We start from the raw sequence: 60,948 nt of genomic DNA, 5'->3' as shown, positions 1-60,948 counted from the left end.
AATAAACACAAATAATTTCCATAACAAAGATGGTAGCAAAAGGCCACCAAAGGCTACTCAGCTTCCATCTAAACATTTAAACAAACCACACCAAAATTTAGGTAAGCTACATTAATTAAACACAAATTATACGTAACTAAAAGTTCCACTGAAATTCGTCGTGTTACAACCCTCATTTACCAAATCTAGCAACAAATCAAGAAAAATTTGGTTATTTAAACAATTTAAATCCAGTTTAGTGTATTTCTTCAAGATAGTGCACACTCCATATTAGCCTCAAGATGTTCTCGTAAAAACCAGACCAGCCGATCTTTTGACATGGGTAGAAGTAGCCTACGACTGGGGTAGACTGGATCTTACGACTGGATCTTTCGACTGGGGTAGAAGTAAAACATCGAACATGGTTATAGATTTAATAATTAAAAGTATTGGCAGCAAGGAAAAAAAAAGTAAGATTGATGTAGGCTACAGTAAATACAAATTCCTTGCTTGAATCCAGCCCCGTGCAAAACTAACAAAAACGATGGAGTTGATATTAAGTTATTAAAACAGCGTAGAAATATAACCAGTTTGTTAAAAGGTTTTTTTTAAGTCACGTACATAATAGGCCTACTGGTAATCAGTTCAACTTAATTGTGTCCCGCTTAGTTTGTTTTGTTTGTTTGTTTGTTTTTTCATATCTTTATCCTGCATTGCGGGAAAGCGGACTTGAGCGCCATGCATCGGTGTAGCCTACGCCTTCCGACGTACACCTGACCTACGCTGCAGCCGACGGCAATGTCGGTTTCCGGTTGTCTACTCTATGTATGACTTAAATTTGGTAGGCTACTACCCATTACTCGAATTCGATCACTGGGTAGAGGCAATATCGTAAAGTTTCTTGCCCAGAGAAACAACAGCAAGTGCGGGTGGCTGGAGTCGAACATGCAGGCTCTCGACTGCGAGCCCAACGCGCTAACCACTCGGCCACTGCTGCCGATCAAGTAGAGAAGTAGAGAAGGCGAGAAATCGTAATAGAGAAATCTTATTCGTAATATTGTCATATGTCCGTTTTTCCCCACGGCAGGGGCTAAACGGACATCAACAATATCATTTTTTTTAAATAAATAAACAAAAACGCACCAAGCTTCATAGCCTATTCTGGACAGTTTTTGTCACGTGGCATGTTAATTAAAAAACGCAACAGGTCTATTATATCTGATTTGTTTACTCAAATAGAGCACTTTAGATTGAGCATGTAGCCTACTTTTTTTCTCGCTTTCTCTACTATTCTCATCACTTCAATACTCCCATCACCATAATAAGCGTTTGTAGTCAGCCACAGATAAAATTGTCGGGACCAAATTATGCAATTTTTGTCTGAGAGGTTGCTCCATCCTGCTGAAGCATATTTCCTTTATTTCCAGTGACTCTCCTCACCCAAGAAACAAAAAAATAAAGGCGAGTCCCATACTTGAATCCAAGCATTGGGAGATAAAATAAGGTTCTCATAATTCTAAGCCTTAAGCTAATCCTAAGCCTTCGGCATTAACGAGAGTAGGGTGGCCAGTTCCTTTCTCTCAGCTGCCTTTACTTGAGCAACTACACCCACCCAATGTAGCCTATTACACCCTGGATATAGGTGAGCAGTGTTTGTCAACAACCAGCATAAGCCGAGAGTCGAACCAGGATTGCATGATTGGAAAGGGAGCACCTTACCCGCTGCGCCATCTCAAGGAACACCTTCATCCTTTAACATCTTCAGATAAACATGTTGGTTGATTTTGATGACTTGAACAGGGAATAATTTCTCATCAGTCCAAAGAACTCGTGGCTGCATGCGGAGCATATTCAAAAGAATCTTTGATCTTCCAAACTTCTTCTTGGTAGCATCAGAAAGAAGTTGCCGTTTGGTAATTTTGTAGAGCTTAACCTTAAGATCTCTTACCAGCATCTCCTGGACGAATAAAGAGCTAACATGTGCCTCTTTAGCAAATTTTTTGGTTCTTCTTCCAGGATTCCATTGCAACTTTTCTCCAGTGATCTTAATGTGACTTTTGGTTCTTACGGATCTCTCCGGGGTGCTCTTGACCTTTGGTAAGCAGCTACCGTACCAGTCTTTGAACCAACCTTTTTACTGCTTTGTAAACACCAGAACGACTCACAATCTTTTAAAACCTTGAAAATCTTAGGTGATAGCTCCTTGTGACAATGCGTTTCAATGTTCTTCGCCATGAGTGTAACTTTAATTTCACAGAAATTGTATAGATTAGTATCCTAATCTAGGATGATTATACTACTTGTAACTACTGTATAAAGCTCCAGCTTTAGTTTAATGTAATACAAATAATTTTGTCGGGAAACGTGTTTAATTTGATATAAAATTTGGTCCACACTTCGCTTCCCCTCCCCCTGTTTAAAGCTTCTGTTGAGTATCACGTCCAAGAGTTTTGGAAGATGGAAAAGAGATCGTCATGTTATCTTTAAAAAAAGTAGGACAATAGCCTACTTTATTCATTTCTTTTTCATAAGACTATATAAATTCTTACAATTTTTATGCAAAAACTAGGATAGAAATAGCAAACATCTGTTGAGACTTCTGTTATTGAAATTAAGTTTATGTCTTGTAAGTCCACTCATTGTAAGCGTTTCGATAAAAAGTTCCTTCAAATACAATGTTACATAATGCTCCTAAAGAGTTAGCCAAACTGGCATATGGCGTTATGTAGCGTAGCGACAAGGTGTCTATGGATACAGGAGTTCAGTAATGAGACGTAGCCTACCGGTGTCGTAAACGAAAGTTTCGAGGAGATGCTGTGGACTTGAGTAAACAACCGGTTACTACGAAAATTTGTGAGTCAGTCAAGTTAATCTTCGTGTAGCCTATTTATGAAAAAAAAAACTAATTTTGTGATAACAATTTTCTGTGAGTAGCGATAAAAATTTTAGTGACCTGCACTAAGGCTATAGCCTAGAAGGGGGGGAGGGGGGGTAAAAAACATTTCGTTATTACTGCAAGCTACATTTGAATGACCTTCGATACCTTTAATAGCTTATAGACAAACTACAAGTAAGATGTTTTACTTATAACGTAGCCGACACGAGACAAAACAGTCATATTTCGTTTCAATTCCTACCAAAGCTGGTGGCTAGATGGACTGGTCTATAAAAACGTTTTTGACAACAGCGATGGCTTAGCCTACTCAGCAATAGGAGGCCTATAGACTGCAACAGCGCAATAAGTCTGCAAAAAGTATTTATTGATTTAACAATGTAGATCAAACAAGGAACTACTGAAATGTGTAAGAAACATTTCAAGTATAACTCAAAATTACAAGGTTGACTTTTGCAGAAAATGTTATGCATACACAAACACAGTGAGGTGAGATTCATCGAAAAGACGTAAGAAATCTTCAGTTTTCATCGACACCCGCACTGTGATGCTACCATGTCGTCAATTTCTTCAATTTGAAGCTCACCATGAAGTTCAGTAGCAAAATATTGAGAATTGAACTGAGTGGGGGCGCAGCAAACATCACCTCGATTATGCTGTTGAATAAAGTAATTTAGTTATAACTTAAGACTGTTTCACGAACCGGATAAAAAAACTATTTGTCGTGACCTTTAAGCATGTATTTCCATTGTCAAGAAACAACTTAATGTTCGATAGCTACCAAATTTATGTCCATCTATACCGCAAAAGCTGCATTAATTGAGCAAGGAGTTGGCCGAGTTCGAGAGATGACTAACCGAATAGTTTATGGAGTTTAAGCTAGGTAGGTATGTAGGCTACGTTTAACTGTTCAAAGCATATTACACTTATAAAATGGGCCAGTCGGCAACTCCATTAAAAAGAGCCGGTTTTTGGACTTAAGTAAATCACAAGCTTAAAACTTTACTTGGACAAACTTTCCTTGGCTATGCTAGAGTATGTTAATTCAGTTAAGGCTATTCAAAAACAGAAAAATACACACCAAACTTATTGTTTTTGCATGATTAGTTATATCGACCCAGGATGGAAGAGATTCACGGTTGCAATGTCCAACACATTCCGAAATATCCCAGAATTGCTTTCCGTTTTCCGGCCATGTAACATTTAAGCTCTGTTCAATGCATGATAAAATAATAGTATGCTAATTAATTAATTATCAACCCAATAAGACTATCGTACAGTAATAAACTATTTGTATAGCATCATAACTTTGGCTATAAGAGAAGCGACGATAAAGACAAAAATTTGATTTGTTATGTCATTGAAGGTTGATCAATACAAATATCTAGGGAAAATGATAACACCAGGAAACGACATCGAAACTGAGATCACCCAAAGGATAACATCAGGTTGAAGAAGATTTGGTCAATATAGCACTTTTTTAAAGAACAAGAACATTCCAATTAGCCTAAAACGAAAAATCATGGACACAGTAGCCTAATTGCCAACATTAACATACGGAGCAGAAACATGGTCTCTCACAAAACAACAAACAAGAAAACTGTCAGGAGCGCAAAAGAACGTGGAAAGAATATTAAACATAAATAGCAAAGACAAGATTAGAAATTAAGTCATCAGAAACAAAACTTGTATCAAAGGTGTCATAGAAACAGCAACAAACCTAAAGCGGCAATGGGCAGGACATGTAGCAAGAATGACAGACAGCAGATGGGCCAAGATAACCACAGAATGGACACCAAGATATGCAAGAAGAACTAGAGGGAGACCAAAAAGAAGATGGCGAGATGACATAGAAGGAAAGATTGGCATCACCTGGATCAGAACAGCAAAAGACAGAATGGTGTGGAAACATATGTGGAGGCCATCTGCCAGCAGTGGTATGACCGGCTGAAAGGCCTAATGATGAAACTGGCGAGTGGGCGACTTAATAGGGCCGTTGAAGATAATTTAGGCCCGGCACCACTGAAATCCTCGGGCCCCAAATCAAAACACTAAAAAAACGCACTTCCGTAGGCTGTATCTAAATACGTGGTGGTTTCTTTAAGTTCCCGGATTCCATGGAAAGGTTAGCCTACTGGCCCCTAAAATCATCCCTGGCCCCGGTTAATTACCTCCTGACACCCCTGTCAATGCTACTGCTTAATGAGCATACAAATAATAGCCTATTTAGTATTTAGTCACTTACATGCGTAATTTCATCCTTCACTATAAATGAAGCACGATGACAAGGCTTGGTTGAAGTCAACAAAGGTGCGTTGGCTGTCATTGTTTGACGAGTTGGGAAAGCGGGTGAACGGCGCTTTCGTCCTTTTTTTAAACGATGCTGCTGTAGAAAAGTGGGCGAACCTTCGGTTGAAGTTTCAGATTCTGCTCAAAGTGGAAAAGTGTTCGTGATTAGTTTAAACTCGAAGCCGATAGCATTATTTTGTTTAATTTACACTTTATCTAGATGTTTTCCTTAAATATAGTATTTCCAAATATTGTGTTTGAATAAGATACTGAAGAAGCCGTCTTTACGTGGCGAAAGCTTTATCAATTACACCATGTAACAAAATACTAGTTGTGCCATATTTTTAGTATTTTTTGAGATATTGCTGAGTAAAACATATTTCTAGCAATTTTTTTCCACAACTGTTATTGGAGAATGGATCGCGTGAATCCAAACTTTCTGCTAATTCAAAGAAAATGAAAGGGTGTAGCCTACCAGCAAACATCTATAGCCTGTTAGGATTGGCCCATGGTATAAGAGTAGGATCCAAAGAGGATACAAACTGATATGAATAAATCAACAAGTGAATAAAAAAAACAACAGTAACCTCTTAAGTAGGCTACATGTAGCTCCACACAAAGTGAAATTTGCATGACTTTTGAGTATCTAATTTCTTGTATTTTAGATCCATCTCTGATGATGGTTACGTCTTAGCATAGTAACAAATTCTTATCTTTTCTCAAGTTTTTATTTTTAACAAATTTCATTCATTGCTTAAATCAATTTTCATTGACTTATTAAAATCACTCTCAGAAACCATCATCTCAAAGCTTCAAGACAACTTTCCACTTTCATTTTACTACGCTGAAGAGATCGGAAGAACGAAACACTGGCCACTGTCAGTAGTACTGACAGACTCAGTAGTCACTTTTAATGATGTCTTTATAGACATTCTTTTTAGACACTATTTTTAAAGAAATAAAAAGTGTCAAAAGTCAGGCAAATTTTACTTTGTGTGGAGGGTTATTTCTTCTTTTTGTGCTAATTGTTTTTGAATTTTTTGCAAGGTCTGTGGTCTGTAGCTACATGCACCAACGTTCGACTAGTGCGCTCACACATATGGCGCCGAAAAGCAATCAGTACAGACTACTATTACACATCTAGAAAACTGAAAAAGGTAAACAGTAAACAAAGCAGAACTCAATCTCGACCTACTACCTTTAATGTTGAGTGCTAACATGAACCGACAGGTGTAGGCTATTACTACAATACCGGTATCTGAGTTATGAAAAGTGGTCGGAACGTTCATCAAAGCGGATTGCAGTTTTTGGCGGGAATGTTCCTCATCAGCTTCAGAACGACGAAAATGTAAAAGTACACCCAATACTTTCTCCACTACATTGACAAGCTTCGTGGCAGCTGTAATAGTTCAGTTTATTTTTTCTGCTTGCGAATACGCAAAAACTCCAATAGAAACGTAAAGAAATTATTATGGACTTTGGTCACAGACCATAGGTCACAATAGTGCAGCCGTGGTTCTAGAAGCTGATAAAGTAATTGAAATAAAAGTTTAGTTATGACTTGTAGGGCATATGCAATTTTAAAACTATCCTTTGGTCTAATTCTTGAATCATAAATGTTAGATAAATTGCACGGAATATGTTTCCAAATCATGTAATGTAGGGATTGTAGGCTATACAGGTAATTTTATGAAGATGCTTTAACATAGTTTTTTACCCAAGCAAGTTTAATGTCCATTACTATAACTTTTATTCATTCTCGTGCTACAAACAAAACGAAACCTACAATGGTAGCCTATAAAATTTAAACCGTTTCTACAAAGGTAATCCCAACTTAGGTAATCCCATTCTTAGTTCTTGTGTATTTTAAGCTGGGCTTTAGCCTTGATTTTAAGCTTTTTGTCAGCACAGGGCCCAAATTATTGTCTCAACCGCTGTGACTACAATTGCGCACCTTGTACAATGTAGCATACTGCCTACATGTAGCTTACGCCTTATCTACAACTACTCGAGAAAGGATTAGTGTGTTCTCTTGAGGAAAAAAACTACCAAACTACTACCGCTTTATAAAAGCCTACCATTTCTCCCGCCTTAATATTGCACTTTCTAACAAATATACAAAAAAAATTTAGCCTATAATCCAAGTTTGGTCTGTTCTACTTACGAGGATGTAAATATTGTCTCCGCGGATGAACTTTTACATGCAACGTGATGTTTTCCACGCCAGTGTGATGCCAGTCCACTAATCGATCTAATTTCAAATCAAGGACGATCATTTTTCCATCTGAACTAGGGCAGGAAGACTGCAAGTAAAATAGCATTCGTTATACATGCTGTAGTAACAACTTTCCCTATCATATTTTTACGATTCATCATCTGCTCTTAACATTTAGCCGGAGTTACTACCACTGCCATGATGGTAAATGGTAGAACCCCTCGACTCTTGGACTGTCGAAGAGAAGGTTTAACAAATAACCTTAGTGACAAACACTGTAGGTGCTGTAACATATTCATAAAGCAACAAAAATTAGTCATTGCTTTGGCATAAGATATTCATCCTGCAAGGACGCAATAGCCTATCTAGACTATCACCATGGGTTTTTGCGCTCGCGTTTCATGCAATCAGAGTAGCCTATCACACCTGAAAGTCTGAGTGAAGATAATGCAGTCTGCCACTGTGGTCGCATGATACAGAAGTCCCGTAACGCCCAAACTGTTCTCCAAGTTTACTTGGACTGACTCGTGAAAGAACCAACTCTGCCGCAACCATTTGTTGGGCCGAATACCTGAAGTTTATTACAAATTCAATAGCTTATTCTGATGCCAAACGTGCGATACCACCATTTTACAATATTGGACTTGGCTAATGGCTATTGACCATTCTACCTGGTCTCCAAGGTCAGTTGTCCATATCGATTGTGTAGTGTTGTGAAAAATTAACTTTTATGCTGCATAGACCATGGACAAATTTATGTAGCTTCCGGGATAGAAATAGAATGGCATACTTTTGACTTAATTATCGAATGTAGGCTACATGTTATTGAGAATTGAGATACATGTCAAATAAAACGAGGCCAAGCTCACCTTGTTTGTGGTTGGCGTAACGTAATCTCTCCATTACCGTCACTCCATTGTTGATCTAAAACCACAGGGGACACAGCGGCAGTTTTTTTCCGCTTTAGAAAGAAATCCGTCCAATATTTCTTTACATATTGGGAATGGTAATGGCAGGGTGATATTTTGCTTAGAAGAACACCAGCCATGCTCCCTTCGTTATTTCGCCAGTTGACCAAAGCTGCAAGTGTCAAGTCACATATCAATTTTTAGTATTTTGAGCTGGCGTTTTAGCTCTAACCTTACTGGATGAATAATTGTCCAAGGTGGTTTAGTTCTAGTTAGCTTGTTTTTGTGTTTTTTTTTGCAATAGAGTTAAGCCACATCACCTGAAACATAACTAAACATAACGGTTGAACTTCTTCGTTGACCAGGTGCAACGCTATAGCTGTTCACTTGAGCTGAAAAAAAAAAGTTCGTCAGGATTTCTGAATGAACGTATCGTAGTTTCTCAAACCAACTTTTGGTTTAGGTCATTTAATTTTTTATTTATCACATGTAGGCTAAACGTCGCTAACACAAACGTGAGAACATTGCATCCCCCGCTGCACATTTGCTAGTGTGACACCAAAAGTACGTTACCCACCTGTTGAAGCAACACGTATGCTGTTTAAGTATCGTAAACACTGCTTGGCTTTAGTTAATGACAAGGAACGAAGCCATTCCATACTGAAAGTACATTTACGTAGTTACTTGTGGCTTGTGCTGAACAGATGAAAGATAAAGGAGGCAATAATCATGGCGTAGTCAAAGATATCCTGCAAGGGTTACGTACGGCCCCTTGCGAGTTTAAGTCAAAGCTAAAAAAATGTTACGTCTTTTAAAGAGAAAATTGAACTTGTTCTGTGAATCAATGTAGTAGCACGCTTATTGAGAAAATAGGTCTATCTTTAGGTAATCTATATTTTTTCAAAGTGCTGCCTTATCTTTCTTGCAAAATTTGTCGACACACAAGCCCAGAGATTCGATTTGGTTTTAAATGCTAGCCATCCAAAACCTCTTTATTGAAAAACTGATGAAAAGCTCAATTTCCGAGCCAGTGCGCTGGTGTTCAAGTTCTACAGTTAACAGTTGCTCTGACATCACAGTAGTAAAGGTCTGAGAGGAGAGAGGTAAGAGAATAATAGAATAGGTCAAGTATAAGTAGGTTATGATTGATTTTTGATCTGGAATCAGTTTAGGTTTTACAATTAATTGGCCGTAGTTTTACCCAATAACTGGATTCACACTCTAGCCCAGGGGCGTGCAACTGTTTATCGCAATGGGCCACAACGTACAATTATAATGATGCTGAGGGCCAGTCTATCGAATAACACATGAATTTATATGAACAATTTATTTAATGGAAAAGTACACACAATCAAGTTACACATTGAGTTTCAGATATCTTGAAGCTCAGTTTTGTTACAAGCTCAATGTCTTTCTTGTAACCGTGAAATACCTCTTGCTGTTTGCTCCAAGACTTTTTCAACTGCTGCATTTTGTCAACCCGTAATTGACCCACAATGCTATCATAATTAGCAGAGTGTTTTGCACAGTAGTGTCGCTTGATATTGTACTCTTTCATTACTGCTATAGTGTTTTGACAAATCAGGCAAACAACATCTTGATTGTGTTGAACAACGAAGTAATTTATACACCACTCATTGTTGAACTTCCGCCTTTCATAATCAACCTTCCTTTTCTTACTTGTAGACATTTTTACTATGCTAAGCTTTTTGTAGAATAAATATTAATATATTCACCACACTGCACCCATAAAGTAAGATTTATGTTAATCATTGCCAGAAGAACAAGGCGGTTTTCTACAACGCTTACTAATGACGCAACAATAATGCTAATGATGTAATAATGCTAAAAGTCAATAATGCTAATGATGACGTTACAAATAACAACATCCTCCGATCTAACAGTGAAAAGTATTTAAAAATAGTGGGCTACTTGATGAAGAATGTGCGGGCCACGTAAATGGGTATCGCGGGCCGTGCTCTGGCCCGCGGGCCGTATGTTGCACGCCTCTGCTCTAGCCTATACTACACTGAAATAACATTATAAAAACAGTAGCGTATACTACTGTATATACTGTAGTAGGCTCTACTAATTTAAAAAAAGTTTAAACTTACTCATTTCTGTGCTCAAGACAATCAATTACCAGTGATTCTTGATCTTTTGGTAAACTCTTGCTGCAACAGCTCGCTATGAAGAGGAATACAAGTGGAATTAACCGGTACACTTCAGAACGCATGATGAAAAATAAACAAACTAAAGAAAACCTTTCTAAGCTGAAACTGAAAGCGCACAAATGCACATTAACAGATAAAATTTGGCAATATCTTTTACTACACAAGACCTTTCAATCAAATTATTGGCTTATAAACAAGACTGAAGGCCTACAGTCGGCAGTGGATATTAATTACAAAGTTTGAATATGAAACTTGACTTCGGCCCTGTTTAAGGGTAACCTATCCTTGCAAATATTTTCAACGATATCGATCTTCCTGTTGACGAATAAAAGCTTATAAACAGTGATAATTCGGTCAGGCACAGCCAGCACAAGGTTATTAATGTAGTAAGTAGATGAAAATGTTGCACCCATGTTGTACTGTAGGTAGATGCAGGGCCTGATTAAGGCTCACGGGGGCCGGAGGCACAGCTAAGTTTAGGGGTCTCTATTGATAATCGCTTTCGATGCAGAGCAGGAGTGCTCAACTGTTACTGCAAAATCTTTACACAATTTTAAATTGTTACTCAAAAATAATAAGTGTGCACACACTGGCACAACAACTTTCATTACCTACGCCTATGGTACTAATGTAAAAAAATGGGGCCCCCAAAACCAGGGGGCCTGAGGCCTGTGCCTCGTGTGCCTCATGTGCCTCATTGTTAATCGGGCCCTGGGTAGATGAAATGCCCGACTAAGAAACACCTCCTCGACGCAGACTAAACGCCACACAAAATTTCGGTTTATTCAATCGGCTTAGAGTGATAGCTATAATTGGCAGTCATTTCTACCATTATCTTTGAAACATTATGCGTTGCAAGCAAGAATAAGAATCCATGACGAACCATCCTGACAGTCTTGGTGTTCAAACAAACGGTCGAAATTCGTCCAAAAGACTGTCCTATTAAAGTTTGTGCTTCAGCTGTATCAGGCATTTTTCGCGAAAGAAACGTACAAGACAAAACTTTAGGTTTACACCCCTTCTGTGCTCGTGACCCACTAAAACTGAAGTTGGTATAGTGGCCTTTGAGTATGTAACGAATGGTTCTTTTCACAGTAATTTTTAATTTGGACAGCCGTAATGATTCAATTTTGGTAAAGAAGTGATTTTCTTAAACTATAGACAAATGATTCATTACTATTACTACATTATTTTCGTAATGATTCATTACTCACAACACGGTAGCAAATAACCAGGGGCGTAACCAGCACACAATTTTGGTGGGGAGCAAAATAAGTATTTCTGCACATATGAGTGAGTCGCCAAAGGCGAACCACCTACAGGGTGGTCTGCGCTGAATGAATTCCTCTAGAAAAATTTAAAACAATACTTTAAAATTGCGCATTCTTTTTTCAGCCTAAATCAAAAGTAAAACTTTCTTGAATGATCATGTAACAAAGTGTGAAATTTGTATGCAAAATATTTTTGGGGGGAGTTCCCTCTTTGTCCCTCCCTCCTGACTACGCCACTGTAAATTAAATTTCCTCTTCTCGATCCTAGAATAAAATAAACCCGATTTTATATAGCTACTGTCATACCCTCTTTTCGACATGGTCAAAGCGAGCGCAGTAAAAATAATGTTTTTGGTGTAACTGTTAAGCTAATCAATAACATTTAATAAGCATAAAATAACTCAAATATGAATTTAGAATGACCCCTATGAAAAAGTTTTTGATTAACTGTTTTGGCAAACTGCTACTCTGTGTTCGTTTTTAAAGTCTTCTTGTAGGTTAAAGTGTTCTAATCAAGTTTAATATTGCTTCCATTCTGCTAAGCTTTGTGGCCCACTAGAAACTATGCCATGCCCCACTGAAAACTATGCCATCGCCCACCGGTTGAAAACCACTGCATATAATACCAAAAAGTAGGCTAAACTCTTCAAAAGCAAATGGTAATGCTGCGTTCAAATGCTCCTCTTGCTTTTATTTAAGCTATCTTTTATGAATATAGTTAATAAAAGTTTCCAATCTACAAACGTTCCTGTTTAATCACCAACAATTCAAGAATAAGTACGATTCTTCCTTCTCAGAGTAGCCAGGCCCACCAAAAAGATTTCTATTTGGCCTGTTCCTATCCTCGCAGCAAGCTTTCCGCACAAAAATCTCCATTTTTTTCAATCACTTGAAAAGCAAAGCTAATCAGCGCATCCACCAAGATCACTCTTTGTTGTAACAATGCGTGCAGGATGCCACGTTGCATAAATGCTGGTATTTTCCAATTTAACACGTTGGAAAACATCATATTGCTGTAAAAAAATGATTGGCAATCGAGATTGTTATTGTTACATTTAATTTGCAAGTGTTCGCCAGCAGCAAACATTTTTCTGCATGTGCAAATATTTGAATAAATTAAAAATGTGAGTTTTATTGAATGAAAATGCGACGTTTCGGCTGGCTTGGCGCCACAGAGAGCCATAGTTTCGCCCTGTGACTTATTAACTTGTTTTGTGCATACTGACTGCGGTTGTATTCACACTTTGCAGTATACAAATACTTCGCCTTCGGCTCTAGTGCTAGTAGATCTGAGTTCGATTTCAGGGCGGGTCAAACCGGAGACTTTAAAAACGGTACCGATTTTGCTTTTTTTTCCTAAACGCAATGAGAATAAGTCGGTTAATATTGTGGTACTGGTGACATCGTAAAACCTGATAGAAAATTGAAAATGAGCCCTGTCGCTAAAAGACCTGAGCGGTTATAGAGCGACAATAAATAAAACCATAATTTTACACAACTCAATATTGCAACTGAGGTAAACTTTCGCGAATTACAAAGACGACTGTGCTTGCATCAAGTCGGTCTGATACTTTTCAAAGTGAAACTTAGTTGAAACGCAAATGCTGTCTAAAGTTACAAAATATTTCATAGACTACTTGCACATTAATTTTTTTGAAACACAGAATAACAGCTTATTCAGTAGGCCAATTTAACTTGAAATATCGTTGGCCTGAGCTAGTACCAATAGGATATACAATAGTTCAGTAACGCTAACATTGCACTATTATTAATCTACTTTGGTTCTAACGAACTACAGTAAGTATAGGCTACAATGTGAGAATTCAATTTTGGTAGAGAGGTGATTTTTTTTAACCATAGACAGTAAAACCTAACAACCAGACGGCATTTAACATAATAATGACAATATATTATAAATTACCGGTGAATGAACAGCCTAAAAAAAGGTAACAATCATTGAATGCACATCGTTCAGGCATGCTGGTCGACCTCACTGAGACGCAAGCACACAAGTTATTTCAGCCAGACAACAAATCTGTCACTTTTTCATTGATTCAACGTCTGCAGACGTTGCAATTGTTGTTGTCTCACTGCTTATTATGACTTTATTTGCAAAAGACAAATAATACAATTTTTTGCAAGCTTATTCTTGGCAATTTTACACACTTGTAGAGGCTCTATTTGAAATGTGGGTTTATAGGAGAATGCTTAAAATTTCATGCAAGGATAAAATCACAAACGAACATGTAGCCTACTATTTAGAGTGCAAACCAACATGGAAATTCTAGAAACAATTAAAAACAAGAAAATTGAAGTGCTTTTGCTATATGATTCGCAAAAATTCTATTCAAAGACACCTATTTGAAGGAAAAATGATTAAAAAACGAAACAGGGGCAAACCACCAAGAATTTGGACTACTGATATTAAAAACTGGTCAAGATTTCATCACAAAACTACAAGAGAAAAATCTCACAACAAAAAACTTGGCGCTTTATTGCCTCCTCCAACTCTCGATAAGAGGAAGGAACTTAATGATGATGATGATGAGAGGCTTTGAACCGCTGACGTAGGCCCAAAATGAAGTTTCCACTTGTTGTTAAAGTGTGGTTGTCTTTTAAGCTATTTGTCGGCTGCATAGCCGAGTGGTGAGAGCCCTGGAACGGCAATCGAAAGGGCGCCGGTTCGACACCGCTCAAAAGCATGCGGTTGTGTCTTTGGCAGGACACTTAAAGGCATGCTCGAAGATTGGCTTCCTTTCCTTCCCGTTTACTTAATCTAAATCTTCAACCACCGGGTGTAAGCCTGGATACGACAAACAAACAAGCTATTCCATCCATTTGGATGATTTCGCAATTAGACAGTAATTATATCGACACACGAGAAGCAGTGGACACGATAAAAGTAACAGTCTTTTACTGGTTCTTGTCTTTAGTTGAAAGTTACTTTGTTATGGTGGTATGTTTATTTCATATGCAGTGCAGTTATCACATTCATTCAACAGAGGTTATAAAAAGTTTTCAATAAATTTCAAAATATTTTCTTCCGTGAGGTGGTAGTAGAGACAGTAAAAACCACACGACAAATAAAGTGACGAAAAAAAGGTTTTGTTGAAAGCAACCAGTTGATTTACATTTACTTGGCAGTTGGTTTTGAAGTAGCCAGCCAGACCAGCGTGAACGTATTCTTCATTGAAGTTTGATTAAATAGGAACAACAATTACCGATCAGCTAGATTCATTTGAAGGAGTGCGCTTTACTGTAGGTTAATCCAAACTGTGTGTCTTCAGTTCAGTTGTTTTTATTTTTGACCATCACAGCGAAAACAATAGGCTACCTGTCAACATAGCAAAGGTCTAGAAAAAGATAGAAGCGACAAAACGCAAACGTTATACCGTGCTTGAGACCAAAACAAGTAATTAAGTTAAAAGAAAATTGGCACGGTCTCACACCTTATAAAAAATTTAAAATAAAAAGAAACATAAAAAAAATTACAAACAAAAATAAAAACAACAATATAGGCCTACAGTACATCCAGGCTATGGTTTTATCAGCCCACATAGCTTTTAGCTGATAGTTTCAAGATTTGTCTGCCACTTGCTTTGAAGATCGGTCATTGTGCGTTATCAAGAGTGCTGATAGTGTTAAGGGAAAGTTGGTTAGCGCGTCACTTCGTGAACGAAGAAGCTTTTAAATGAAGCAAGGCTGGTTCGACTCTCGGGGTGTGCGCTTGAACAACGCATTCTAAGAACTGCTCTCCATTCAGCGGCACCTAATGGATGGAATCACTTCCCGGTAACAACACTTCAACAATCGGAAAGCTTCACTCAGTCAATCTCGGTAACTAGCCCTGCGTCAAAAGCCTCTACAAAAAACAAAACTGCCAGGAATAACCTATCAAGGCTTTGTCAGTCCGAGGATAAAGATTTAAAACTAAACCAAACACATTTTGATGCGTTTAGCTCTTAGCAAAAAAGAGCAAAAACAGACAAAAAAACTCCCACAAAGAAATCCTACTTTCTTACCATGAGCGGAGCCATTTCAATTGCAACGCACCAGGCCTCCCACCACTTACAAATTGTTACAATTTGACGAAACAAAACAATGACAAAAACAAATAAAAGTAAACAAGCAAAAACAACACCATCTTCTTGCGGAAATTCAATTTTACCCAGGGAAGTTATGTTAGATATCAGCGTGCTTTGATGTTAAGTTACCTGAATTAGAGCGATAATTTTAAGATGTAGTAGCAGCATGTCACAGTAATATTGGGTTAGACTATGTTTTACGCGTCGAACCAAAATAGAAAAAGTAGGCCCATGGTGGTAGGTAGGCCTAATCAATTCCGCACATGGATGGAAAGACTTCTGCAAAAACAAAAACAACACAAGAACCAGTTCAATGCAATATTAACAGAGCGGATTTTGCTATTTCGGTTAGGTCTAAATAGTTCAATTTGCACAACATCATTTCAGGAGGCCAAGCACGATCCTTGTACCAGAGCAATTGATATGACGGTCAAGGTAGATGAGTTTGTGGTGAAAAACGCAGGGATTCGCTTAATACAAAAAGCGCATTGTTTTGCAGTTTGCAAGATACTGCTGCAAAACTTGCAAGCAACTGTTGTTTAGCTGGGCTTAACAGGCCAGCACTCATGAAACGTTTTATTTCATAAAAAGGACCTGCTCCCAAGCAGCAGCACTATTAATTTTGTAAAGTATACTTCTAGAAAAACAAAAGTTTTACTGAAAACTCGAAAGAAATAGGTAGGTTATGCTTCAATGAGATTGACTGTTAGTGTAGCAAGATTTTAGTATGTTTGTCTGGCTTTGTGTACGATAGGGCGCTATGCTATCTCAAACGTTTAAATAGTGTTCTTTATCACCTTCTTACAAGCTATTTCATAATCAATCATTAAATCTTTATGTTTTATTTTTAATGCAAGAGAAAGCTCAAGTATGCTATTTTGCTTTGGTTTCATAAAAATAAGACGCTTGTCACCAGACAACATTTTTATCAACATTGTGACATGAATTTCACGTTTAAAGGCAGCAGTGGCCGAGTGGTTAGCGCGTTGGGCTCGCAGTCAAGAGCCTGCATATTCGACTCCAGCCACCCGCACTTGCTGTTGTTTCTTTGGGCAAAAAACTTTACGATAATTGCCCAGTGATCGATTTCGAGTAATAGGTAGGGTAGGTGGGGCACCCATGGGACAGATTTTTTTATTTGTTAATAGCGACTCCAACATAAATGCTACGTCGTCCATTTTTTCATAGTTTGTAGATCCACAGACTTACAAGTTATGATGTAAAAATTATTGAAATGTTATAATTAGTTATTGAGTTATTCAACATTTTATCAATGTTGTTGGTTGTCCCGTGGGTCCCATACCTATGGGACCGATGGGACAGTGTTATGGGACCGATGGGACATATCCAAAATTGCACAAAAGAAGTACAAAAAATGATTTTATGAACTGAAATTGGTTATTTACATTAAAAGTGAAAAATCAACATGAAAAGTCAAGTTCCTTTGTCAATGTTCGTAAGCAATTGCAATATCCATGTATAGATTGTCTATTCAGACGAAACAATCTCTGAGAAACCTAGAATGCCGCTTAGGCGTGTTGTTATATCAACTGGTTGTGACAAGGATTATTTTTTCTATATCTTTTTGAGAAATTGAGGCAACATCCTCATTGTTTGGAAAGACAAATTAAAATGCCTATTTAAAATGCCCTTGTCCCATCGGTCCCGCAATCAGCAATTTTGAGAAATATTTTTCTGCTGTCCATGCTGTTGACATCTGAAACTCCATTAGTATCACAAACCTTGCTTCTTATATCACTGATTTAAAACAACTTTATTGTCAATCATTGTTATTTCTGATATTTTCCACAGATTTTTTTTAATCCTATAGCTACAATTTATTTTAGGGTCTTAAAATTAATATTTTGCCGTTGTTTACACAGTTGAGCTAGATCCTACTCCTTTCACGTGCGCAACCTGAGATACATATTTCGTGTCCAAAATCAATATTTTCAAAAACTATTCACTAGAGGGCAAGATATCGCGCTGTCCCTTCGGTCCCCGTGTCCCATCGGTCCCGCACTTCCCCCTAGTACCAAATTTAAGTCATAAGTAGAGTAGACAACCGGAAACAGACATTGCCGTCGGCTGCAGCGTGGGTCAGGTGTACGTCGGAAGGCGTACACCGATGAAGTCCGCTTTCCCGCAATGCAGGGTAAGATATGAAAAACAAACAAACAAAACAAATATACTTTCTCTCTTGTCAATGGCTATTAACTACTACGCTAAGCCAAACTAAAACGTTTAGCCTGCATGAAATAAATAGCGTTTTTTTATTTAAAGCTGTTGGCTGTAAGAAAAAACATGATGCTTTGACATATTATACTGTAGTCTGTTGTTTCAAGGATTTTTGTTTATACATCACCATGAATGATTCTACTAATCAACGTCCTTCATCAGAAAATGTGAGTATGAACTGATCACATGAGAGTAAACAGAAAATCTTTATTGCGATGCTGTCGTAAATTACTTGAATGTTTTAAATTTATGAATTTATTTGTAAGCTCTCTGACAGATATAAGTTTACTCAGGGCTGTGTTGACCGTCCCCCGTAGGCTACCCCCTGGCCCGTGGGAAAGGTCCACGGCTGATTAGGGGCCTACTCACTTTAGTCTGTAATGTTTTTTGACTGTTTAAAAACTAAAAATAAAACACTACAAAAGCTCGATATTCAATAGCTAATTAAATCATGCAAGGCCGTATTTACTGCCTTTCAAACCTCCGACAGGGGGCCTACCTCTAACTATGAACCTACTCATATTTAGTTCGTGCAGCGTTTTTCGGCTTGTAATTTTACAACTTTTTTATATTTAATATAAGAGGTGTTCACTTACTTTTTGTATGGAGACTATTGTTGATTGCTGGATGGAATGTAAATTGTTGAATGCTTTCAAAATCTTTTTTTTTTTTTTATTGAATGGGTTTTGTAAGTTTTCGTTAGTTTGCCTATAATGCAAAATTCATCCATACACCATTAGCCTACTCGATGTAGCAACTTATAAACGAATTATGTTATAGTTATAAGTTATTCTGTGCATAATTAACCCAACATAAGTAATCAATTAAACAACCAATCACGAGATGCGTTTTGTTTATGATCCGTGTGTTGATATTTTCTATTCGCCAAGTAGAAGTTGGTGAATTTTAGAAACCATTTCTTTCAGTAGTGTATTGTGTTGTGTACTTTGGTACAGCAATTGTTACTTTATGAGGTCTCATTAAATTCAAATGCAGTTGGTGGATCTTCATGTATCTGTGGTTCCAATGGAACACTGGGTAGAAAAGCTCAACTCTGCCAGTCATAAGGTCATTGGAGACACATTCAGTGCCGGTTTTATCAGGTTTGTGGCGCTCCAAAATACATCAGCTTAGCAATGTCACATTTGTTACTGTTCTTGCATCGATCTAAAGTGGTCCATCTTGCTGGTTAAATTGTCGATCTGTAAGTTAGTTACCTGTTGCAATAGGTTGATTGTTTTTTTTTTGCGACTTGTTTCAACTGTAATATGATTTTGTTCTTTTCAAGACTTGCAGTGTTGGTCAAGTTTTAGTAAGGAGACATCTAGCTTCTTTACGTTTAAAATACTTTCACATTCAGTGCAAAAAGATTTTTAATTTATTTTCTGGATATCTAAAAAGATAGGCTGCAGACACTATTTTCAAAACTCGTATTTGTCGCAATCAATCACAATATCACGACATTAACCTACATTAAATATAGTTAAGGAAAATTTGTGTTTTTTCACAACAAAATAAGAAAAAGTACCATATTTGCAGCAAATTATTGTCACTTGTTGCAGAGTTTTGCCTGACACGTCTGTAGTTCGCCTACGCCGAGACATCAAAGAGCAACTTGGTGACAACATCTTTCCAAAAGATTACGTTTTCTTAAAGCACGTGGGAAGATGTCTAGCATTGGTGAGATTTTAGGTATTACTACGTCGACGTACGTCAATGACGTACTTCGACGTAGTCTTTATTTGTCTCTTGCAAGAAAAAACGTCGAACTTGTGGACTTGCATCTCCGCAATGTTGTCGAAAACTTTAATTTTCGTAAATATGTTTGTCTTTGTACCACGACCAGCAGATAATGGATTTGTGTGGTGTAGGGTTCACATCTTGCTTTGTCTTGTGGTTTAAATCAAAAACGAAAGGAAACTTTAACAACGCACTTTGGAATCATGTAATTTTATCCTTTGTTGTTCTGAAAAACTCTTTTAACATTCATCTCGTTTGATCTTTACAGTTTTTACAACTCTGCCAATTGTTGATGTTTCCTCTCAGGCTTAACAAATTAACTATCGTACTAGTAATAGTTGCATTCGCAAAATTTCTATATCGAAGGAGCCATCGTTGGGAACTAACGTCATTGAAAATTTGGGACAGCAATCCATCTATATTCTAGAATCTAGAATGATACCGAATAGATCACATAGCAATGGGCTAATTTGTCCACTTTTTTGACAGGTTCGACAAACTCAAGAACGCCAGTTAAAAGTAAAAAACTTTCTTCCGCCTTACGTAAGTAGCCAACTAAAAAAAGACAACCACTGATCGTTGTGTTTGTTACCAAATTAAATTCATACTTCATGCTAAAATTTGCTTTACAGAGCACCATGCCAGAAATTTTTGTTTTACCTGGTCAGCCAACAATGTACACTTACGCTGTGCTACCACCAATTCAGCCGCGACTTCAGGACTTACACAGCTCAGTGTCTGATCTCAGCAACGTCACCGCTAATAGCACTGCTATTGGAGCCAGCCAGTTACCGCCTATGCAATCATCTTATAAATTTGATAACGCAAACGATTCTTTGTCACCAAGTTACAACAATAGTCCAATGTTAAGAGGCGATGGTCCAGTACCGTTACCTCAAGTCGTCAAGACAACAAATAAACCTGGTCAAACTGGTAAAATCCAAAATACAAGAATTCCTAGTTCAACTCGAAAACGAGACATGAAGCGCCAGCAAAGACACGTTAGTGGCAAAAGTGCTTATGACAATGAAATTGACCCATCTAAGTCACAAGTTGCATTTTCAAACGAACACCAAGGTCGAACAACACCAAGACATTCGAATGATGGCTTACCACCAAGTGGCTATAACCACTTTCAGCACGTCGAAGATGAACAAACATATATTAACTCGTCCCATAAAATGCAAGAAGAAAGAAGACCGAGTCACGCCAAGTCTGTGCTTCGGGAAGGACCGAAAAAGAGACGGGTGCGGTACAATATGCCACCTCAGTCCAATGCCAGTTCTCGAGGTATAGCATGGTTATTTTCAACATGTAACCGTAGTGTTGATATTGTAGATCTCTTGTTATGTCAGAGCCGGATTTAGCTGATGGGGGGCCCGGGGCACTTTTAGATCGGGGGGCCTCCATGCAAAAAAATTTTTGCGCCCACAGAGCGCGCGAAAAAGTACGTCTACGTCTACAGTAGCATTAATCCACCACTGCACAGCATTTTGTAGGGACTTCAAAGGCTGAAAGAAAAAAAATAACACAAAAGCACATTTTTTCCACGTAGGGGGGGCCTTTAAAAGTCGGGGGGCTCGGGGCACCTGCACCCTCTGCCCCCCCCTAAATCCGGGCCTGTGTTATGTTAGCGAGATATTTCACTTTGTGTGGTTGCTTTTTACAAACGTCTGCATGGAGAAATTTTTGTATGAAGCTACTGAACTTAAGATGCAAGGCTTGCTTTTTCAAACGGAGAATTCAGACGCATAGCCTTATTGCTTTCAATTTTAGTTAGGCTAAGATTTGCAATATGTTTTTTGTTTAAATGACAAATATTTTTAAGTCAACTGTCCAGGTAGCAAAATCTGTCGTTCATAGATTGGCTTTGAATCAATGGGAAAAGGACGGATTTTGCTAGTTGGGACTAAGCATAGGCTACAAGCATGCTGTTCGATTTGTGATGATTGCCAAACATTCTTTTATCATAAGCTATTGTGGGAAACTGGTTTTCTGCTACGCTTGTTCTTCGAAAAATGTTAAACAAAGTTTTTTGTGTTTGTTTCATTCTCACCTTAGACAACGACATGAATAACGATATCAATACCCTGTCATCGCATCCCCCTCCACACGACGTAGACCCCCGCTACCTCACCAACCACAACCCAAGCTCAAATTCATCCGCCGACGTTTCACCATTACAATATGGCGGAAATGAAAATTCCTCTTACTCTCATGACGTTTCTGTAAACTATAACGGACGGCTGCGAAAGCAGTTTGTTGACACCACCTCTCATGCTATTGTAAGCACGAGCAACACTTCCTCATGGCACGCGTCAAACAATGCACGTTTTGAACATGACAATTCATCACCCTCTCCTAGTCTTCACCCTATACACGCTATGCATGTCAGTCAGCCTCAAACCCAACCTTTTTATCACCCCGACGAGAAAGCCCTTGTTGACCCCACAACAGGTGAAAAGTGGAACATTGAGGCTGTTTCAAACAGAAGGGAAGACTTCACGAAGTGCGCCAGCGCCAACGATGATTCGGGATTTGTTGAGCACGAGCTTAGTGACTCAGATGAATCGTATAAAACAAGGAATAAAAGGTAAAGACAAATGGTTTATAGCGCAACCACACTGAACGATCGTGATGATAATAATTGACTCCTTGTCATAACATTTATCGATCGTTATTGCGATGTAAAGTGCCATTAGGACTTTGAAATTTGTTTTGTTTTCTCCTCATATCTTAGGCAAATGCTAAAATTAGTTATAGAACTGAAAAACTAATTTTGTCAACTAGATTCAAGATCGGTTACAAAAAATCATTCTTTAGTTATCTTGTGCGCTAAATAAACCAAAAAACTACTCTGTGTTTTCTCGAATGTGTCGTTTGAAATGGCGAGTACCAAGTTCCCACTCTTTAACAATGGAAGCGCACTTGTCATAATAAAAAGCAAGCCTATGGAGTTTTTCAAGTGATTGGTTAGTTAGAGGCAAAAGCACTTCAGTTTCATGAAATTTTGCCAGCCAAAGCAAACAGTTCATTAATACTGTTGAGTTTGGTAGTATAACAGGAAGGCTTTGTAGCACTTGTTGTCTTCCAACACGCACACTATTGTTTGCATTAACCTGCGGTTGCCATAACGCTATGCCTTTGATTGGATGTGGCTCAACTGGTTTAGATTAAGTTGTACATTACTTGACGTTAGGCTAATGTCAAAATGTATACCTTAAAGTTCTGGAAAAATCTCACTATTATTGCGCTGAAAGCAGGTCGGCTTACATCATCACCTTTTGCTTGCTTTTGTTAAAAATCCAGAGGAAAACCTGGCCAATATTGAGCAAACATAGTAACATGATAATTCAATGTTAAAGTTTTACACAAAGTCTTTGTATTGTTTTTTCAAAATTAAGTTCCGTAGTTTTCATCTGTGAAGCCGTTTCTATTCAGCGACTTTTATTTGCCTAGTACCAACAGCGATTTTATTGTCAAGCGAAAGCCTTGATATTTACAATATACCTGTATTGTTGTGACGGCAAATCAACGCAACCATTATTACCAGTGCTCTGTAAGCTTGTAGTGCAGCATATCTCAACAAGCTAACTGGTACAGCGAGCATTTGTGATTTGCTAGCCATAACGGTGCCACAGTTTTCACTCTGGACTTGGTTTTCACTCATAAACTTAAGATTCCCAAAATCACAAATTTCAAAAATAAGTTTTAAATTATTTGATGTTGCAGAAAATCGCTTAGAAATTCAGCAGAAGCCAACCCCGTCCAAATGCAGGCTGAACCTGAATCTGATGTTGCTGCCCTTGAAGAGGACTTGGTACGGCAAAGTTATAATGATCAGCATGCTACTGTTTATGATAATCATAGTTTGTCTTCTTCTCCCCATTCTTGGGGCGGTGAGGAACATGATTATGAAGAATCGCGTTCTCATTCTTTGCGTGGTAAATCATTTGTGGATAATTCCAACAATATTGAGGACACATCTCATGTTCAATCCGTCGTTGTAGCTTCCAATGAAAAAGAACATAGATCTTTATTAAAAAATGAAGTTGAAATTCAATTTTCTCATGATTCCCTTCGGCTTCGATCTGAAGACCACAGCGAAGCAGAAATAGTACAAGAATCTAAAACGCGAGAGTTTTCGCCAAATTTATCACATCCTTCCAATTTTTACGATAACTCCGTTCCGATCATGACAGTAGATCCACATGTCCCACTTCATCGAAGTGGGAATGTTGGGATTAAAACCCAGAACCTCGGGGAAGATGCAAGCCGTCATGAGGAAGGGTCGAGGTTGTCTTTTCGTCTCTCACAACAAGGTTATCGCATCCGAAGCGGAAATGCGGGCGAAAGTGATAACAGAAACTCTGAAATGCAATTAATCGACGATGCAGCGATGGGAAACATTTTACATCAAGAACAAGATGATGCGTATGATCGTGAATCCCATCAACACAGTCATGATGAAAACGATGAAGAAGCGCAATCCGATGACGGTGGTGGATATGAAAGTAGCATCGATGAGTTTCAGCAAGAACTGGCCAACATAACCGCCCGACAACTTGCTGGAAACCAGGAGCACTTAATCCAAGAAAAAACACCTCCACAAAGTACCACCAACGACAACTCGAAGGAAAATACACAAAAAAATTTGTCTTCAGCAGAACAATTAGATGGAACCATGCTATCTTTTTCTGGTGGTAATGAACATAGAAGTCGGCATTCGTTTTCCCCTGCTGGTCAAGAAATTCCCAAACGTGAATCAATATCGGGCTCTTCTGAAGTAGCTGCCAAGTCGCCTTTAAAACCGATTACAAATATTGTCGGTTTCGCTACAACGGACTCGTTTCATCCGAACGATATAACTCGAGACGGGGCTATTGTCGACCCTACCGTACGAAAAATATTAGATGAGTCTATGGCGTTAGAAGGTGGTCAATCCAGAGGGGCTCCTGACGGAATGCCAATGCAAAGAAAAGTGAATACCAGTGGGACTGATAAACCTGATAAAAATATCGCCAATAACATGACCAGTCTTCAACTCGCAGACCAGTCCAGTGCATTATTACACACGAATATATTAACCCTTGTTGACGACCAAGAGTCAGCACCTGTTGCGTCGACATCACTTGAAAATCAGGACCAATCAGATGAAGTTGCCACTTCCGGTAAGGAATTGCCCTCAACAACCACAGAGACAATTTCGACTTTTCAACCGAAACCTTCCGAGCCGCAGCATGAAATAGTCGTAAGTGGATTGACGCGTGCAAGTGAGCCAATCAATCAGCAGAGTAGCCATGAAACTTCGTTCATGATCATTTGCTTTATCATGCTTGCCGTGATTTTCATTCAATCTACTAACATACCATATTCTTTGCCGATTGAAACATCTGGCAATGTAAATAATACCCAAACAACAACTCAGGTCTTTTTACATTGATTTTAAATGTGCTGACGTTGAATCAATGTAAAACAATCTGCTGTCTGTGTGTATTCCCTATTGTTTTCTTTCTACGAAAACAAAAAGGCCACATTTATATTTGCTTAAGCTCGCTGAGCTTTATAACCTAGTAGCGTTTAATAGTTTTATTGCCTTAGCCAACAAAGCTATTGCTGTCAGCACAACTAGGACTGGTGCATTCATTGGTTTCATTTAATTTACTCGTCCTTCATTGCTAGTCTTTTTTGTTGCACTACAATAATGTGCGTGATGTGTTTGATTGAAAAAAAGTTTGGTTTCCTCACTTGAATAGCCAAAGCCTTAAAGTTCATTTGGCGCCCATTTTCATCAACATTTGCTTTTTATTTTTTTGCTTTTATAAGTGGTTGTTAATAATCCTCTGCTACTTAAACAATAGTTTACATTTTTTGCGTATAATATGCCATTGAGTTAGTATCTGCATAACTTAATCACCTTATCGTTGATCTCATGCTACATGTGACAACATCGAACTCTTTCCGAAATGCTGTAGATAGTGTAGTGTTAGTTAGGGGCCTTAGGGCTATTGAGAAAAATCAACCAACCTTTTGCGATTTATTAGTCTTTTCCACATTTGTGATGGTTCTTTTGTGTGGTTGCTTGGTATTATCACTGGATTTACGATTATCGTGGTTTAACACAACAGTAGGCGGTAACTTGAATCAATTTAAGATTTATACTAAACAGTTGGTTTGCGTAATTAAGACGAGTGAGATGCTTGATCATGCGAAAATTTTACTTTAGTTATTTAGTTTGTTTTTTAAGTTTGTTAGTTTGTTTAGTTTTAGTAACTTTTACACAAAAGTGTTGTTAATCTTTATCAGATAGTATTGTTTTCAGAAACCAAGTGAAGAAGAAAGCAAATCAACAACTTCATCTTCAAGTCATTATCCTCAACTTGCCCCAACCGGCGTGGCACATGACGAAAACCGGCCGTCAAAATCACCCGACACTAAACCTGATGTAAGTAGGGGTTCTCCTATCCAGACAGCAAAGCAGTCATTTTTACGTTGATTTAACGTTTGCAGATGTTGCATTTATGTAACAAAGCACTGATTTTCTGTCCGAGTATTGACTAACAGTGAGGACTACTTCTCCAATATCCGGAGTTATAACATTTGCTTTCCAAAAAATTAATATCTTTGGCATAATATTTTGAAGTCTTACAAATGTTAGTAAACTTTTCAGTTATCAACCTCCATCATTTGAGAAGCTTGATTAATATTAACCTTTTCTGCAACAAGCATTTAGTTTTACTTGTCATGCAAACTTTTTTTGTATTAATTTTTAGAGTCAAACCTCAACAAACGATGAAAGAACACGTTCTCCTCAAACTATTTTAGTAGCACACAAGAGACTTGGAAGCACAGAAAGTTAGTTATTTTTCTTTTAAATCAATAGGGCGACCTGTGCGACTTTTTTACAATTTTGAGCAGCCTCGAAACATGAAATATTGCATCATCACCTTTGAACACCTGTTTGAATTGCGTGACAATGTCTTTCACTATTACGTCACAGTACTGCGTACGTGAGTTTGAGATATTGATATCTATTCTGGTCATTCGTGAAATGGTTGCTTGAGAGTTAGTCGCACATTTAACTGTTTGCTTAGTGCTTGCTAGCTGGACAAAAATTCCGTCTTTATCTAAGTAGTTTGTATTGTAGTGACAGGTTTTAGTGGCGTACCGTGTTGCGTCCCATTTCGACAGCCAGGTGGCTAATTTTACAGAAATACAATTTTGAATAGACGTTTCAGAAGAGTGTTTCTCTTTCGGTCATTACATACAGACGAACGGATTCGGGAATCTTATGTTACAATTTTCCCACGAAGAGATTATGGTTTACCGCTGTAACCAGTAAGATGTTTTGCGCCGTTTCCAAGAATTTTATGATGCAATTTTTTTCCACTGCAACTTTTTTCTAAGTTTTGTGCCAAAAGAAAATAAACTGTATGTTTAATAAGAAAAACATGAGATTCGTCTGCTTTAGATTGGGAAGTGTGTTTGTATTCTTGGCTTGAGCTCTATGATGACCTACAAGTGATTGTTGACGTGTTCTCGCTAAACATTTGCCCCCCTGCATTAGTCCAGCATTATACGCTTAATTGTTGCATGGCCTAGCAACGTTGTGTACTGTTGAGCAAAGCTCCAGCATGCTGGGCAAACAGGTCGCTAAAGTTGACATTTTTCCAATGAAGCGTTTGGAAATATTTGACTTTGTATGTGAATAAATCACATAGCCGAAGTAATGCAGTTTAACATGCATTTTTCAATTGCAAATTTCAATAAAAGTAAATGCTAATACCTTCCTTTTTCAATGCAACAAAGAGTTGCTTTAAACATCCATCTGACATGTCGTTACGTTTCACCCTTTTTTGTACAAAGTGGCTCAATTAAACCATCTTTTTAACTTTTCACCAGAAGTAAAGTTATGGAATGAACTGCAGAAAGTCCGTGCAGAGCGAGCAAAAGCTGAAAAAGATCGACGAGATCTAGTAAAGCACGCAAAGATCACAACCTCAAAAACGAATCAAAAACGCAGCACAGGTGAGTCTTAAGTAAACCAGCATATGTTCATGCAGCAAATGGACTTGTTTGCAGGCTGAGTTTTGCCATATAGTAAGCATTAATTTTATTAGACCAGACCATGACTTTAAAGATATTTAAATCTGTCTTTACTTCGAAGCTGATCGTACTACAGTTCGAACTTGTTAGGCATGTTACGTTTTATATCGAGTTTCAGTGATAGCAGGCTTGCTGAACTCGTTTTAATCTCTGGTGCTTTAGAATTCTCGAGTGAGAGAAGAGCTAAGATGGCTGTGGGGAATACTAGTACAGTATCGCATACAATTCTATATCTTGTATCATTGTATGTAAACAACAAAATGCTGTGATTTTGTGCAGCCTCCAAGAGGAAAGCGATCTGTAAGAAATCATAATTTTAAATTTTACTCTTTTTAGTTGGATTGGCATAAAAGTTTACCAGCACAAAAACTTATCTTTGAGCTAAAGGAGTAAGTAAGATTCTGGCCAAATCGGGTTATGAAAACAGCTTGTAGGTCATCCATTTTTCGTGTTAGTTTGTTTACGGTTGTTTTTACTTGAGGTAACTTTAGACTTGCTGTAGCTGATTTACAGGTGGGTATTTTCAGTAACAAGCTTTTCGTAAATGCGACTGCTTATGGTCTGTTATGGGTCGATAAAATTACTATTGTGAAAAAACATGTTACATGTAATTCATTTAGTTGGTTTTCTTCAACGTTTTGGATCGCTTTCGAGAAAATGTCCGCTGTTGCTTTGCTAAATTTGTCCTCAATTAACTATAAACCGCAGCTGTTTTATATAGCTTTACAAAGGCTTTCTGTTGGATTCATTGAAAGAAGATTGTTCTTTTTTCGCTCATACTTCGTGGTGTTTTTGTATAGGCTACACTATTAAAATTGGCCATCGATTTTTTTGACACATGTGTGTTGTGTTTTCATTGATTTTGCTTTGGATTGTAGCCTATACTGTAATATCCTATAAAATCGAGACGAGATACCATTGAAACGCTGCATTTTCTCAGAGTTGGTTGATGTAGTACTGACAAACAGGCTTTATTCAGCTCGCAAAATCTAGCTTGTTCTAATGGAATAGCTATAATAACTTGTACAAACGGTCCATCAATGTGAAAAGGATGTGGCTTTCACCGCAAGGCGTGTGTGATTGTATTCGTTCAAAAGAAGCACTTGTAAAATGAAAAAAAAAAACTTTTGCGTCTCGACAATGTAAAATATGAAAAAATTGTTTCTTATGGAACGCAAACGTTATGTTAATTTTGCTGAGTCTATAGGGTGCTGATGAGTCTAAAGCAGTGGTTCCCAACCTTTTTGTTGTCACGGACCCCCATAGACAAATTATTAATTCTGCGGACCCCTACCTAAATTTTGCCTGAGTCAATTAACATACTATTGACTATTGTAATAATTTTGCTACTCAACTACTGCACTGTGTCATATTGCATTGCAGCTATGACTCCTGCGGCAAATATCAGATTAAAGAGTTGCTCAAATAAGAAAATGAATGAATTGTTCAAGAAATGTCAGCAGTATTTAAATATTAAGGTGACTCAAAGTGCCATGCCGAAAACTTTTTCGACGTAAGCAAATTTAATGAGAGAAAAGAAAGTAAAAAGATCGCTTTTCGTTTTTTTTTTTTTCAAAATTTATCAACGTAATCACGGACCCCCAAGGGGTGCGCGGACCCCAGGTTGGGAACCACTGGTCTAAAGGGTGCTGATGAGTCTATAGGGTGCTGATGTTCAGTTCTTGTACCGGTTGTGATAAGTTTCAAAGTTATTTATAAGTTTGTAAGAAAGACTTTCAAAAATTGCCATTGTGCTTCGTCTTTTTGAACAGCTTGTAGATTTGTTGATTGTAATAACATACAAACCTCTCTGGCCAACGAAACGCGACCACTTTCGTGTTGTACACTTACTACCAGTTCCATGCCAATGCCCTTCAATCGAGGGTTGCGTCGTCTATTAAAGTTGGACTACCCACGACCTACGAACTGATTTTGCGTCTTTTGTTTGTGAAAAACTCGGAAAGGAAACAGAATAAGAGAAGAGTTGTAGCACGCGCTTGTACATGCCACGGTCAGTGGAAACATTAAGATATGAAATTCGATTCGCTGCCGATCTATTCATATCAAGATTTCTTTTGTGCGACTGTCAATGATACACCGTCGTTATGTCCGCAATTTTTTACAATTATCAAGACATCAAAGTCAGGTGTTTTTCGTTTTTTCAACATATCTTAGGGTTGGTATAAAGCAATATCCTTGTACGAATGCAACTTGCTTTTCGACACACATAAGCAAACCTTATGAACAAGTTATAAATCGTCAACAGTGCCAATATGCTCTGATGATAATCAGCCATTGTTAGCTTTATCGGCCTCTAAATAAAACTTAGTAAAGCTAGAAGTAATATGGTTCTCATTTTGAATTTGCTTCGAAAGCGTTTCAATTACATGCAATCGAATTATACACACATTGACACTTTTCGCGTGATACTGAAAAGGGGTATCATTTCTCTTTCTTTTTATTTCAAATAAAAATACATTTTTCAACTCTGATTAAATTGTGTCCATAATGTATCGCAGTGCGTGACATGTGGAAGAAGAAGTTTTTTGAAGAAAAAAAGAGAACCCTTCCATTGGAAGATATTTGTCGACGACTGCAAGCTGAAGTGGACAGGTAAACGGTGATGTTTTAGTTCTTGGTCTTGCTTTTCGAGCGATGTTTTGATGCCCATTGTGCTATGTTTTTGTCTTATACCCTGACGACAGTTCTCCGTTGGTCTTGAGATAAGTGTGGTTAATTCCAAGCGACTTGTTCGTGTGAGCGATTTGACAAAGTCTTGCGGTTTTTATCAGATGATGTGATTATTATACACTTACAAATTCTTGAGAAATCCTCAGCAAAATTTTGTGCATTACAATAGTGTACTAGTGATGCGAGGTATTCGAATATCCTGATTTGGTTTAGCCTTTTAGTAGCCTGCTTTGTATGTCACATGGTCAACGCCACACTCTTTTTTCTATGAATTGCAGTTCTCATCGACAGCTTGTGTCAGCAATGGAAGGAGTGAAGCCTGCGGGGGACTTTAAAAAGTTTGTGCCCATCCTTCCTCCTGTAGTTCCACCGCCGTCTAATAAAGTGAGTGATTTGTCTCAGCAGTCAAAAAATCAACGGTTATGTTCTCTGCGTGGACGTCGCTATAATATTAATAGCACCTGGACTGGAAGCCAAACGCTAGGCCTCATCTTGGACGGCAAACAATATTGCCATATTGGTGGTTTTAACGCCAACGCTTACAACGTAACACCTTAGGTTTTGGTAGAAATCATGCTGTTGACAAAATGCAATATTATGAAAAGCATTATCAAGATCCGGAAAAAGTTACCTTTTCAAACATGATGTTTGTAGATAGGCTACTGCCCATTGATAAAACAGAGTTTTTTTTAACTATTTACAATGCTGAAAAAATTAAAAAAAACTTTTAAAAAACGTCAATATGGCAACCCTGTTTGCAGTCCAAGATGAGGCCTAGCGTTTGGCTTCCAGTCCAGGTGCTATTTATAGCGACGTCTACGTTCTCTGGATATGTTGCTCGATCTCAGTGATGTTGTGTTGGTTGTCTGCCAGTTAGTTACAACGTTTTTTTTACGTTTTTAACTTCGTAAATCTGATAAAACTTTTAGGGTAGAAAAAAGAGTCTTCGGTCGCTAAGAAAGGTAACTGCAGAGTCATTGATCAAAACTAACCCGTTGCAGAACTAACCTGCAGATTATTGGCTAAATCGTAGTGAGCGTAATAGATCGACGACTAATAAAGGTGTTGTTATATGGAGTGGTGTTTTCTAAATTACGTTTTTTCAGTACTAACGATTAAGAAAAAAATGTGCTTTTTATGCAGTATAAATTTGTATCCTTAGGCTATATTTCAATGTTTAAGCAATAATAAAAACACACCACGTTGCCCTTAGTTTTTGTGATGATCAGAATCGCACCAGAAACAACTTTCATTGATTCAAGCTCCTGCTTAATCCTAGGTAGCCATTGCGTCGGCTATTTTTTTATAAATGGAAATGGAAATCGAAACAAACTCTGTTCTTTACTTACGCTGGCTTCTCAAATAGAAAATAAATAAAAAAAGATGATTTGCTGTCTAGTTTCACTGTTACGGATTTCAACGATTAAAAAAAATTTCAGAAAAAATTATTAATTTAACGCTATTTTTGATTGTACTATAATAACGCCATATTGTATTTAGAAGTAGGACCTGAGACCTCGGCAAATAGGGATAGTATCGTTTGGTAAGCTATAAGATATATTTTTGCATAGTCAATAGAGTGCCACAGGCGCCCTCATGTGGCCGAAATCACCTGAACTTTTTTTCTGGTGTGACATTTCACATATTAAGGCACTTTGCAAAGTTTGATTGAGATTGGACAAAAATTGGATGTGCAGATTGAAAACGAAAGTCTAAACTGAAATACAGTAAAATTAGGGGATTTCCCTAGTTTGAACATCAATTTTTTTGCTATTTCTCATCTCTTTCTCAACATTGAAACAAGGTAAATTCAAGAATTAGGTTAGGAGACCAGTGCCAGTATGTGAAGATCTCAATTGAGGTCAAGCATGACAGCTCCGCGCCTGTTACATTGATTCACCATCTTGCAACATTGAATCAACATAGCTGGCTTGACCTCACTCAGGGTCTTGGAATAATGGCTTTAGTATTTCTTTTTCTGTTGAATCAGTGTTGCAGCGCCCAGGAAAACTTAGTATTAAACCCATGCAAGTTGTGACTGTGAAAGGCAGGTAGCCTACTGTAAGAAAGGGTTATGTTACCTTCGCTTCTTGCAGGAAAGGCTAATAATGTTGCAAAACCTATGGTTGTATTGTTTTTTAGGTTATTCTACTAATGATAATTAATACGGTAGTGCTTTTACAAATCGGTCTGGTTAGTATTACAATAATGAACAGCCAGTCTCAGAATGCTGAGAAACAGTATCTTCTTCTTTCTACTATTCCAACGAAAGATGATCAGAAAATCAAGGGAAGTAAACTGCCAACTTATCATCAAGTGATTTTAGCTTTCTTGCCTTTAAGCAGGAGCTTGAATCTCAAAATCCCACGAAAAGGAAAATCCAAATATCAGTAGATGCAGCAAACGAGACAGTGAAGGACATCTTAACGTTTTACTACAAAGCTAATATTCCAACAATTCATCCAAAAAAACGGCTCAAAAAATTCAATCTTTTCGAGATGAAATGAGTCTTATCTTCAAAATTCAGATCGAATGCTTCCATAGGAGTGATGGAAAGCAATCGGAAAGGATTAAGGAATTTAAAAAGAAACTTCAATTGACCTTTCCTTGACCTGGCCTCGCGATGTAATGAAGAAGATGTCAATTGAGGAAGATAAAGAATTATTGTGGAGCATGCAAACTACCAGAGAGGCGTCAATGGCAGGGAGAGACAATGCTTTGCGTAAAACGTTGAAACGAAAACATTCTAGAAAAGAAGCAGAAGTGCAAAGGAAAGAAAAAGAAATAAAACGGCAAGAGGCTGAATCCAGCAGCAAAAGTAACATTTCGCTTTCTTCTAGCGATGATACCAGTGATGAAGTGACTGCAGTTTACACTGCCGAGCCTTCTACATCCACAGGAAGTAAAAGGAGTCACCGTCGAGTTGTAAAAACCGGTACCGCAATATTTGTACCACACGACATTTTACGATCACCTGGTTTAGTGGCCACAAGTTTACGAAACAGAATAACACCAATTGCATTATCTGCAACACTACACTCGTTAATCAAGAGTTGTTCTGGTGAAACTATTCGCGTAAACTTAAACTACATGACGGCTCAAAGGTATAGAGTTGAAACGATTTTCAATATTTCTGAAGCGGTTAAAAAAGGTTGGGTACCTCCTGAAGTTGGAACCATTCATTGGGATGGTAAAATGATGGAGTCACTAACAAACCCTAATAAGCAAGTTGATAGGCTTCCAATATTACTATCAGGTATTGGAGGCTCAAAACTGCTTGGTGTTCCTTATTTGCCTGCACAAACATCCGATCCAAAAGGAAAGCAAATAGCCAATGCAAGCATGGAATTGTTAAACAATTGGAACTGTAGGCCTACTGCATGTCTTGCTGCAATGGTGTTTGACACCACAAGTAGCAATACGGGCCACAAAACTGCGGCCTGTATCCAAATACAAGATCATCTTGGAAAAGGCCTACTTTGGGCAGCATGCAGGCATCATATTGGGGAGATAATACTGACGCATGTTTGGGAAGAACTCAAAATAGAAAGCAGCAGTGGACCCAACATTTCATCTCAATAGGCATTTTCTTTACATGGATCCTTTTTTATAATGCATGAAACCTCATATTTTTACGCATTTTTCATAAATTGTTGAACATATACAATTGACACATGGTCTGTACGATTGTAAATTAGTAAGTAAGTTCACCAGAAAGTGTTCGAAGTTCAAATACTCCGTAACTGAGAAGAAATGTCTGAGTTTTGATGATCTAGAGAGGATTTTACTATTGAAATTGTGCAAATTTACCTTTAAAAACTTTAAACTTAATCTGCACGTCCAAATTTTATCAAAACTTATTAAAATTTCTCACATATGCTTTTTTTACCAAGTGTCACATATAAAAAAAAGTTCAAGTGTATCGGACGAAATTTTAATTTTTGAGGGGCGCCTGTGGCACCCTAATAGTCAATTAGCAGAGGTGGGCAAAGTTACTTTCAAAAGTAACTGAGTTACAGTTACAGTTACTTGGCCAAAATAGTAACTGAGTTACCGTTACAGTTACCGATTTCAAAAATGTAACTAGTTACAGTTACTAGTTACAGTTACTAGTTACAGTTACTAGTTACAGTTACTAGTTACAGTTACTAGTTACAGTTACTAGTTACAGTTACTAGTTACAGTTACTAGTTACAGTTACTAGTTACAGTTACTAGTTACAGTTACTAGTTACAGTTACTAGTTACAGTTACTAGTTACAGTTACTAGTTACAGTTACTAGTTACAGTTACTAGTTACAGTTACTAGTTACAGTTACTAGTTACAGTTACTAGTTACAGTTACTAGTTACAGTTACTAGTTACAGTTACTAGTTACAGTTACTAGTTACAGTTACTAGTTACAGTTACTAGTTACAGTTACTAGTTACAGTTACTAGTTACAGTTACTAGTTACAGTTACTAGTTACAGTTACTAGTTACAGTTACTAGTTACAGTTACTAGTTACAGTTACTAGTTACAGTTACTAGTTACAGTTACTAGTTACAGTTACTAGTTACAGTTACTAGTTACAGTTACTAGTTACAGTTACTAGTTACAGTTACTAGTTACAGTTACTAGTTACAGTTACTAGTTACAGTTACTAGTTACAGTTACTAGTTACAGTTACTAGTTACAGTTACTAGTTACAGTTACTAGTTACAGTTACTAGTTACAGTTACTAGTTACAGTTACTAGTTACAGTTACTAGTTACAGTTACTAGTTACAGTTACTAGTTACAGTTACTAGTTACAGTTACTAGTTACAGTTACTAGTTACAGTTACTAGTTACAGTTACTAGTTACAGTTACTAGTTACAGTTACTAGTTACAGTTACTAGTTACAGTTACTAGTTACAGTTACTAGTTACAGTTACTAGTTACAGTTACTAGTTACAGTTACTAGTTACAGTTACTAGTTACAGTTACTAGTTACAGTTACTAGTTACAGTTACTAGTTACAGTTACTAGTTACAGTTACTAGTTACAGTTACTAGTTACAGTTACTAGTTACAGTTACTAGTTACAGTTACTAGTTACAGTTACTAGTTACAGTTACTAGTTACAGTTACTAGTTACAGTTACTAGTTACAGTTACTAGTTACAGTTACTAGTTACAGTTACTAGTTACAGTTACTAGTTACAGTTACTAGTTACAGTTACTAGTTACAGTTACTAGTTACAGTTACTAGTTACAGTTACTAGTTACAGTTACTAGTTACAGTTACTAGTTACAGTTACTAGTTACAGTTACTAGTTACAGTTACTAGTTACAGTTACTAGTTACAGTTACTAGTTACAGTTACTAGTTACAGTTACTAGTTACAGTTACTAGTTACAGTTACTAGTTACAGTTACTAGTTACAGTTACTAGTTACAGTTACTAGTTACAGTTACTAGTTACAGTTACTAGTTACAGTTACTAGTTACAGTTACTAGTTACAGTTACTAGTTACAGTTACTAGTTACAGTTACTAGTTACAGTTACTAGTTACAGTTACTAGTTACAGTTACTAGTTACAGTTACTAGTTACAGTTACTAGTTACAGTTGGTCACAGCGGTAAACCATAATCTCTTCGTGGGAAAATTTTAACATAAAGTTCCCGAATCCGTTCGTCTGAATATAATGACCGAAGAAACACACACTTGAACTTCTTTTCAAACAGTGTATTTCTGTAAAATTAGCCCGCGGCTATCGAAATGGCTGGTGCAACGCCTTACACCTCAAAACTGTCACTACGATACAGATTACTTGGATAAAAGACGGAGAATGTGTCCAGTTAGCACGCACCAAATAAACCAGTTAAATGTGCGACCGACTTCCAACAAACAACTTCGAGAATGAATCAGAAAAATTTGTGATAACTCAAAGGCACAATGTTTAAACCGGTTTCAACAGGTTTGACACGAGTCTTACGGACGATGGTGCAATTTTGGCTCATGTTTTAGGAATTTCCATGACGTAATATTCAGTAGACCCGAACGGTTTCTACATGACGTTTGACCAGGCGAACAACCGTCTGGAACATAGCGGCCCCTACTTATGACAATCTGACATGGCATAACTAAAAAAGAATTGACGACAATTGTGAGCCAATGAATAAAAACACATGATACACAAATTGTTTGAATCACTCACGTTTAAGTTAATACGCAAATACAAAGGGCATGCAAAGAATGAACAGCAATAAGAATAAACACGACGATACATGAAATTGGTACCATAGGTAGTAGGTACACGCAAAAAATGATGCTATATACAATGGTTGCGATAATAACCGACTGTTCTGGGCTCAGACAAGTGTCGGCCACCGCAGACAAAACCAGGCTCAAACCCTAACACTTAGGTGTTCTTTACGGGGGCGAGGCACGAAATATCCCTCAACACATAGTCTACTTTCACTTTCCCCGTACTCTCATCATAGTTGCAGACGGCAACTTTAGCTCTACGAACCACAGGCTTCCCTTTCCTAATTTGTGGAACTACCTCATGCACCCTCCCAAGTTGATACTTCCCACGTTTACCAATGTCCTGGAGAGAACCTACCACTACAAGTTGACCAGGCTCCAAATTCTCGGCCATTTTCAGCCATTTTTTCCGGCCCTGAAGACCTGGCAAGTAAAAATCGATCCATTTACTCCAAAACTGCTGAGAAAGTGACAAATTGAACCGATAATCCCTTCTTAATTGGTCACGATCATGTGGTTGCCCAACAGCACAGTATGGGTCTAAGTATGGGGTCAAAAGTGAGGCAGGGGTGATGACAGTAAAATCCCTAGGGTCGTCACTCAAAGGTACCAAAGGGCGTTCATTCACGATCCGAACGGCACTGCCTGTGTACGTAAGCAGTTCAATATAATTGGGCTTACGAATTGAAAAGTCCAAAATGTGAAAAAATGCGATTTTAAATTGTTTAACCATTGCCTCCCAGGCGCCACCTTGCGCCGAAGCATCACTAAACCCATGCAATTGATATGAAACAATATCATCCGGACTGCACACACCAGAGTTTGCAAAATACCATCTCGGTAACGAAAAATCCTTAAGCAGGTCCAAAGAGCGAAGCCACGACTCCCACTCTTTAACAAAGCTATCAGGGACCTCGGTGTCCCAATCAAACTTGTCTATCGCCAATTGCTGAAGTATAAGGCGTGCTTTTAGAAAAAATGGCGCTCCAAAGCCTAGCGGATCAAAATTTTGTCCAAGCTGACTGAGCATACTTCGGCGCGTGTGTTTAGCTAAGGGCTTTAAGGAACATGCGATACGCATCTCGTCAGACTCGGTTTGCCACACACAACCCAATGTCTTCGCTGATGGCAAAGTCATATTTTCAGTCTGAAAGTCAATGTCACGAATCAAAGGTGAAAGCATCTCATTATCCAAATTTGACAAGACAATCATAGCCTCCTTGTTAGCACTCCACTTACCAAGTTTAAACCCACGGCTATCAAACAAAGCAATTGATTCATGAGTGATTTGCTGAGCTTCCTCTAAGCTATCAGCCGAAAATATAAAATCATCCATGTACATATTATTTGCAATATTGCAGAGAGTCAATTCACCAGCACTGCTGGGATTCTGCTCGATCATTTTCTTTATAGCCAAGCAAGCGATATACGGGCTACTCTTTATTCCCCAAGGGTGTACACAAAAACGAAATGGTACCATCCTACCATTTTCAAGGTCATCATCTTCAAACCACAATATACGAAACAAATCCCTTTGCGACTCAGGTAACTTTATTTGAAAGAAGCATTTAGTCACATCAGCCATGAGACCAAATCTACCAAGCCGAAATCTAGCCAATACATCTACCAGAGGGTTTAACAAGTCAGGACCCGAAAACATTACATCATTAACACAAGTTCCTCGGAATTCAGACTTGCCATCGTAAACAATGCGCTTTTTTAATTGTGACGTAACAAAGTACGGTAAATACCATTCAAATCCCTTGACATTTCCTGCTTCACCAGTACGCTCAATATAGCCATTTGATTTAAGATCTTTCATGGTGTCAGTAAGGAAATCACGAAGTTCAGGTTGTTTTAAAGCTTTCTTTCTTAAAGCAGCAGCTCTATCTGACGCCAACACAAAATTGTTAGGTAGATCAATATCTTCCTTCAACGGAACAGGTATCTCAAATCGACCATCTTTCAACTCAATATTCGGTTCGACAAGTTCTCTAGCCAAAATATCATTGCGAGACAATTCACAGGTTTCATTTTGCAAAGTCAAATCCTGAATGACTTTATTCAGGTCTGCTATTTCCATATCACGAGACTCAATTTTACGCTGAAAGCCAGAGATGACATCCGACTCTGAAGACGTCTGCACTCTGCACACTTTAGCAACGCTTTCATCTAAGGGTGACTTACCACCACAAGCCAACCAACCGAGAGGAGTGAGTAAAGCATGCGGTTCACTACGATTTTCACCAACACGTTCTTCTTTTGCCCACATCAAATAAGCGTTGTCGTTGCCAATCAGTACATCTACAGTACTACAATCATTCAAATGAAACATATTCACGTCATGAAAATGACGGAAACCATTTAAATCTTGTTTATGCGGTAAAGTTTTAACATCATCAGCCCAAGCTGGGTTAACCACCGAAGTTATATCACAAAACAGTTCATCTGTCTCTAACGACTGGATGTTGAGTTTGACAAGGTCAGCACAAGTAGCTTTCTGACCAGCCAGGGTATCCATTTTAAACGACGCTTTATCGTACGGTTTAAGATCAAGTTCACACACCAAGTCACTCGAAACAAACGTCAACTGCGAACCAGGATCATGCTGACAATACACCAACTTCGATTTGCCAGTCATTGGATTCAAAACACGAGCAGCAGTAACGCGGTTAAAGGCTGCTTTAACATTTCCAATCTTAACATTACGCACAGGAACTCTGGCACGAGCATCATCTTTCCCAACCGAATCCAGAGAATCACGTGACGTCACATAAAAATCATGCAGAAGAAAATAGTGTTTCCTATCGTTGTTAGGCCCACACTTACGACAGTTATTTGCATGAACGCAATCCCTAACCATATGCTGGCGCAAACAATTCAAGCATTTGCCAGCTTTCACAATGACATCTCTCCGATCTTTAGGTGTCAAGCGCAAAAACTCTTTACAATTAGACAAAAAATGATATTCAACTTGACCACGTGACGAACAACAAATGCATGCCGGTAGGTTTTTACGTCTGGCTTCACCACCGCGCGGTGCGCCAACAACAGTCGAGTACTGCGAACTCCCTGACATCACATCATCGTGGGGTTTCACGGACGTCTGCCTAACCGGACATGAAGGCAATTTTCCTTTGCCAAACTTTTTAAAATGCTGCGACTCACCAGAATCGCCCATTAGCATAATGCTAAAATCAGTCGACTTGCGCGTTTCCTCCCGTACTACAAATTCAAACAAACTCTGAAAAGTAGGCTCATCAGTGCCACCATACTGATCACCTAAAAAGTCAAGATAACGCTGCTTAGCGTCAAACGGGAGTCGCTTAGCCAAATCCAAAACAAAACGTCCTTCCAATTTGTCACGCTGACCATAAGCTTGCGCGTAAAGCAAACACTGCGATAATTCATCTTTAAACTCTTTCAGATCACTGGAAGAGGTCGAAGTCAATTTGCTACCATAGCGATACTTTCTAATTTCCGGTTCTGCAAAAAGACCTCCACGAACCCCAAAACGCTGGGATAAGCGAGCTAACGACATTTCTATCCTGTCTTCCTCTGACAAGCCAGGGGTGTCAGAAACCAAATTAGCAATCGTTTGCGCAGCTGTTCTAACACAAGCTGCTTGTAACAAAGTTAAACGAGTCCCCTTAAAGGGCGAAGCTGCCATTAAGGCCGTAACACGATTTTTAAAGAAGATAAATGGCATATTATTACCATCGTAACCAATCAAGGCCGCCTTATCGAAAAACGTCCTACTATTTTGGTATTCAAAAAAGCAATCCTGCTGTTGAGAACTCGATTTAGCGGGAGAAGACAAGCTATATCCCTTAAGGGGCTGAGTGGGCTCAGTCACATGCACAGCCCGATCACGATCCTTACACACGTTAAAATCAGGAGACGCAATACGCCTCTCACAACCACCCAAATTACGTGTAGCTGGGCGATCAAAACCTAGCGGCGCAGAAAACTGTGAAGAGGGCAAAGCATTACTACTAATGGCGGCCCCGTGACCTGTACGCTCTGGGGGAGGAGTTCGGTTGTAATTCGCAGACCTTGGCTCTACAGCATTCGGAAGACCCTTAGCCGCGGCCCCGAGACCTCCTGAAACAGCTGGAAAACGTGTGGATTGCCCTGGTCCACTCACAGGTTGAACGGGCGTTTGGAAAAGGTTATGTAAATTAAACTGCGATTGATGTTCATTTCTGGAATGCCTAGAAGAGCCCTTCTTAGAGCTACGCCGAGAGCCCACCTCTGATCGATATTCAGCTAAAACTACCTCTTTACGTTGTTCAGCCCTCAACTGAGCGTCTTTGAGTGCGAACTCAGCAGCTCTCGCTTCGGCTCTCGCGGCGGCCTCAGCTGCTCTCGCTTCGGCCTCAGCTCTCGCGGCAGCCTCAGCTCGAATGGCCTCAGCTCTCGCGGCAGCCTCAGCAGCTCTCGCTTCGGCCTCAGCTTGTATCTGGAGCTCCTCTCGTCTTAGCTGCAGGTTAATTTGTGCCACTATCCGAGACGAAGTCATAGACATCCTAGTGCTTACATTTGAGGCTCTATCCTCAGGATGTATGTCAGCATCCAACATATCTGAGAACTCACTTTCTTTTTGTTCAAAGTTATTTTTTAACGAGTTAAATTCGGGGTCTACCCTATCACGAAGTTCTGCCAAGATCGCAGAGTTAAAGATTTTAGTCAAAAGAGCATGGAAATGCCGTAATTCCTCTTCTAAAGTAGATAACTTAGATCTAAAAATTAACAGTTCCTGCTTATCACTCAAAGAACCTAGGGCTACAGAAAGTTTTCCAATTTGAGTCAAAATATCCCTTCTAAGATGCCGGGCCTCTCGAACTGACTTAGCCTCATCGTTAATGGGTCTCTCCCCAGAATGGCCTGCCCGACCGCAAAGAACATCATCAGGCTTAAACTCAGTCGAGTCTACGGCGGTCGAGTCCTTGTCGCCACCGAGTGTAGACATATTAAATGTTGGGGCTAAATTTAACAATTAAAAAAATTAAGTTACACAAACACACAAAATTATTAGGCTACAGTAGTTATAAAAAACTTAACTGCAAAGACAGTAAAAATACAAAAAAGAATTTAAATGCACGATACCGTAGCTGTACGAGTATGAAGTCCTAAAGTCCACAAAACTTGCTTGGATTCTTCCACTTGAATCTACAAGCACAGATGGATTGTCTTTTAATCTTCTTTCTTGCCAATGATTGTCAAAGTTATTTTTCTTCTGTACCAAACTGAGAAGAAATGTCTTTACTTTTCTTTGCTTCTGTAAGAGTGTAGACTACCAACCAACAAATCTTCTTTTATTATTTCTTGTACTTCTAATTAGTTCTTCTGCACTAGCTGACAACAAACACGTCGTTTATTTTTATGCCTTCAAGTGCTTCTTGGCCTACCAGCTAACAAATTCGTCGTTTATTTTTCTTGCTATAATTTCTTCTTGACCTACCAACTGACAAGAACTCGTCTTTTATTTTTATGGTCACAGCGGTAAACCATAATCTCTTCGTGGGAAAATTTTAACATAAAGTTCCCGAATCCGTTCGTCTGTATATAATGACCGAAGAAACACACACTTGAACTTCTTTTCAAACAGTGTATTTCTGTAAAATTAGCCCGCGGCTATCGAAATGGCTGGTGCAACGCCTTACACCTCAAAACTGTCACTACGATACAGATTACTTGGATAAAAGACGGAGAATTTGTCCAGTTAGCAAGCACCAAATAAACCAGTTAAATGTGCGACCGACTTCCAACAAACAACTTCGAGAATGAATCAGAAAAATTTGTGATAACTCAAAGGCACAATGTTTAAACCGGTTTCAACAGGTTTGACACTAGTCTTACGGACGATGGTGCAATTTTGGCTCATGTTTTAGGAATTTCCATGACGTAATATTCAGTAGACCCGAACGGTTTCTACATGACGTTTGACCAGGCGAACAACCGTCTGGAACAACGGTAGGCACTTTAACATTACCCACTGGTCGAAGAGGTACGCAATCATGCGTGACATGTTCATTCGCGATTCAGCTGATTTCAGTCATGTGACTCGTGACGTGATATTCTGATCGAAAAATTTTGATACAAGGAAATTTAACTGAATGCTTCACCACAACCACCGTTGCCTAATGGTTAGGGCAGAGGAGTATAGTAATTTCGATTTCGTGGGTTCGATTCCCACCCTCTGCTAATGCTATTTTTTCTTCTGCAACTGAACTGAGTGCAAAAAGGATCTTAATGGTAGCCACTTTAACAAGTCGAAATTGTGACTAAAACACAAATATTGATTGAACATGTCACGCATGATTGCGTACCTCTTCGACCAGTGGGTAATGTTAAAGTGCCTACCTGGAACAACAGTTACTAGTTACAGTTACTAGTTACAGTTACTAGTTACAGTTACTAGTTACAGTTACTAGTTACAGTTACTAGTTACAGTTACTAGTTACAGTTACTAGTTACAGTTACTAGTTACAGTTACTAGTTACAGTTACTAGTTACAGTTACTAGTTACAGTTACTAGTTACAGTTACTAGTTACAGTTACTAGTTACAGTTACTAGTTACAGTTACTAGTTACAGTTACTAGTTACAGTTACTAGTTACAGTTACTAGTTACAGTTACTAGTTACAGTTACTAGTTACAGTTACTAGTTACAGTTACTAGTTACAGTTACTAGTTACAGTTACTAGTTACAGTTACTAGTTACAGTTACTAGTTACAGTTACTAGTTACAGTTACTAGTTACAGTTACTAGTTACAGTTACTAGTTACAGTTACTAGTTACAGTTACTAGTTACAGTTACTAGTTACAGTTACTAGTTACAGTTACTAGTTACAGTTACTAGTTACAGTTACTAGTTACAGTTACTAGTTACAGTTACTAGTTACAGTTACTAGTTACAGTTACTAGTTACAGTTACTAGTTACAGTTACTAGTTACAGTTACTAGTTACAGTTACTAGTTACAGTTACTAGTTACAGTTACTAGTTACAGTTACTAGTTACAGTTACTAGTTACAGTTACTAGTTACAGTTACTAGTTACTTTCAGTTACTCATAAATCTCAACATAAACGCTGTAATCCAAATTTAAACAAACAATTATTTGCGGGAGGCGCATCCATTCTCCTCAACATTTATTAGATGTATCACGCACCCTGTGGTGCAAATTCTTTTCTAGTTACGCAGTTGCCTTTTCCTAATGTAGTTTGTTTTCCGTTTGTCTGTTTTCCACACTATTGCTTATAATCGTTGCGTGTTTCTTGATGCTTATAGTCAGTTAGTTATAGTTACTTTCAAAAAGTTTAAATTTATTACAATTTATACATATTTTCAGATTCCTGATGAGGGCTTAAGTTAAGCCGAAAACGTTTGACTGTTAAACTACTTGTAAATATGTAAACTATATTGTTGTAATGCTCAACCCTGTGGTATTGTTGTGTTTTGCCTGTCTTTGGTACAAAAAAGAAAACTCTCTTCCGAAACTATATTCTCTTTAAATTCTCGAAACAAAGGAAATAATTTGTTTTCCCTGCTATGACTCGAAGTTACTTAGACATCGACTTCCAATTTTGAATCGAGAAAACAATGATGTAATAAGGTTGCGAACAGTGAACGTAACACCGAGACTCCGGGTCCTAAATACTCCAAAAATACGACTCCTGTACACCTCTGGCAGCTATACGACAAGCATGAACTGAGCTATCAAGTGTTGCCAAACACTTTTGCTAAACATTGCATAGAAAGTCACATATTGATCAATCACCAAAAGCAATTAATTTAACCAAATCAGTTCTCAAAAAGCGCTAAAAAAGAGCCAAATCGCCAAACCATAAATATGAAGCCAAACGTCTTAAAAAATCGTCAGATTTCTGGATTTTGGCGATGAATTTGCCAATATGGCAATTCTGCTCCATAAGATCACAAAACAAGAGCGCCGTGCATGGGCAGTGCTGCTCCGATACAGCTGCGAGAAGAATGCATTATTGAGCAACGCGTAGCAAACACGCATAAAGCATGACACAAACATGTGCAGAGTATAATGGACGGCAATTAGAAACATAAATTTCAATACAAAAGTAACTTGTAACTGTAACTGTTGAAAAAGTGCTAAAATAGGAACTAGTTACCGCGTTTCGTTACTTTTGGAAAATAGTAACGAAGTTACCGTTACAGTTACTCAAAAAGTAACTAGTTACAGTAACTAGTTACTTTTGTAACTAGTTAACTGCCCACCTCTGTCAATTAGTCATCGTAGCAACGTAATCTGCTCCAACAACTGGCTCGCTTTGAAAACAACAATGTTTCATCACTACACATAAAATTTACCAAACCCCTTAGATAGGGTTTCATCACTAATTGTACTGTTGCATATTTATCCAAACGTAACAAAAGTCTTAATTGATTTGTAGCAATAACAGAATAACCTTTTTTGTTCTAACTATGTGACAATACTGTATCAGCTTGCAAAAGCTGCATTCTTTAAGACCTCAAGGCCAAATCTGTTCGTCAAATGTAAGCTACGTGTTTTGCCAACTAAAACTGTGTGACATTTTTGCTATTTTAATCTTTGTTTGCAATCGTATGTGTCGTTGTTATAAATCGTTTTAAAGAAAAGGTAGTTTGATTGAAACACGCGCAAATAAAATGACTTGATATGAATAGTTGTCTTTTTGACATTTCATTGCTAATACCGTGTATTGTTCAAATACAGAACAACAACACAATACTGGCTACCAGGCTGCAGCACGACATGGATAATTTAAGGAGAAGAATAGAAGATGCCAAAATAAAACTGACTGGAGAAATCAAAGTAAAATGTTTATTCTTACATCTAAACGCACCATGCATGTGATACCGTACTAGCTTTGTTAAGTACATGCCATGTTTATGTCAGAATTAGCATTGAAAGTGGAATGATGATTTTTGTTGAGAAACATCAAACTTTTTTTCGGAGATTGATGGTTTTTTTCAAAAAAATAATTATTTTGCTAAACGATTTTAGACTGTTTTCAACAGCCCTATTTGCGTAATATGGTAATATGACTGCGTATAATATGATTTTGTTTTTCTGCAATTGTTGGTGTAAACATGTAACCTAATCTAACTATGTAAACAAGAATTGTCCTCAAACTTAGGCTGATTGAGGTTATTAGCTCATTCTGATTCCCAAAATTTCATTAAACCTGGTCTTGCACTTTAAAGATTTAAAGAATTTACTCTGTCATGCTTGTTACAACTAGCAGTTCAAAGTTTTCACTCATGGTCGAAGTGCAATAATTGCCTTTGATCTTCTTTCATCGAGTAGCCCTTTACCCAAGGTAGTTGAAAACAAAAACAAAGCTGTTGGTACTAATAAACCAAGTTGTTAAAAATGATGATAAACAGCAAGTTCCAAAACTCATTATTACGAATGTTATTTCATTCTAGTTACGCCACCAAGCGGAACAAGATGTAAAGACCATGCGGCAAGAATTGCTGGCTAAAAAGATACGAGCCCACGTTGCTTACAGGGAGATATCACGAGCTCATCCTTTCTCGGTGACGATGAAAACATAATAGGCTATCTGTCGCACTACTTCTCTCCGTTTTCACTTGATCAATGCTCTCCGGCGAACTCTAGCAAATTCCTAAAGGCTGTATCAAACATTCCTCATTGGAGTGCTCAGAAGAGCTTCAAAATGAATCTGAAAATTATACCCCCAGTGTTCATTTTAACCTTGTTTTAAGTTCACAAAAAAATTAAAGAAATGTTTGTGATATTGTTTTGTGGTATTGTACATCAATTATTCAATAGTGTAAGAAATGTAGACTAACTAACTTTTTTAACTGCGGTACGCTATTGATCATGAATACTTATTGTTAGCCTACGTTGTATAGCCTATTCCTTCGACGTCAAAGTGCTTCATGCTTTGGTTTGGTAGTAATAAAAAAGATCTTAGCTTTACTTTATTTTTGGTAATATAGCATACCTGTTACATTATTGTCACATCTGTAATGTTATAAGCTATCATATTTAAATATACATGGACTTTAACCGCCTAAGTTAGTCTACGCAAGTAGCACTGTGACATTATGCTATCAACGGCTATAGCTCATTTTCTGCAATACTTTAATACAACTTCAACTTTTGTATAGTCTTTCTTTGTTGTAAAAATAACAACACATTCAAGCCACTTGAGTAGGCTATTTAGCCTTGGCTACACGCCTTGCAGTTAGAAGAATGCCTGTAGACACTTCTAGACAGGGTTGCTATTTTGATACTTTCTATCTATAACGTCAAAACATGCTGAGAGTTATTGAAAATGTTCCATAACTGATTATCATGTTCTATTTTAGACTCATTTTGACAAGATACAATAGGTTACACTGCAATCACAAATGCAACACAACAGAAAGCAGCGAAAGGACATGCAGTCATCATGTCAGCTGTTTTGATTATTTTAGCATGTCATTTTGCCTTGCTTTGACACAGCGGATCATCGCGTCGGAGCGGTGTTAACCCACACCCTTTCGAACGTGGCGCAGATGCTTTTACCACGCGGCCGACACAGATATCTAAAGAAGGGGATACGAAGGCTCTCAGTGCTTACCTTATTCTTACGACACTACCAGGCTGTAGTTTGTAGAACGCTAATTTTTTTTTAATTGCAGAAAGTTTTGTAGTGCAGTGCAACTGGTACAGTCAGCTGCAGAAGACAGTTCAATTTATTTTTCATTGCGGGCGCAAACATGTAGAAAATGATAAAGTAAACACACGAAATTGGCACCCACTAAAGAAAAAGATGACAAAACCGAAAGGTTTAAAAACTTTAAAATGTGCATCGATAAAACACTGTTTGGAAAACACCATCTCAAACATGCACAGCCACTAAACCTAGAAAAAAACTTTTATTTCGTCGGTTATAAAAATAGACCTACAATCAACATTTGTAGATGTTATAAGGGCAATAGACCTTTCCCGCAGTCAACTAATGAAGCGTAACGTGTAAAACAAACCACTTCACGAACTGAAATCATAGTAGGCTAGTGAAGCACAGTTTTTGAACGATTTGGTTGTTGTTTTGATCGAATAATCGCTCATTTTAGTCGTACATTTTGTACTAAAAGTACTTTTTTGACTGATTATTACAATTAAATTATCTATTTAAAAAAAATGAATTTACTACAGGGCCGTAGCTCATGGGTCTAACCCAGGGGTTCCCAACCTTTCTACGATCTCGTACCACTTGGACGCTCTGTACTGCCAAGTGTACCACTTCTTGCAGAACAACTAATTTGATCGAATCATATTGTATTCAGGAGAATAATATTGGCGTACTAAAATAACACTAAAACACCACAACTAAATTTAATGAGATTTTTGTTTTTATTTACTGTCCATCAATTGGTCGATCCCCGGTGTAAATTTGCTAACAGCGCATCGAAAGTCAATTCCGGGCGCGCCTAGTCGGTTTCGATTTTTTGACTTGATGTTGACCATGACTGAAAATCCCTGCTCGCATTCCCACGTAGAAGGGAAAATCAGTAGCTGTGGAACAGCATGGAAAGCTAGCGTTGAATATGAAGAGGCTATACTGAGCCAGATGTTTATTGGAGAACATTCCTTGTAACTGTTATTGAACATTTTATTCCGATCTATTTTTAGCTTACAACTAGCATTATTCAAAGCTATTTTAAGCTTAAGCTATAAAACAGTAGATGATATCTATCAAGAGCAATCATTTGACATAGTTAGCGCCCACTGTCCCACAGCGTTATAGGCCTACCACTTTTCAAAGCAACTGTGCTCCTTGTTGACAATTTACATGACCTGTATTTTGAAGAGATCGTAATGATACGAAAAAACAAGAATAGCTACGTAACAATAAGAATAGGCTTCGGGAAATTTTTTTTGTTAACAAAATCAGATAAACGAAATATAAAGTTGTTAATCCACGTTTTTGTAAAAAAAAAACGGAAGCTACCCACGTACCACCTGAAAAACCTTCGCGTACCACTAGTGGTACGCAGTGGCGTAGCCAAGGGGGGGGGGGGGGGGGTTGGGGGTTACAACCCCCCCTTTGGCACGTGTGTGACGTCACGATATTGAGAATGATGCTTTCAGTCTAAAAAAAATTGCCTAATTTTAAACAAAATTGCATTAAAAGAGCGAGTTTTGCCAATACCAAACATTCAAACATCTCAGCCAGGAATTAGCAACAAGAATACACAGAGACTTAGCTTTATTTCCGAAAAATGCCGAAGAAAACATGATCTTATCCTTTTGCTATGCTACCAGACAGCACAATTTTACAGGAATATTCGTACCCACATTTTTGTTGAAAATGCTCTCAGAATGCACCAAATTCAAAGTAATTATTCAAAATTTTCTGGGGGGGGCCCCCACACCCCCCGCCGCTGGGTGGTCAAAACCCCCCTTTAAAAATTCCTGGCTACGCTACTGGTGGTACGCGTACCACAGGTTGGGAACCCCTGGTCTAACCAGTGCTGTATTCGTAAAAAAAGCACAGGGTATACTGTCTCAGATTTGATAAAATGATAAATAGCCTACACAACTTGCAAAATACTAATCTTTATTCTACCATAACATGAATTATCAAAATTGGACGACAGGTAGCCTACAAAATTGTTTATTTTTTATGAATAGGCCTACATTCCAACAGTGCCGGTCTTACGGTATTTCGGGCCCTGTGCGGAATATGCTTTGCGGGCCCCAATGACAATGATCCAATTCAGTAGTGTAGCTAGGTACTTTGAAATGGGAGGGGGGTTGGTTTGATGGTCGGCGGGTGAAGCCTGACAGCGTGTTCGCCGAAGGCGACACCCAGCGGCGGGAGGTCTGGGGGGCCTCCCCCAGAAAAATTTGAAAAATTACTTTGAATTTGGTGCATTCTGAGAGCATGTTCAACAAAAATTTGGGTATGAATATTACTGTAAAATGGTGCTGTCCGGGGGCATAGCAACATGATGTTTTCTTTGGCATTTTTCGGAAATAAAGCTATGTCTCTATGTTGAGTCTGGATGCAACCTATTTCAGTCAGATAAGTTAAATCTGGTGTGTTTGCCGTGAGACTTAATTTGTCCGCCGAGATAGCTGCTCAGACTGGACACGTTTGTCCGCTGTCAACAAAATCGAATTTCGACCTATTTCGTCCCCTGAAAAGATCAAGAGAAATTTTGAAATGTTGCGGCAACATCGATCAGCGACTTCGTCTCTGCTGTTTTTTTTCTCGATCTTTTCAGAGTACGAAATGTTCAGGGGACGAAATAGGTTGCACCCGTTGAGTCTCTATGTTTTCTTGTAGCTAATTCCTTTGTTGAATTTTTCCATTGGAAATGACAAAAATTACTGCATTTTCTGAGTAAATTGCGGGCCCCCAAATTTGCGGGCGCTGTGCGATCGCACGGTTTGCACATCCCAAAGACCGGCACTGATTCCAAACAGCCTGCCGAGTCGAATCTACATCTTTATCCTGTTTACAAATTTGGGATTTACAGTAGTAGGCTATCCTTAGCTGATCGGTAGTTTGGCAGCCAGGATCTTACACATTTTTAGCAGTAAATTGAGCCACAGGTGGTCCATTGCAATTAAGTTTAGTAAACATTGAACAGCCCACATTATCAATAAGCAAAGATGCTCTTGAACCTGTGATAATATCGTTCAATAAACTGAATCCACGTTCACATTCTGCTGTAGAACAAGGAAAGTTGAAATAGCTGTCAAGAGAGGCTTCAAATTATTGGGCACAATTTCAACTTTTTCACTAAAGTCTCTTAACCCTTGGATTGACATTGACTGTATTTCATCAATGTCAAAGCGTCTACAAATTCTTCTCACCTCTGCTTCTCCATGACGCAAATTTCCTTCTATCATTTTTTCAGGTTGCAAAGTTAGCAATATCAACCAGTAGCTGACCATTGTTAGTGTCGGCATTAGCACAAAGTCTCATTTTCATTCTGCTAACAATGCTCTTAATGAATTGATTGAATGATAAAACTCTCAGAACGGGTTCATGGTACACCCATGTACCCAGAGATGGGCAAGATCACCAGTATTGGTGATCTTAAAGATCAAGATCACCAAGAACAGGTGATCTTGAAGATCAAGATCACCAAGAACAGGTGATCTTGAAGATCAAGATCGTAATCTTGAAGATCAAGATCACTTTCAAGATCACTTTTTGTGTCCTACTTGAAAAAGAAATGAAGTTTTTTGATCAATGATGTTGCAAAAAATAATTACTATAAGCAACCTGCGTAAAGGTATATAGTTGGTATTGCTAACTTTTACTTTTAACTGTGACTCGATCGCTGGCCTAAGAATTGTAATAAGGTAGTGATGACTGTTGCTATTGGGCCTATCAATTGTTGACGTAGTTTGCGTAAAATCGCAACGTCACACCCAAGGCCGAGGTTGATTACAGCAGTACTGAAAAAGTCGCAAAATCTGCAAATAATTTTATACTTTTGTTTATAATAAATAAATAAAAATAAATTTTGAACTGCATCATTTTTTTACCAAATTTTTGTTTGGTTCATGTGGGAGTTTTTATACGTGTTGCTAAGTAGTTTCAACTTTCACTGTATTATGTCAATGATTATTGCACCATTTACCCAGCTGGCAACCTTGATACTGTTGTCTGCTATCAAAAAAGTTCAGAGGTTTGCGGTCAGACAAACCGCTCCATACTCAGACCCTAAACAAGTCTTGGTCTGGTTGATCTTCTGCAATAAACCACTTTACATGACCAAAGTCGGCTAGAGTCCAGATTTTTTAACATCGCCATTCTAGACTTTTGAAACATCTAAAATTGGGTCAAAGAAGGCAAACATTTCTTTAAAATTCACACATGGAAATTGTAAACAGAGTTAAATAATTTTTTATTATACGTCAACATAAAGTACACGGAAGTTGACTTCTTTATTATGACCAACACAGAAAACTTTTTCAATTTTGAAATGGGAACACTGACTAGATTAGATAGAGACTTTAAATCGTCTTTTGTTGCACACATATCATATTAACAGTGGCTTAATGTTAGTAATTGTCACTAACTACTTTGCACAGTACCAGTTCTAAAAAAATGCCTCTTTCTAGTAAGTAAACTTCAATTTTAAAGTGATCTTGATCTTATTGTTCTTCAAGATCAAGATCACACAAAAAAAAGTGATCTTAGATCAAGATCAAGATCACTAAAAAAAAGTGATCTTCAAAATCAAGATCACGCCCATCTCTGCATGTACCATTGTACAGTGTACACCCGTATACCATTGGTCCTCAAAGGGTTAAGTAGTTAGTTAGTTAGTAGTTGTCAAAAATCAGTAGCCTAAGGATAGCATAGGCACTCTATTTGGAAAACCAGAGGGTATACTATAATTGCTCGAAAAAGCAGAGAGTATACCGCCGCATACCCTACGAATACAGCACTGGGTCTAACTATAGCCTACTGCCGGTACAGCCTACTGGCTACTGCAATGGGCCACTGAAAAAAAAACCTCACATTGGTAAATTTCAGTTGATAAATTTCATTAAAACATTTCAGTTAACAACTAAAGTTTGTAGCCTAAAATTGTTACTAACTTATTTCATTCAGAATCTATACTTATAATTTTTTGTCCAGCATTTTCGTTTATTGTTTTTATTCTAGCCTGGCCTATGCTTAGGATCACTCCAGGTTTCTAACCGCTTAATGTTTGTGTTTGGTTTGGCTTCGTTTGCTATTATGGAACTAATATATTGACACTGTATGACACAGAATCAAATAGCATTTGTATTTTTTGCAACTATTACTTTCTGTCAAAATAGGAACAGTCACATCACAAGCTTGCAACACACACGCTTTCATTTTGAATTGGGCTACAGCGCAGGTGCTTGCACCATTGCGGCTGCTGGCGGCTGCATCTTAAATACGTGTAAATTACGTTCTATTTACATGGGTATAAGTTGTGGGCAAAGTATCCATGCCACAATGTCTTTTTTTGCAGTAGACTATGTTATGCAATATGCGCAGTGCGCTTTTGAACATTCTTTCCGATTTTCTTCAAATAACAAACGAGTCAAACTCTTAAGTTGGTAATCACTAATAATCAGCAACATCTGATGGCGTTGAATCAACATAAAATAGATCGTAGCCTAGGTATAATACGACCGTAAAACCAAAACGCTATCAGCTTTTTACAATTTTTGTGTGGGGAACTTGTATTTTTCAATGTCTTATTTCCAAGTTTTTTGATTTGCTCAATTCTGATTTCGTGGCATTTTTTTTTCTTCATGAATTTGTTGATCAAATTTCCTCAAATGAGGAAATTTCCTCACAAGTGAACTCAGAACTCTGCTCGCAATCACTACTGACCGCCATTACTTACGATAATTGCAAAACAATGGCATTTAACATTCGGCTGAGCAGCCGAGTGGTAAGAACGTCTGCGCGACGTTCGAGAGGACATGGGTTCGACACCGCTTCAGAGCTCCCTGCTGTATCTCGGCAAAAGACACTTAATGGCAGGCCAAAATAAGGGGAGCAGCTGACTCGAAGACTATATGTCACTTCGCTGCTTCCTGTCGTCTGTTGTATCGCATCTGTGATCGCAGTGTACTGTATGCTATCGCTAAGGAAATAAATGGACGAAAATAAAATAAAAACACGATTATTTAATATGTTACAACCAGGGTCCAGAGGCGTTGACAGGGGGGTCTAGGTAGTACTTTTGGACCCGGGCCCGGATTTAAAAAATTCCCCGCGACTTCAAACATTATCAAGATCTTAATTTCATCAGATCTAAAGGAATTGCCATCAGAGGTTAAAACAGCTCTTTCAGCCGTCAGATGGTAAAGTACCGGGCCCTCTTCTGGGTACCGGGCCCACTTCAGCTTTCTGGTGGTAAAATAACCACTTCTGCCACCAAACAGTAAAATAAGAATTTAGTCTAGTAAGTTATAGTGATTTTCCTAACCACGAATATTACCCCAAACACGAATTTCAAAATAAACAGGCTAATGTTTGTTTAAACTCAAAAACTGAAATGGCACAGGTAAGAAGATTACTATCGCTATTTCTGCACTAAAAATTAGACCAAAACCGCTTTTCCGATTGCAGCAATCAGCAAATGTTTGACCTAGGCCAAACATCTTTCCGAAATCAAATTGAAAACTTTCTGACTGTCTGCAGTGCTGTAAACTCTCTTCTGGTGAGCCCAGAATGACCAGTGAAACATCAATGGAATCGGGAAGTACTACTCAAGCGCCGTGTGACAAATAAAAGTTCAAGAAAGCAACCGCTAGCTGGAGATAGTAAGTTTTGCGGTTCAAGAAATTTTAAGATTGCGCAAGATTTGTTAAATGACCATACTTAAACGCAGGGCCGTTGACAGGATTTCTCGGGCCCGGTACCAGTTTATTTTCGGGCCCCCTTCATCGACAATGTTATGAATATAAAGGTTATGTACAAAATTTTATTGATGTGCTGTTAAAATGATGATGACACATGCCGTTCAAAGTAGAAAATTAAGAGGAATATGCTATCATTTATATATTCTCAAAGATTTGTTGCATCCACGAATTTCCCCAACTGTGCAATTACGCATTAGGGATTTCTCCGTAAACTGCAAAATCCTTGCTCTCAATCACGATCTTCGTCGATATGTTTAAAATTGTTGGAGTTTTCGGCTGAAATTAATTCTTTGTAAAGTAGAGTAGCCGTAGGAGAGTAAAACATTTTGGGGAGGCAAACATAATTTTCCCAAATTTTTCAAAATTTGCCCAAATTTTGTCTTTGCGTATATATGTTCAAATATACAAAATTACTCACAATCTCTGAGAGTCATCAACTTGGCCATGTACGAAACACAAGCGAAAAACACGTACAACAGCAAAACAAGGCTGAACTTACTTTAATCTACGTTCATAGACCTGTCTATGTCCCAATTAAATAAACCATCCAATTAAAACATTCTTGTGAGTCACAAAAAAATATACAGTATATATGTATATTAAGCCTACCTGGATTCAAAAAAATTTGAACTGAGACTTCACTAATAACTGGATAACAATAGTTGCTGAATATTCATGTCACCAGATTATATGAAAATATCCAGCCCAACAATAAAAGGCCTGACCAAAAGTAGCTCAATCTTTTCAATTCAAAGATAGTCCAAAGACTCAATATTTGTAAATTTGCATTGAAAAAAACTAAAAAGACAAACCGTTTACTTATCAAACCAGTAACATTACTTAATCCATGCTGCTTCAAATCCTACAGCCTGAAAAGAATTTGACAGTTTACCATGCTCAGGGGCGCCGGAGCGATTTTTGAGTGGGGGGGCAAGATTACGAAAAAAGGGCACTTTTGTTTACTAAAAGGCCAATTTTTTTTCAAGTATTAAGATAAGATATAGCGATAATGCTAATCTATCAGCTCACTATGTATTGAGTAGGCTAATGATAGCCTACAAGTGTCCGGTATACAAAGAAGGGCATCATACTATATTATAATGATGTAACCTACTGTCAAGCCTTAAAGCAGCCTGCGGCCATGGCCGCTAAGTAGTGCTTGAATGACTGCCGGTGCTACCTCCTCAATCGACCAAGTTTGGCCGCCGGTCTCTTCTAGCCAATTATTTAATTTCGCAATAGAATGATCGTGGATTGACTGACGAAAATATGTAGCATCAAAGAGTGACGCAAAATTAGGTCAGCGCGTCATAATCGCCACTGTTGCATTGTGCGGGAATATTTGTTATTGATGGAATATATCCATCTGCGATCACCAGCGGTGTAAGTCTTGTTTGTAATTCCTGACGTTTATTTTAACAAAGTCTTAATCCGAAGTGCTAATTTAGGTCGACTGGCAATATTGTCGTTTTTATGTCGATTCGATGTTGTCGGACATTGAATCGTTGTTAAAAAGGAGAAATAGGTTGACGTCCGAGGGGAAAACATTTTTTGATCATATTTTGCAAAAATTATACTTCTTTTAGTAATGTTTTTCACATCATTGAAATACTTATTTTATTACCTTGCCGTCATCGTCAACACATGTCGAACGTTGTTTATCGTTGCTAAAAAGAATTCTAGGGAAGTGGCGAATTTCTTTAAAATCAGCCACATTGGAGACACTCGTGCGAGTGTCGTTAGAGTTAGATGGTCCCGCATCAGTACTGGATTACTATCCCGATAAAGCAGTTATTGCGTGGTGCAACGAATCTATTGTAGGACGTCGCCCAGGCCTAGATTTCAACAACGCTAAGTGATCATTTTAGCATTGTTGCAAGAATGCAAGTTTAAGGGCGGAATTCAGATTTGCGTCTCAAAAAAGTCAGTGTTATGCGTAACTCAGACTTATATAGGCCAGGCTTATACAAGAAGCTTATTTGCGATGCAGAAACTCGACTTACGCGCGACTTATATAAGACCGTATTAAGCCTCTTTGTTTTCGCGCGAAAGAGAAATTGCTATAGCAACTCTTTGGTTGAGGTAATGAAGCGTGAAACTGAAGGCTGTAAAGCTGAGCGACATTCCTGCTGAACCACCAAATAAGGCAATGTTGTGCTTTAAACTCAAAACTAGAAAAAAGCACTTTTTTATGATGTTGAAATATGTTATAGTTGCATCAGTAAGTCGTTTGTTAACTAACGTAGATGCCAAGTAATCCATGACGCAACAGATCTAGCACAAAAAGTTCATTCACAAGCAAGGAATACTCATTTAACAATGAAACAACGTAAAACAACGTTATGGCAATATGCACATGGCTTTCGTTTAGTCAATAATTCATAAATTTGAAAGAATCAGGTTACTCAAGTTATTTTTGATGCCTAAATAGGAAAGTTTTGACTTTGCTTGCACAATCATGGCCAGGATTGACACATGATGCGCGGATTTTTGACAACAGCATCATTCGAGATAAATTTGAGAATGGAGAAATTGATGGAATCCTATTGGGTGACAATGGGTATGCACCGAGAAATACGCGCTACAATTCTGCAAACAGAACTTTGACTAACCCCGGCCAAGTCGCCATCGCTTCTCTGGAAATGGCCACTTGCAAAAAATCGAAGGCTTACCAATAGCTGCAGTATGGGCGTATTGCATGCGATCGGGCTGTCAACGTTTCGTCATTTTTAAACAATTCAAAGAGTTCCATAGTTGCAGTTTTGCTAAGACGAAAACGTTGACAAAACTGCTTGTCGTTAAGTTGATTAAAAGGATCTGCATGATCGCGAACAGGCCTTTCAATGCAAATATTTGCATACTCTTCATCGAAGAGTTGCCTAAAAGCAATGGTTTGAAAATTTGTGAGAAAACGAAAATACAATTATATGCAATAATATACTGTGACCTAAGTATCAAACCAAAATCTGTGTCAATAGCGGCATGTTTCAGATGGACTAACTAACCCTAACTTTTTCAGCTGATCTGTGCCCAGACAGCAAGATTCGTCATTTTTACATTGATTCAACGCCTGCAGACGTTGAATCAATGTAAATATAACGGGTTTTGCTCTCTGGGTGGTCCTTTCAGTAGAGCTGTTCGCGTTAAAAACTTTAGTTAAATCATTCCTCGCTTGATTATCTTGGAAAGGCTTTTTTATCATTTTTTTTATTTATTTTCCACCACTGGAAAGTCTTTGATGAGGTCAATAAGCAGTTGGCGTTCAGAATCGTTGTAATTAAATCCTCTTGGTATTTTTATTGAAATAAGAAATGATAATGCAATTTACATTAAAGGGTTACGGGAATTTGTATAAACTATCTTTATCTAAAAGCGCAGCAAACTCGCTCATCAAGTTGCTCACTGAATTTAAATCAGTAGTTCATATCTTAGCGATAGCTAACTGACGCGAAGAAGTGTTTGCGTATAGCTGAGCTATATTCATGATAAATAATGCAATGTTGCAAATAATACAAATAATGCAATGTTGTGCTATTTAAACCTACAACTAGAAAAAAAGTCGTTTTTTGTGACGTTGAAATAGAAACGTTGTAGTTGCATCAGTAAGTCGTTCGTTTACGTAGATGCCAAGTAATCCATGACGCAATAGATCTGGCGCAAAAATTTCCTTCACAAGCAAGTAATACTCATTAAGCACTGAAACAACGTTAAGACAACGTTATGCCAATACGCACATGATTTTCGTTTGCAATAATTCATCAATTTGAAAGAATCAGATAACTCAGGTTATTTTTGATGCATTGAAAGTTAAAAATAGTACAATTGTAGGAATACTGTTGCCAGTTTATGACTAAAAGGGCGGGCGCATAGACTCCCTTTGGTCTGAAAACTGTCAAATGTAAGATAGTTAATAGACTTGCTTTTCCTGGCATTGCAGACAAAGGAAAAAGTATGACCAATCACAATTGTATGTTTGCAAAAGTGATGTTACAAGCAGTATTACTAAACTGCGTGTCAGCGTCTGGTTATTCAACAACACAAAATAGGCATTTCAAAATTTACACCACCAGCAATAACACTAGTAACCTACTATTATCAGCGTCTGAAAGAAGTGTAGTTATTCAACAATCAAGCCAACTGTCAGACCGAAACTCTGCCTGCAACCAAGCTAAGATAACAGGCACACCTGTTTCACATTAAAAACTATCAAAAAAGTCTCGTGGCCTTTGCACCAGATGGTATATTTAAAAAAAAAATGCTGTAACAAACCTCCTACTTTCAATACCTACAGTATTAGCCAAACACTTTTTCCTTCAACAGAGGCTTAAACCACCTCCGCAGTTGGCTTATATCTTTCGGCTTTTAAGCCGAGTATAAGCTTTGCTAAAGCGTAAGTCTGCTTTCTGAATCGCAAAATCGACGCTTAACGCAGACTTTTGTCCAGACAGACTTAAGCCGCCTTAAGTCTGGTTTCTGAATTCCGCCCTAATTCTATTTACTTGTGCTATCGTTATTTTTATTTTGTATTTTGGCCTCCAAGCACGCAGATTTGGCCGCCGAGAAGGAGCTCTCGGTAGGCCACGGTGGCTGCTGAAAAAAAAACGAGTTTTAAGGCCTGTAGGCTACTGCGTTGCAAAATTTTGTGCCGTAAATATTATTTTGAGGCAAAAATAAAAGATTATAATCAGGCTAAGAGCGAATAGCAGAAATTGTTATATTGCAAAATGTGCAGTAGCTTACATGACTTTAAAAGGGCACCATGCCCCCCCTGCCCCCCCATCTGCAGAAAAAATTGAGGGCAGGGGGGGCATCCGCCCCCCCTGCCCCCCCGCTTCCGGCGCCCCTGACCATGCTATGTGCATCAAACTTCCACTTTTGAACAAAACTACTTTTGATACCAAAAATATTGATATTACATTACAATGAAATCATAGTCAATGCTTTTTCAAAAGATCATTACAAAGATAATCTTACTTCACAATGAAGCAGCTAGGCCTACTCAAATCACAAGCATTGAAGAAAAATGACTCCCAGTCTCCCAGATAATAACTTCAGACTCAATCGTTGCCACAAAATACAGACCACATTACCAAAACATGACACAAAAATAGCACTGTTTACATTGCCTGATATATTAATTGCATGATTTGGATGACAAAACAACATAACATGTGTCTTTATTATTTGATTGTTGTTGCTCTAATACTGTGTCATAGATAGTAAATAGCTGAGCATATCAACCCTGGGACTGCCAAAGACAAACAGCAGTTATAAAATTCAATATAGAAAACAGTTAAACCATAATAGTTAAACCAATTTCAAAAACATGAAATTAAATCCAGGAAAATTCACAAGTTGTTTTCATTTAATATACTTTTTCACTTTGTACATAACTATAGTTAGTGGCCGGGATCAATGCCCACAAGAGTGGTGTATATGTGACCAGTGGACTCACAACCGTTGATTATTAAAGTTTATAACAAGTGCTTATTTTGTTTGACCATATATAAAAATGATAAGCTATCTTTGTAGTATTTAAGTCAAGTTTTGCGAGCACAGCATAACTCATGGTAAAATTGACTTATCCAATAATTGGATATTTTTGCCCAAATATTTTTACAAACAACTACATTAGTGGGATATAGAGAAAAAACAAAAACTTCATAAGCTCACCAGAACCCAGCAGGGTTTCAAAATTCTACCAATGAAGGAATGTAGGCTAGTGTGATATTCTAATGAATATCTGTAATAAGCTTATATCTCAGCTTATCGAAGCATAATTTTGCATTTTTTCTGCAAATACTGAATCGAAACTTAACATTCTGCCCAAATTTTAATACCAAGTTGGTCACAGCGGTAAACCATAATTTCTTCGTGGGAAAATTGTAACTTAAAGTTCCCGGATCCTTTCGTCTGCATATAATGACCGAAGAAACACACACTTGAACTTCTTTTCAAACAGTGTATTTCTGTAAAAATTAGCCCACGGCTACCAAAAACGAGGGGGTGCAACGCGTACACCACTGAAAACTGTCACTACAGAACAGATTACTTGGATAAAAGACGGAACCTTTGTCCAGCTAGCAAGCACTAAGCCAACAGTTAAATGTGCGGCCAACTTTCAAACAATCATTTTACGAATGACCAGAATAGATATCAATATCTCAAATTCACGTAGAAAGTAACTGTGACGCAATAAATGAAAGACAATTATGAAGTCATTCCAACAGGTGTTTAAAGCTGATGTAATATTTCCTGTTTAAACAGGCCCAAACAAGTCCAAACAAGTTTGACACAAGTCTATGAACGATGGTGCAATTTTGGCACATTTTCTAGCAACTTCCATGACGTAATATTCAGTAGACTTGAACGGTTTTATATGACGTTTGATTTGTACAGAGATTGGCCGTAACATAGCGGCCCCTAGTTATGACAGTCTAACATGGCATAACTAAAAAAGAATTGAAGGACAATCGTGAGCCAATGAATAAAAACACATGATACACAAATTGTTTGAATCACTCACGTTTAAGTTAATACGCAAATACAAAGGGCATGCAAAGAATGAACAGCAATAAGAATAAACACGACGATACATGAAATTGGTACCATAGGTACACGCTAAATGACGCTATATACAATAGTTGCGATAATAACCGACTGTTCCGGGCTCAGACAAGTATCGGCCACCGCAGACAAAACCAGGCTCAAACCCTAA

At 38.1% G+C, this 60,948-nt stretch overlaps 2 protein-coding genes across 4 annotated transcripts; one reads left to right on the top strand and one right to left on the bottom strand.

Moving 5' to 3' along the window:
• Positions 1 to 3,224: 3,224 nt before the first annotated feature.
• Positions 3,225 to 10,558, bottom strand: LOC145782450 (uncharacterized). The gene is made up of 10 exons (XM_082594243.1): positions 10,399 to 10,558; positions 8,862 to 8,944; positions 8,605 to 8,676; positions 8,246 to 8,456; positions 7,803 to 7,947; positions 7,326 to 7,464; positions 6,414 to 6,560; positions 5,118 to 5,299; positions 3,954 to 4,082; positions 3,225 to 3,528 (listed from the first exon to the last, which is right to left on the bottom strand). Exons 1-10 carry the CDS (start codon positions 10,518 to 10,520, stop codon positions 3,400 to 3,402), a joined length of 1,359 nt encoding a protein of 452 aa, XP_082450369.1. The 5' UTR covers positions 10,521 to 10,558; the 3' UTR covers positions 3,225 to 3,399.
• A 7,542-nt stretch (positions 10,559 to 18,100) lies between these two features.
• Positions 18,101 to 46,991, top strand: LOC145782516 (uncharacterized). Of its 3 annotated transcripts, none has more exons than XM_082594318.1 (15): positions 18,101 to 18,219; positions 19,049 to 19,155; positions 19,615 to 19,732; positions 20,282 to 20,335; positions 20,425 to 21,082; positions 21,854 to 22,385; positions 23,525 to 23,612; positions 26,115 to 26,237; positions 26,566 to 26,647; positions 27,698 to 27,820; positions 30,418 to 30,511; positions 30,868 to 30,973; positions 31,519 to 31,551; positions 45,552 to 45,650; positions 46,268 to 46,991. In XM_082594318.1, the coding sequence occupies exons 1-15, from the start codon at positions 18,181 to 18,183 to the stop codon at positions 46,394 to 46,396; spliced, it is 2,385 nt and encodes a 794-aa protein (XP_082450444.1). In that variant the 5' UTR covers positions 18,101 to 18,180; the 3' UTR covers positions 46,397 to 46,991. The 3 variants fall into 3 exon arrangements, with proteins under 3 accessions (XP_082450444.1, XP_082450443.1, XP_082450445.1); XM_082594317.1 differs by having other exon boundaries at positions 27,695 to 27,820; XM_082594319.1 differs by lacking the exon at positions 31,519 to 31,551 and having other exon boundaries at positions 27,695 to 27,820.
• The last annotated feature ends 13,957 nt before the right edge of the window (positions 46,992 to 60,948 follow it).

Source organism: Aplidium turbinatum, chromosome 13 (genome assembly GCF_918807975.1).
Source record: "Aplidium turbinatum chromosome 13, kaAplTurb1.1, whole genome shotgun sequence".
Taxonomy (NCBI): Eukaryota; Metazoa; Chordata; class Ascidiacea; order Aplousobranchia; family Polyclinidae; genus Aplidium; species Aplidium turbinatum.
Note: the sequence above shows the minus strand (reverse complement) of the source record. Positions and strands in the feature narration are given on the sequence as shown.

What these genes read in the sequence shown, in the direction of transcription:
- LOC145782516 (XM_082594317.1), top strand. Translation starts at nt 18,181, where the DNA reads ATGAATGATTCTACTAATCAACGTCCTTCATCAGAAAAT. An exon ending in AACGTCCTTCATCAGAAAAT is followed by an intron (nt 18,220 to 19,048) that starts GTGAGTATGAAC and finishes ATTCAAATGCAG; the next exon opens with TTGGTGGATCTTCATGTATC. An exon ending in GAGACTTGGAAGCACAGAAA is followed by an intron (nt 26,648 to 27,694) that starts GTTAGTTATTTT and finishes ACTTTTCACCAG; the next exon opens with AAGTAAAGTTATGGAATGAA.
- LOC145782450 (XM_082594243.1), bottom strand. Translation starts at nt 10,520, where the DNA reads ATGCGTTCTGAAGTGTACCGGTTAATTCCACTTGTATTCCTCTTCATA. An exon ending in CATACGTGTTGCTTCAACAG is followed by an intron (nt 8,677 to 8,861) that starts GTGGGTAACGTA and finishes TTTTTTTTTCAG; the next exon opens with CTCAAGTGAACAGCTATAGC. An exon ending in TGAAGGATGAAATTACGCAT is followed by an intron (nt 4,083 to 5,117) that starts GTAAGTGACTAA and finishes TGCATTGAACAG; the next exon opens with AGCTTAAATGTTACATGGCC.